The sequence below is a fragment of the Ictidomys tridecemlineatus genome, chromosome 2 (genome assembly GCF_052094955.1).
Source record: "Ictidomys tridecemlineatus isolate mIctTri1 chromosome 2, mIctTri1.hap1, whole genome shotgun sequence".
Classification (NCBI taxonomy): Eukaryota; Metazoa; Chordata; class Mammalia; order Rodentia; family Sciuridae; genus Ictidomys; species Ictidomys tridecemlineatus.
This window is the reverse complement of record NC_135478.1, coordinates 96041964-96114052: the sequence shown is the minus strand read 5'-3', so window position 1 is coordinate 96114052 and position 72089 is coordinate 96041964. Positions and strand designations below refer to the sequence as shown.

The 72089-nt window shown below is 45.1% G+C and overlaps 1 protein-coding gene across 1 annotated transcript; it reads right to left on the bottom strand.

Annotated features, from left to right (window-relative positions):
- Positions 1-13621: 13621 nt before the first annotated feature.
- LOC144368325 (transmembrane protein 132B-like) lies at positions 13622-49290 on the bottom strand. Its single transcript, XM_078027131.1, is given in 5 exon segments — positions 13622-15122; positions 16000-16191; positions 17985-18356; positions 48036-48178; positions 49281-49290. Coding segments are annotated over 5 exon segments (1866 nt in total). The 3' UTR covers positions 13622-13973.
- Between the last annotated feature and the right edge of the window lie 22799 nt (positions 49291-72089).

The following is a 72089-nucleotide window of genomic DNA, read 5'->3' as shown; positions in this document are numbered from 1 at the left end:
CTGTCAAGCCATGAAAACTACCAGGGCCACCCACCCTCCTGCAGTTCGTGAAGCTGCATGGGCCAGCTTCCTTCTGAAGAGCACCCACCTCTCACCACTTGAGGACGGCTCCTGTCTGTCATTCTCCTAATGCCATCTGGGTGGCTCCTTCCTTTTCTGTCCACTATGAATAAAGCTTCTGGGAACACGTTACTCACGTCTCCATCTTGGTTTTACTGCCCTGGCTGAAAACAAAAGAGTGTTGTCCTAGGCAACATGGTACCTGTTTAACTGAGCCAGGAAGTGACAGCACCTTTCCCAGATGGCAACAGTTCTGTGCAGCCTCCCACAGTGCCTCAGTTCTGGTCCCCCTGGCCCTCGCCAGCTTTGGGTATTATGCACAATAGAGGTGTGTGGTGGGACTTTGCCAGGGCTTTAATTTCCATTCCCCGATGACAAAGACAGTGGGACACTTTTTCTTTCTGTATTCATTTGGGAACTTTCTATTCAACTCTTCTGTCACTTTTCAAAGTGCTGCTTGCCTTTTTATTGAAATGCAGTAGTTCTTTCATTCTAGATAACAGTATTGAATTAAGAATAGTTTCTCCCCTTCTGTGGATTGCCCATGTGTTTTCTTAAGGATGTTTTAAATTATAGATTTTTAATTTGTGAAGTCTAATTTATTAATTTTTCTTTATGCTAATTGACTTTGTCTTAAGAAACTTTTTCTTGCCCCATGATTAAAAAATATGCATTCTCCTATGTTGTCTTCAAAAGGTTATAAATCTCATTTGACATTTAAGTCTGTGATTCATTATGACATGATGTATGGTGGGACTTAAGGGTGAAACTTTATTTTTCCACATGCATATCAACTTTTTCAGTATCATTTCATAAAAAAGCTTCCTTAACACCCATGGAATTCCCAGCACTCCTGTATTCCAAAATCAAACAATCATAAAAGAGTGGATCTATTTCAAGACACTGTCCTGTTCTAATGACTGGCAGATATTTACTTTCTTATATTTATTCTAGAGTTTTTTTTTTGTTTTGAATGATACAGTAAATGATATTCATTAAATTTCTCTTCCAATTTTTTATTTCTAGAATATGGAAATTGCTTCATTATGCATTAGTCTTGTATCTCATTGCTTATATTATATGGTCTGGTTCAGATATTAGCATTAAGTCTGGCTTCCTAACTGTAGCGGATTGTTTTCTCCTCCTCTGCATTTTCACAGATGTCTTTAAGGATAATACTTTTCCATTTTGTTTTGTTTTTTTAAGTGCTAGGAATAAATGCCAGGTCCTCCTGCATACTAGGCAAGTGTTTTACTAGTTAGCAACACTCCCAACCCTAAGAAGACTATTTCTTCCTTACATATTTGACAGAATTCATGAGTGAAACCATCAAGCCCTTAAGTTTCTTTGTGAGCAATATTTTATTTAATTGATTGGGTCCATGCAGACCTTAATTTTTCTTGTCTCAGTTTTGAAAAGTTTGACGCTAAGTTGCATCTTTCAAAGAATCTGTCCATTTTATCTGAATTGTACATTTTATTGCATAAAGCTACTCATAAAATTTTCTTATTAATGCTTATAGAGCTGTAGTAATTTCTTCTTGTAATGCAATTCATAATGTGCATTTTATTTCATTGGTCTTACTAGGTATTTGTTGATTTTATGACTTCTTTTGGGGAAATAAACTTTGGCCATGTGTGCCCACTCATTATCTATGCCTTATTTTCACCCAATTCAGTATTAATTTGCTCTTCTTCTACACACTCCTTAGGTGATGGCTTAGATCAAGATCAAACCCTGTTTCTAAAAAAGGCCCAATAATAAATATTTTAGATTTTGTGGACAACACAATCTCTAAGGCAATGACTCACCTCTGCAACTGTGTGCAAGAACAGACATGAACATTATATAATGTGTGACAATGGTTCTGTGTCAATAAAACTTTATTGCCAAAAACAGGCATCTGGCAGGTTTGTCTTGTGAGCTATAGTTTACTGTTTCCTATATAGATTATCAGCTTTAATAAGCTCTTCATTTATAATGAATAAAAATATCTCATGAATATTTAGCCATCTTACAAAGTTTGATATACTCTGATTTTTCACTTTGATTCAGTACAAAAAGTTTTCTAAAAATTCTTTTGATTCTCCTCTTTGACCCATGGGTTCCATAGAATTGTGCAGATTAATTTCTAATATTTGGAAATTTTCTAAATAGCTTTCTTATTCAGTTTTTGTTGTTGATGAATCAGGGATTGAACCCAGAGTCACTTAACAACTGAACCACATCCCCAGTCCTTTTTACTTTTTGAGGCTGGGTCTCATTAAGTTGCTTAGGGCCTCACTAAATTGCTGAGGCTGGCTTTGAACTGGTGATCCTCCTACCTCAGCCTCCCAAGCCACTGGATCAGTCATGTGCCACTGCAACTGTCTTATTCAGTTGATTTCTAATCTACTTTTATTGGGATCAGAGAACAGATGCCAGGGGAATTTAACCCTCTGATGTTATACTGAGACTGGTTTCATGCCCCAATGTATTTTCTGTCTTGGAGAATTTTGTTCTATGGGTTCTTCTGTGTTCAGTTATTGAATACAGTCTTATATATTTAAATTTAAATGATTGGCATAGTTCCACTTAAATATATTTTTATTTTTTCGTATTCTTATCAGTTCTGAGATAAGAGTGTTGAAATCTCCAAACAGATAAATAGATAGATTTCTCAAATTTCCCTTCAGTTCTGCTATTTTTGCTTCATTTAATTTGAAGTTCTATTTTTAGTGCATGTCCACTTAGGATTTTCATATCAATAAGCTGACCATGTTGCTGTGGTGGTGATAGTGAAGAAGGAGGAGGAGGACGACGACGAGGAGGAGGGGAGGAAGGAAAAGATGATGATGATGATGATGATGGTATCCATTTGAGGTAATGACCCTTCTTTTTTAAAGTCTATTTTATCTGATATATGCCTAGTCACACTGGAAAACTTATTTGTGCTGAAAATTATATCTTCTTTTAAACTTTTATTTTTTGTTTCTTCACATTTAAAGTATGTCTCTTCAAACCCACATATACACACCTATCTCATGCTAGACAAAAGTGCCATAAACATACATTGGAGAAAAGATAGACTCTTCAACAAATGGTGCTGGGAAAACTAGAAATCCATATGTAGCAAAATGAAATGAAACCCCTCTCTCTCACCCTGCACAAAACTCAACTCAAAGTGGATAAAGGACCTAGGCACTGGACCAGAGACCCTGCACCTACTAGAAGAGAATGCAGGCCCAACTCTCTCCATCATGTCAGCACGGGAACTGACTTCCTGAACAAGACTCCTAAAGCACAAGAAGTAAAATCAAAAATCAATAAATGGGATGGTATCAAACTAAAAAGCTTCTTCACAGCAAAGGAAATAATCAAGAATGTGAAAAGAGAGTCTAAAGAATGGGAAAAAAATCTTTGCCACCTAATTCTCAGCTAGACCATTAATCTCCAAATATACAAAGAACTCAAAAACTTAACACCAAAAACCAAATAACCAAATCAATAAATGGACAAAGGAACTGAACAGGCATTTTACAAAAGAAGAAATATGAAAGGTCAACAAATATATGAAAAAATGTTCAACATCACTAGCAAGTAGAGAAATTCAAATTAAAACTACACTGAGATTCTATCTTACTCCAGGCAGAATGGCAATTATCAAGAATATGGGCAACAATAAATGTTGGTGAGAAAGTGGGGAAAAGGAACTCTCATCCATAGCTGGTGGGGCTGCAAATTGGTGCAATAAGTTTGGAAAGCAGTATGAAGATTTCTCAAAAAACTTGGAATGGAACCACCATTGTGCTCAGTCATTTCACTCCTCAGTATATACCCAAAGGATTTAAAATCAGCATACTACAGTGATGCAGCCACACTGATGCTTTAGCAGTTCAATTCACAATAGCTGAGCTATGTAACCATCCTAGGTAACCTTCAACAGATGAATGGATAAATAAAATTGGTATGTACACACAATGGAATATTACTCAGCCATTAAGAAGAAATTATGACATTTGCTGGTAAATAAATGGAACTAGATATTATCGTGCTAAGTGAAATAAACCAATCCAAAAAAGCCAAAGGCCAAATGTTCTCTCTGCTATGTAAATGTAAATGCTAACACAACAAGGGCAGGGGAAGTAGAAATTCATTGGATTAGACAAAGGGGAATGAAGGGAAGAGAAGGGGAATGGGATTAGGAAAGACAGTAGAATGAATCAGACATGACTTTCCTATGTTCATACATGAATACACGACCAGTGAAACTCCACATCATGTACAACACACAAGAATGAGATCCTAATTAGGATAAGTTATATTCATAAATGTATAATGTCAAAATACACTTGATTGTCATGTATATCTAAAAAGAACAAATGTTTAAAATAAAGTATGTCTCTTATGAACTTCAGATGGCTCTCTTCCTATTAATCCTGACTTGCTGATAGAGTGGGCCTCTGTCATTTGATTTCTAGTTGTCACCTCTTCTTTTTTTTCCCCTTCTGTCAAACAACTCTTCATATTAATCAAGTATTATTTGGCGTTCCAATTTTTCTTTTCTATGACCTTATTCAATATACCTTGCTGCATTTTCAGTCTTATCCTAGATCACTATTTATCACCTAATAGCACAGATATAGATCACTTCATGTATAATGCAGAACTATTAGCAGTGTCCCTTCATTTAACTCTCCTTGTGCTGCTATTCATATCACTCATTCTACATGGAGATATATAAATGAAACAGGCCCAACCACAGGTTGAAATTGGCAGAAGACAGACTCAGTGAAAAAGATACATTGATAGAGATTATGTAATCCAAAAAACACAAGGAACATAGAGGAAAAAAGAATAGAGAAAAAAAAAGCCTCAGAGGCTTGTATGAAACCATTAAATACACCAATATACAAAGAGAGTATAGGCAGGAAAGGGAAAAGTTTTAAGAGAACAACAGTTGAAAACTTCCCAAATTTAATAGAAAACATTCATCTATACCCCTGATAAGCTCAAAACACTTCAAATAAAGTAAATGCAAAGAGATCCACACTCTGACATAATAATAAAAATGTTATCAAGAGAAGAATGACTCCTCATATACCAGGGAACTACAACAAGGTCACGCTCTATTGCATCAGAAACTGTGGAGGCCAAGAGGGAGTGGAATGGCTTGTAAACTAATGAGAAAAACTATCACCCCAAAATGCCACATCTAGAAAAACTATCAAGAAGGAAAACTAAATAAAGCCAGCCCAGGAAACTAACGCTGAAAACATTTGTTGCTGGAGATTTTCCTTATTAGAAATACTAAAGAAGGTCCTTCAGGATGAAAGCAGATGGTGACAGGTGACAGGTGGCATTGGAAAAGGTGATCAGGTGCTTGTAAACATAGTATAAATGCATATCTCTTCTCCATTTTTAACTGCTTTAAAAATCAATTGTATAAAGCCCCATGAGTGTTCTGCACCTGAGCCAGTTACATATTTAAATGCAGCAGACCTGACAAAGATGCCACATTGTCAGCAGCAGGGAACCCTGTGACCTCTGATGCCAAGCAGAGTGCTCACGGGCAGTTCAGGATTCCAGGGACACTCACCTGCACATTACCCTTGCTCCAAAGTGGCACCAAACTTCTTGAAGATGTTGCCTTCTTAAATTTTTCACCTCTACGAAGGAGAGCTGGGCCCAGAGCATGCGTATGCTGGCCAGCCCTTCTTGGTGCTGGAAGTTACTGTCCTTGGTATGACAACACCGGTGTTCGGTAAATTCCTAACAGTAGAGTACTGCTCATCACGCTGCTGTTGACAAGTGCTGTAGAACCTGCAAGCAACACAGTGAGCCGGGGAACATGGGCAGAGCTCATGCTCATGCCACAGCTGCCTGACATCAACCTTACCCTGCTGTGGAGGGTATTTCTAAAGGTGAATGAATTCTCACACGGTTGGTCCTCTCTACAGACTCCAGCTCAGGCAACAGACATTGGAACCAACTGTCAATACAGGGCAGGAGTGTGGCACAGCAGGGTGCCTTCCCTGGCTACATGTGTGGAGCCCTGGAGGCATGATGTACAGAAGTATTTTAGTTGCTCCCGAGTTAAATGCAATTGGCGCCTGCGTGAGTTTTCCTGTGTCTCCAGTTTTATACATAGAACTAACAGCCCCCGTCTGGCAGGGACACATTTGAATAAAGGGTCTCATTAAAATTCAACTTTGTAAGCTTTATGGAAATAGGGACTTTTCTTGGCCTTCTCCAGGAACTTAATTTGCCTGTCTTAGCTATAGACACTCAGGGCCACTTGGGAATGTCAGTGATTAGCAAGACTTGGACTCAACAAGTTCCCGAGACTTTCCCTGGAGCTCAAGGGCAGCCTGTTTCTCCTGGAATCTTTCTCTCAGACTTAAATAAGTCATTATTTTCTCTAACTCTTAGGGTCTCAGACAATAGATGTCCATCACAATGACAGCTATGACTATGTAGTTATGGCCACCTCTATGTACAACTTGAGGATTTCTCAGTATCTTCCTTGGAATGTCTTTTTGAAGAGATCCTTTCCTGGAACCTACCAATTAATTATCTTACTATAACAAGAAATCATCCAACATGTTTTATTTCTTCTTTTTAAAATGTTTGGAAGTGCCTTTACAGGTATGTGAGGTACACTGTGGAACATACACAACAGGTTGTACTGAAAGCCATGGGCATCAAAATGGATAAATACATTACACAACCAAGAGTCAGAGAAGCACAGGGTGATAAAAACATGCTCTGTTCATAATATCTGGCATGAAGAATCCAATTTCATAAAAGTGAAAAGTAAGGGATAACACCCTTTTTTTCCAAATGCCAGATAAAAATTATTTCTTCTATTTGCTGCCTGGAAACCACCCAGAATGTTCAGTTGACTGGGCCCAGTGTGTCTGGCCACTCACTATGGTCTACAGCCAAGGGTCCACCTGTACAAGAGGCATCTGAGGCTGGGCCTGACAAAGGGGACACAGGTTTAAATCTCTAGGTAACATCATGCTCTCTAGACATCCATCACAGAGAAGCAGCACTGTAAAAATGATTGGCCACAGAAGAGATGCAGCTGCCCTCTGTGAGCATGGCCCTGCAGGGTGGTGCTCAGCGGGTGGGTGTGCTGCTTCTTACTGGGTCTCACATCTTTTCCTCTGAGCTCAAGTATTTCTTTCCTTAGTTATCTACTCTCAGATCCTGCCTTTCAGTTTTGATGTTTGCTTAAACCAACAATGATGTATGGAAAAGGCCTAGAATATCTCGTAATGGAGCCCTAGACAACGGGTTTGTTCTCAGAATCCACTCGGAATTCTAAATTGTCGCCCTTGCTGTAAGTCCAAAGCAAGGCTCCAGAGAAGGACAACTAAAGAAGGAAGCCACTGGATCTGTGCTAAGAGGAGGGACATCTGCCAGTCCTGGCATCTTCTGGTGTCTGAACTGGTGGCTGTGGAACACTTCACTGCACAGGAGAACTGGGATGGTGGAAGGTCTACTGCACATTTCCAGATGTGTCCCATGGAGATTGGCAATATGGATGCTGAGTGCAGGAGTGATGTGCTTCCTGTCAGCCCACGATATTCATGGAATGGAAATGCTTATACCATTTAGGAATATACACGGGAAAAATGGAGACCCTAAGTGATTGTGATCAGGAGAAAAGACACATTCTCTAAGGAAGCATCTTGGAGTGAAGTGAATACAACATAAGCTATTTCATTCAGTGAGTCAGATTCCTACAGGAGAGGTAACAGTAAAGTAGTAGGTCTTTCAGCTCCAACCTTAGAATATAAAGTAGAAAACCCCATGTGCTCTTTTGGTAGAAGGAAGTGAAAAAGAAGTGCCAAGTCAAAAGTGAGTTCTGCCATCCTGAAGAAGTGCAATGGCCCTCCATATCCACAACTTCTACATCTACTGATTCAACCCAGATCAACCCATTCAGAAAAAAATACATCTGTACTAAACATGAGTACTTATTCGTGGTAATTATTCCCTAAACAGTACAGTATAACAACTATTTACATAGCATTGACATTGTGTTAGGAATCATAAGTAATCTAGAAATCATTTCAACTCTGCAGGACGGTTGTATAGGTTCTAGGCAAATCCTACTATACCATATTTACATAAAGAACTTGAGCATCCTCAGATTTTTGTAACTTCGCAGGGACCTGGAATCAAGTACTACAGATATGAAGAAGGGACCATAATATTTTCAAACAGGTAAAAAAAAAATCAGCATCACACAGACCCCAAATTCCAAAGCAGCATTCAACTCTAAAGTGTATCACTGCAGAGGGCGGTGGAGATGTATGAAAAAGCCATTGTCTTCTTAGTTTCTGCAGCATCTTAATGAGATTCAATCTTTAACATACAATGACAATGTTTCATCTGAACAACTGACCAAGAGGAGCAATTAAAGCCAAAGAAATTTTGAAGACGTTTCATAGAACATGAAGACTGCTCAGCATTGACAACATTATTGCTTCCTTAAACTGGGAAGATAATGTCCCTGAATGAACTTGAATTTCCACCTGGAAAGCGTTGGTGTCCTACTTGTTTGAACCATGGAACAGTCTGTAAACACTGTAACCCAGGTTAGATGTCTCTACTTTTATACTTTTAGAAATGACTAAAAGCAAACAACAAAAACACTCCATTACCTATCCAAATTGTATAAAGACATAATGAAACTAACAAGTATTAAGAACTTTAATATTTTAAAAAACTGAAATACAGTTTTTGCATTTTGTGCTCATATGCACAAAAAAATAAATATAAAGTGATCCCTGTATTACATATCTCATTTCAAACTTTCTTTTTTGTTCCTTCTCTTTTTGAGATATAAACTGTGAACAGACACACTGAGATCTAGGACAAGATATCTGGGTTCTGTGGCTTAGTCTTCCCATGTTTCAAGGAGAAAGAGGCTTTGAAAGCTGTTAGTGGGTAACAATTACCCAAGTGCTGAAAAGTAATACTGATGGGGGTGGGTTTGTACACCTAGCAAAGTGTTTTGGCTCATTTGCTGCCAAATGAGCCAAACATTTTATAAATAAGCAAGAAAGCCTGCTACCTCACAGCCTAGATTTCACAAGCCAGCTACCTCACAGCCTACATTTCACAAGCCTACATTTACAGGGGTCTGAAGGGTCTGATGAGAAACCAGGTGTGGCATAAAACATTTACGACATGCCAAGTTATTGCCTGAGACACTCAAATGCACCCTGAGAACAATGGGTAGTATTTGCCAAAGTGCCAAAGATAACACTGGCAGTTTCAAGAAATGCACTTGCAGCCTTAGGTACTTGGCCAACACACCCGCCAGTCCCTCAAATGAACCAGCTACCTTATCTTCGAAGCAGAGGCCACTGCTGTCCTGTGTCTCATTTGCATCTCTAGAGCTTCTGTCTACAACCTCAGCACCCAGGCTCAAGCCCGTGCAAAGCTACTGCCCAAATGCATCCACAAAACCAAGTCACTGACCAGGGAAAGCCAGAGGGTGGCCAGTTATCACACTAAGAAACACCCACTGCACCTTGCACTTTAGCCCTGATTTCAAGGTGGTCTGACCCTCAACAGAGACATGAAAAATGAGTCCTCTTTGTAAGACATCTGGAAAGTTTCCCCAGCCTGTCAGGAAAACAAATGGGAAAATTTTTAAATCTCAAAGTCATCTTTGACTTTTAGGGAATATTTCGTTTTGGTGTCCATTTATTACGTCATCAAGGTTGTTACAATCTCTGGCTGAAAAGAAAAATATATGTATCTATAAATATAGCCAATCATATAGAAGTTGAAATTAGAAAAGGAACATGAAGGTACAATAATGAAACAAGTAAAGAATGTTTAAATGTTTATTTTCATGTTAAAAACAATGAATTACCCTGTGGTTAGAATATATCATTATGCTGGAAAAGTGAAGTCACTTTATTTCTGAAATATTTCCAGGAAAAAGGAAAGATCCAAAAGTAATGAAGAGTAAAATCAAAATATTCTAGCAAGTTTCATCCTCATTGCCAACATGAGCCACGTCCTTTCCAGGCCAGAATTCCTAACTCAATGCATTTCACGATGTCAGGTCCTAATGTTTTTCCCATCATCAGTTGAGATATTTTTGAGTGGGAGGTCTGAACATTTAAATGCTACAGTTTTGCATGCTTTTATTTTAAAATGTGTTTATTCTGATACACCTCTCAGAGTTTTAGTGTAATGTGTACATTACATACAAAAATATCTGATATCCACATTTCAGCATAGCTTTTCCACCATCCAACCTGTCCCTTTACATACAGGTGATGTACGTCACAGAACACATATGTAATTTTAATTGAGAGGAAGGTTACTAAGTTTATAAACCATCTGAGGTGTCATTTACAGAGACCAGAATGGAGAATTAAGATAATTTTTAAGATGATTAGAGTAGAAAGCCCAATGATGCCAGTGGTATGAAGGATTCAGATAAAGCCACCCTCAGTGGACTGAATGGATCTTTGCTGACAAAACTTTTACTATGGTCTCAATTTGCCAATATTAGAAAGATTCCTTTCTAAAAAGCTGATCAATTTACACAAAGGTAGACTTCTTAAAACTTAAAAATCAGCAAGTACATATCTCCAGATATGGCGATGGGAAAGAAACACTAATCCATGTTTTCACTGCATTCATGTGCATAAATCGAAACTTTCTGTGTAGATATGGAGGATTATTGTAGGCTGGGAATTTACCCTGGCCAGTGTGTGTAACAGCTAGGAAGGTGATGTTTCTTCTCTTGGTACACAGAGTATTCTGGGGTTTGCGGGATCTTTTTCTTCCTCTTCTTGCTCTCTCAAATGCAGCACACCTATGTTTAAAAGCAGGCTTTTTGGTCTGGCAGCTGCTTCTTGGTCCCTGTACTCTGGACTTGAAAGAGGAACCCCGGGACCTGGAGACAGTGGCTGCACATCTTCAACTACTCCAAACCACGCAGTCGTCAGCTCACATCTCAAGCTCCCTGCCTGCGACCAATGTCCACAGCCTGCAGGTTCCTCCCTCAGGAGGAGTCTGAGCATGCCACTCTATGGGGAAAAAGGGGACTTGGCAGCCCTTGACAAGCTGAGGCTAGGTTATTCATCAAGCCCCAGGATCTGAATATCTCAACCATGAAAACCCAGAGAATGAAGACAGGTGAAAGCATGGTGACTGGAAACTGAAGTTCAAGGCTTAATAGTTTATGTTGTTCCTGTTTGGGTTTAGGTATCTTGAGGTGTAGTGCTTAATAGCTGTGGCTGACTAGCTGGAAAACAAGGTGATCTAACCCATGGTTTATACTATGCAGTAAATAGGAGCATAAAATACTTCAATGAAAGGTGTCCATGCCACAGTTGAAAACAACTGTCACTCTTGAGTCCCACTAAATGGTCTACATTTGACTCTTCAGCTTCAAGCACACACACGTGTACATATGTGTGTGTGTTTGTGAGTGGATATTATATAGTAAAAGGGACCCTTTCCCATGACCTTCCATTTGACTTCCTCCATGTTGAACTAACTGAACTCTAATGTGAAGGAGCACAGGTGACTATATGGGTGCTGATTCATGCTGGGTGAGTCTGTGTTGTCCACCAGAAGCTTCTTCAGAATCATGTACAGCTTCCAGCTCCATTTAGGCTGATCTGGCACAACCAATACTCCCTGTTTGCTCTCTGTCCCTGCCCCATGTTCCCACCTCAGGAAAGGTTCCGATTTGTATGTTCTGTAGTGATCCTCCCCACAACAATGGCAATTCCTCCCAAACTATGCCCCCACCAAAGTCTTGATGTGCCAGTGGTTGGGAGGCAGCCTTCTGAGTAAACTCCTCCCCTTCAGTTCACACTCCTCACTTTCAGAAAGGACCTCCATTATTTCTTTGTTATTGAAGCTCCAAAAGAAGATGGAACTGAAAACGTCTCCTAGAAGAAGCCAGACTTCCTGGATAGCTTGGCTGTGCGTCCATCAGGCATGAACTCTCTTCTGTCCTCACAGTTGTTCTGTGCTACCTTCCCACTAAGCCCTCTGAAAGGCCACTGGCTAACCAGGGAGCTCTTTCTAAAGGGCGCCAGCTGTCCTGCAAACTCCTTTTGCAGTTAAAGCCTAGGTATTCTGCTTCATTCTCCAGTTAAGTTGAAGCTCTCTGCAGTCCCTGGCTTCAGCTCTTAAGCGCCATTTTAAATACTTATAAAACCAATCCAATACCAGCCTCTGAGGTCACCACTATCCCACCTGCAATTTCAGCCTTGTCTCTGGCATGCAAGAGATATAGGAGAAATTTCTGGCTGCTGCTTCATGGCTAGAAGAGGCTGAGTTGTCAAGTTCCCATCCATGAGAATCTAAAATAAGAGAGCAATTGAATGAAAACAACTCTCTTTTGAATAGCTCAGTTGTCAGCCACTGGGAGTAAGGATGACTTGCTGCACATGCCTTGTACTTTGGGCCTTTCAAATTCCATTTCTTAGGGATGCAAATGGCTCAGTTAACTCATAATGAGACAGATTAGTCCAGTGTCTGCTTTTCCACCTATAGCATCTTAATAAATAAAAATGTCGCATTTTGCTAATCTGAAATTCTTGCTTTGAGATGATGATTCATGATGATTCTAAATATTTTTATTTAAAAATTATACAAGAATCACTTTTTTCCTCTTAGCACTTTGATTTTTCAATAGGTATAGTTTGTTCATGATAGCTACTTCTTGGGCTCTGGAACAGTCATTTATTTTTGTGAATTCTGGGGGGAACCCATTGCTTTTCCCACAAATGCACACCTGTGAAGTTAGTTATTGTATGGATAATTTATATGTATTGCTAACTTGAAACATCATTTAATTTTCTTTTTTTCTGGTAAAATGGAAAGTTTAATTGGAAGCTATTTCCTGGGCAATTTCCCTTCAGCCCAGATGTAGATGGATTCTACCTTTAGATTCAGTTTGGATGGTACATTGTGTTGACTACAAAGAACCTGCATAATCACTGCTCCCTGGGGGCTTTCTGCCCTCAGCAATGTACTCCAGGAGCTCCCCAGGATTCTTAGCAAACAGAGGACAAAAATAAATGTGTGTGTTCACAACTTTCCTCCAAGTTGTTTTAAACTTCACATAGAAAAATGTAAAGAGATGACCCTCCCTCACTGGATATCAACATTTTAAGCAAAACCCCTGTCCCAGTCATACACAAGAAAGTTCAACAGCAAAAGGTAGAAAAAAGAAAGTGAGAATAAGCTTCTTAGATGCTGTCACCAAAGAAAGAAGTGCTCAAAACTTGAAAAACCTGACATCCTGTATGGAGACCCAGGAAATGACATGACGCGGCAAATCTCAGGGAATAAAACTCATTTGTAAATCACACAAATCTCAAAGGCTGAAATTTCTTCTCTTCATGTTTCAAAAAAAATTCCAGAGATCAAAGGAACAGGTGCAGGTGGAAATGTATATAAAAGTACTGAGCAGCACTCCTAAAAAATAAGGAAAGCTACATTCAGTAACCTCTCATATGTGTCCAAACCCAGGCCACGGGATGTACCTGCCCACTGTGCTTTAAAAAGTCTAGGAACAGGAAAATCACCATCCAAATCTCTCCTCACTACACACAGCCATTCGCCATGAGATGACTAACAATATCTGTGGGGTCGGGTTTACTCTACCTGCACTGAGCTGGTACCAGGCTGTAGGCAAAACTGTTGTCTTAGAATTCCTCCAGTCCCTACATGTAGCTGTTTTAGAGGCATTTCCCAGCTTAAAACCCAGCTGACGTAACTCTCCAGGCCTCTGAAACTTGCTTAGAAAGTGCTCCCTCCAGACCTCCACGAACTCAGCTTTGTGAAGTCACCCTATTGCTGATCAGACTCACTGCTCCACTGTTCAGAAAACAGAAGGCATAAAGGTGAATACAACATAAGAAAGGAGTTTACATCTGGTCCTGCAGTCTTTCCATATAGTCTCTGAAGTCCTGTGAGTCCCCCAGCCCCATGTCCTGGCAGACCCACTTGATGTTGTCATCACTGTCAAACAGGATGGAGTTGGTGTATGGGCCCCCATCCTCAAGGAGGATGGTGGTGTAGGAAGTAAACTTGACCCTCTTCCTCTTCGGGCCAGAAGAGTTTACAGGTTCATTTTTCATCTCTTTCTCATAGACACAGTCAGAAGGTCTGAGCAGCTGACTGTGGAAGGGCTTCTGGGAACCTCCATTCAGCAGGAAGTTCCTCTCCTCGAACTGCAGCCCCCTGTCTATCATGGTTGTGCACTCCTCTAAGGGGAGCGTGATGTCCACTGGGTTCTCCAAAAGCTCCACCTCGTTCCCAAGCCAGACCCAGTCATGGGAGTGGGGGATGTTGCCCTGCTTGCTCACCGCAAGCCTTTTGTGTCTGTACTTCCAGGCAAATGCCACGCAGTTGATCAGGAAGACCAGGATGGCCAGGCAGAAGACGCAGAGCAGGGCATACATGCCGATCTCCAAGTCCATCAAGCCCCTGGAGGCCACTGTAAGGTCACTAGGGTTACTGGATTCTGGAAACTTCCCCTGGGTGGGGAAGCTGGTGAAGGTGTCTGCACCACCACTCTTGAGTAGCTTCTTATCCTTCCCCTCCCCAAGCAGCGGCAGGGTTGTGCTCCTGTTGGTTCTGTCCTCTGGGACAGCAGGGCCCCCACGCTGGAGCCACTCCTGAACTGCTCACTCCTGGCTCCCTTCCCGCTCTATGGAGTTGTTCAGGTGATCTTTGTATTCCTGGTTCACACCCTCAATGTCATTGCTACCTCCTCAGTGCTCCTCCTGGATGCCTGGTGCAATCCTGACCTTGACACTTCCTTTACCCACAGCAAGAACACTCTTCCTCTTGGTCTTCTGGCAAGGCTCGCTGATCATCATCTCCAACTTTATCAGGGGCCCTTTTCCTTCGCCCTCTGCAACCACAACTGGCCACTGGGATTGCAAGTTTGGCTGGACAGACACCACCATTTCATCCAATGAGACACTTATGGAAAAATCCTTGGGATCATAAATGTCTAAAGGTGTCATGGAGCCATCACTGAACAAAATCCAAGAACTGACTATGGCTTCCTGAGGGAAACGAAGTCAAAGCATGATCAGCTCCCTTCAAATTTACAACCTAAGCAAGATTTCCTATATAAACACTTTTAAGTATATGTAGAAAAAAAAATCTTCCATTTTATAATCTTTACCAGTTTTTCTCATGCCTTGAACTGGCATCAATAATCTGCAGGAGCTCCACTGGTATGAGAAATAAATAATAAACTTTCATGAATGCACTAAAGTGTAAATTAATTTACTGCATGCCATATCAAAAAATTTGACTTTGACCTTTCTAAAAACACTTTGAAAGATCAGGCAATTTATCTGAATCAATTTTAGGTGCAACTAATCAGGCTACTGCTAAAGATAATATCACTTTGAACCTTCTTTATTAGGAAGCCAATGCTGATGAAGCAAAACGCACTCTGGTAAATTTCTTGGTAAACAATGGATTATGAAGTTGGACTGCTTGAATGGCCCAGTGCCTCAGTTATCTTTATAAATGATTTGCAACAGCCAGGCACAATGATGCACACCTGTAATACTAGCCAACCAGGAGGTTGAGGCAGGAGGATCATGAGTTCAGGGCCAGTCTCAGCAACTTAGCAAAATGCAGTATCAAAAATTACCCATTTGGTTTGGCCAAGGTAAAAAAACATGGCCCTCAGCTCACAGTCCAACAGCAGACTGTGCCTATCACAGGTTATCCTGCTGGAGAACAAATGGCAGAGGAAATGAGCCTCCATCTCTACACACTTTCCTAGACCCAATGTGCTGGGGGAGATGCAGGGAGCAGCTCCAAGAACAGCAAGGGGCTGCGAGACCCTGCTGACCCTCTGTGTAGGACAAAATGACCTGGAGAGGAGCTGACCACGGACCAGGGCACAGGCCTCCAGGCTCTCACCTGCTGTGGGGCCTGGAAGACATCCTGGGCAGCCACTGTAGAGACGGTGACCCTTTGGTCTACCCTGTGAGGCTGCAGGGAGAGGGACAAGCCAGCCACCAGCTGCACGCCCAGCTCCACAATGGTGACATGGTCACCCAGGACAATCACTGTCTTCTCAGCCAGAATGGAGTCAGAGAGAGGTGAGAGGACCTGGGGAGTAAGTGAGAAAGCGTGGTCTCTGCCCACGTGACAATTTCAAGTCCTGGAGCTGGCAGGGCCTCGGGAGACTCTGCAGTGCTCTACAGAGCACACACAGGAAGACTGCTTACGTAGGTATCCTGCCATTGTCCGATTAAACTTAGCACTTGAAGGAGTTTTATAAAGGTCACCTTAATCCACTTCCTTTCTTGGGATTCATGCCATGATAACAACAGTGTATTTTCTGAGATAAGCTTGTTTTAAGTTAGAGGCAATAACTCAAATTGCCTGCCTTGGTACTCAGCACTCAAAGAGTAGTGCTTTCCCAACAACCGACATTCAGGCTTTGAAAGCAGTGGCCTGTGGTCAACTCTTTTGAAGGAAATGGTGATCAGCCCTCTTCTCCTGCTCACATCCCTTCCAATGGGCAGGTTAGATGCCTATCATGGGACAATATGATCACTGTGTGGACCACTGTGGGATAACTGGATGAACAGTTAAAGTGGGGCAGGGAATAGTCATGTCCTAAGGAGCCGTTCCTACCACTTTACTATCTAATGTGCAACCATGGGAGACTGAAACCGGGACAGGAATATGTCAAAGGCACAATTTCTAGAACAGTCCCCCTAAATGTTGACCTTAACCTTCAAACACAATGAGAAAGCACTCTATAATCACACTGTTATATGGCATAGCTGGCTCTAAAACAAGGGTCTCCCGAATTATACAGGAATCCTTAACAGAATGCAGAGTGCATTCCCCAGCTGGTAGCAGGAGAATTCTGACTCTAAGTGTGAGAAGGACTGAATCCAGCCATTACTCATGAGAGAAGGACCATGTGAGAAGGAATGGAGGGGTCCTCTTAGAGGAAAGGGCAACACCTGGCTGATAGTAAGGAAACTGTGACCTCAGTGCTGTAACTATAAGAGAGCTAAGTTCTTCCAAGAAACTGAATCAGATTAAAAGCCAATGAGTTCCCAAAACTCCAAGATTAAGGGCCAAGCCCAGCCAGCACCTGGATCTCAGCCTTAGGAACCCTGAGCATAGAACCAGCCCACCCACCAGGACTGTGTACTCACAGAATATAACTTAATAAATTACTGTTGTCTTGAAATGTTAAATTGGTGGTAATATATTACACAGAAATAGACACGAATATAGAATGCTACATATTTAATTCAACTTTGTCGAAAATTAACTTTGGCAACACCTAAAATAAGACATAATTAACTATGAGCAGTAACATTTTAAATTTGCAAAAATAAAACAAGCTGTGGTTTTTTCCTTTTTAACCTTGCCAAAATCAGTTAGAAATTATTTTACTATTAGTATGATGAAAATAGAGAGCTTTGAACTATGGATTCTTTGTGATTTATAGCCAAATACATGCTTTAAAAAATCTCTGTCTACTGTTAAAGGTATAATATAGCTAAATGGTTAAATGTTAAGGTTGAGGAGAAATTTGCTTTCAGAGATTCTACCACCTCCTAGTACAGATTAAAAAAAAAAAAAAACAGTGTCATATCGGGAAAAGGGTGACTTACACTATGTATTTTATTTAGCTTTCTCTGGTAAAAACAGATCAGGCATTTTTCTCCACCCTCTCAGAAAATACAAAATGTGTTTAGGTTATTAAAATTGGTGAATACTCTATTGCTTCTCATGATTCTGTTACAGGCAGACTCGGTATCTGCACATTTGCACAATCACCCTCATACATGTGCACACCCCTCCATGGCAGCATTTGTCTGCATCATCAGCAGGTAGTGGTGTTGGAGAGGTGGCAAAACATGAACCCCCTGTACCTGAACAGTGGTGATTCCCGGCTCCCGACCAACCAGGGTCCTGCCATCCTGTAACTGGGCGACTCTGGGCTCCTCCACCTTCATGAACTCTGTCACAAGGTCAGTGATGTCAAACTGCCAGTCTGGGCCCAACATGTAGGTCAGCTGACCCAGGTCAGATGACTTGGTCACAAACTGGGTGAGGACGTTCACCAGGGCATGCTGGTACTGCAGGGAGCAGCCTCGCCCCTTCTTCTCCTCATCCTCGTCTTCGCTTTCCCGGGTGGGCCTGAACAAAAACAGACCACAACAGAGTAAGCATCCTTGTTGGGAATGAGTGTCATGTGCCCCTGGTTTATCATCCAGGTGACGGTGCAGAGTAAAATAAAGTGGCTTTTCTCAGCCCAAATCTGTTAATCCATTGATTCACTCAACTTTCAGCAGTTAATTCATTCAATACCTTTTCAGCAGTCACCGTGAGCCACACAGGCTGCTTCACACTTAGAAGGTGGACAGCAAGTGCACCCTGGCTTCCCTGGTCCACTGCCACAGGAGACTCCAGACCAGACAGGCAGAAATGGAGCCTCTGCTCTTTGCCTTCTGGAAACTGGGCATCAAAATACAATTCCCCATGTGGGAATGAAGCAAGACGGTGGCTTCTGAAGCAGAAATGCGAGGTCCTGAGACAGAGGAGCTGTCTGGATTCCTGCTTGCACTCCCTGTTGGGCCTTGAGCCAGGTGCTCTGCTCTCCCATGGGCTCAGGTACCTCATGCTGGAAATGAAAATAAGAATGGATGCCTGTTTCTCCCCTTTGGGAGTATAAAGATCAAGGACCAAGGACATCAAGGTGTGAAGACACTGGGAAAGCCCCTTAGGAACTGCAAAGATAAATCAGGAGCCAGTGGGCTGGGCCTGCTCTCATATCCCACTCCTCACTGGCCTGAGCCAGTGGACTCCACAAAAGCAGCTTCCTCCTGCTTAGGCCCTTGGGGTGCCAGAGCGCTCTCCCCTGGCACATCCTGCCCTCACCCACAAGTACTGCTCTGGGAGCAAAGCTGCTCGTGTTACTGGTAAAAACTTGTGAGTGGATCTCTCCTTTCGCCCATCCTGGCTTCTGCTTTCCTTCCCCAAGGCTCTGGCCCTTCCTCCAATCCTGGCACATGCTCTCCATCTGTCCACAGCCCACCCTGAGAAATCCTCTGGTTCTGCAATTCCAGAACCTTCCCCTAAAGAAGAACCTCTCCTGTGGCCTCATAGGAGAGGACTTTGATTCATGGCTGTTGCCTAGTCTGCGACCACCAGTGAGGAGGAATACATCAGGGGATGAAATGATAGCAATTCCTATGTACTATTGTTACACCTACTATGGGCCTAGTCTCCCCATGATGACAGCTTACTTTAAAAAAGCCATACGTTTAACTCATTCATTCCTCACAAAACCTGAAGACTGAAGTTGGACTGCTATCCTGATCATGTGGATAAGAAAGGGGCCACGTAACTGATCATGTGCAGAGGCAGGGCCAAGCCCAATCTGGTTGTCCCTGTGTGCGTCCTCACTGGCTCTACAACTAACCTCATCTTTACTGTGGCTGTGACAAAAGGCTCACAGTGGTTAACACGTGTGTTACAGTTTAGATCTGAGGCATTCCCAAAAGTTCATGTATGGAACGATGAAAGAATGTTCAGAGGTGAAAAAATCAGATTATGAGACCTGTGACCTATTAATCCACTGATATGTATTAATTGGTGGTAACTGTAGGCAGTGGGGTATAGTTGTAGGAGGCTGGTCACTGGGAGTAGGCTTCAGGGGCTTATATTTTGTCCCTGCTGAGTGTGGTGCTCTCTCTGCTTCCTGGTTAGCACGTCCTGAGCTGCTTTCTTCCTCCCTGCCCTTCTGACATGATGGTCTGCCTCACCTCTGGCACAGAGCTATGGAGTCAGCTGACCATGGACTGAACCTCTGATACCATGAGCTGAAATACACTTGTCGTTCTCTATGTTGTTCTTGTCAGGTCTTCTGATCTCAGTGACGCAAACTGACTAAAACATGTGACAGCTGCTAACTAGCAGGTTTGCATCCAATTCCATTTGATTTCTGAAATATGTGTTATTCACAATAGGTCAATCTGCCTCCTTGAACCATCACTGTGACTAGCCATTCCAGTTTCCTGAAGTGAGAAGTAAAGATCTTTATGGGTAAGAGAGATGCCTTCAGAAGGAAAGAGACACAGCATTAAAAACATTGTGACATACTGAAAAGTCATTCCCATTCTATTTTTGAGTCCATCAGAATATATCACCAGCACTGTTTCTGTTCAGTGCTACAAAGTCTTTAAACGCTGTCCTGATCATTAACAAAGACACAGAGAGAGACAGCATCTACTCAGAAATTTAGAACATTGTTTTCTTTGTATTAATTTTTGATATAATTTTTTTTATAATAAATGATACCAGCTGTCTTTTTTGTGCTAGTGATGAGAAGTTCCTCTTAATTAAGTGGATAAAACTGAAAGAAGTGCATTATAAAGTATATTTTACACTTCATTAAAAGGTGGCTGTATGATAAAAGTTGTCAGTAAATACATGAACTTTTAGAAGTTCTGAATTATTGAAACAAAACAGTTCTGTTAGGTTAAAATAAACTGTATTCTATTAACTCTTTTAACTTTTAAATAATATTTTAAAATAATCACAAATTCACTGAAAGAAAAAGAAGTATGGAGAGATCCCATACACTCATAACCCAGTACTGCAAAATGACTATCTTTGTAATGAGAAGACAATACCAAAACCAAGCAATTGGCCTTGGCACACACAAAGCTCATTCAGATATAACCAACTTTAGAGTCACTTGTGCCTTTATGCATGCATGGGTGTGCAATTTAACCTCCATGCATAACTTATTTTGGTCTGGTAACAAAGTTTGACCACTTGGCAGGCAGGCACCTTAATTCCATTTAGGTTCCTTGGCCTCCCTGCTTTCACAAACAATTGTTTTAAAGACTTCCTCTATGTACTTTAAATACCACATTGATGAGGTCCTAAGTTTTTGTTTCAACCAAATATGATTGTCAAATATAATTTAAGAAATTCATGAATTCAGGAAGACTTCTATCCTATTTAAATTTCACTGATTCTGACATTCTTTTTTCCTTTTCAAAGTTCCAAATCTTTTTTCAGTTATCATTTTCTTTTTCTTTGGAGAAGCTCCGCCAGCCATTCTTTGAGGGTAGGTCTCCTGGAAATAAAGTCTGTCTCTCTTAATGTAAGAGTGTCTTTATTTCCCCTTCATTCTTGAAGAATACTTTTTTCAGATATAGATTCAGGACTGACAGTTCTTTTCTTTCACCATTGGAAAAATGTGCCATGTCTTTCTGGCCTCCTTGGTCTCAGGTGAGAAATTCATCCTCATTCAAATTAGTGTAATATCTGGATGTTTTTAAGATTCTTCCTTTGTCTTCTAAGTTTCACAAGCTTAATTATGATTTGCCTTGGCATGGATTTCTTTAAATTTGTCACTTTTGTGATTTCCCAACTTTTCAAATCCATAAGCTGTGTCTTTTGTCAAATTTGGGAAGTTTTCAGCCACTATTTCTTCAAATACTGTTTCAGCCCTATACCCTTTTCTGTCCTCAGATTCTAATTACCTTTTTTGGCACCTTTGTTGAGAATCATTTGCCTGTAAGTACATAGGGTTATTTCTGAAACTATTCTGTTCCACTGGTCTGCATGTCTATTTTTAAAGGGATAAATTCAAATGACCAACAAATTCATGGGAAAAAAATCCCTCAACATAATTAGCCATCAGGTCCATAAGACTCAAAAAATACTATCTCACCAAAGTTAGAGTGGTCATCACCAAAAAGAAAACAAAAAAACAAATGATGGCAAGGATGTGAGTAAGAGGAAATTCTCATACATTATTGATGGGAACGCAAACTAATACAGTCATATGGAGAACAGATGGAGGCACTAAAAGTAGATCTACTACATAATCCACTTCTGGGTATATCTCCAAAGGAAAAGCTATCAGCATATAAAAAAGATACCTGCCACCCACATTCATGGATGCACTGTTCACAGCAGCTGATATGGAATCAACCCAGATGCCATCAGTGGATGAAAGGATAAAGAAGCTGTGCTATATACAAACAGTTGTATATAATGGAATATTATTCAGCCACAAAAGAATTATATTTCATCATTTACAGCAAAGAGGGTGGAATTAGAGGGTATTACTTTAAAAGAAATAAGTCAAGCTCCATGTTTTTATACATGTATGTTTTTAAAAGTTAATCTAAATGTTTAACAGTGATTACTAGAGGCTGAGAAGTGTTGAGGGGTGGGTAGTGGGACATGGGATAATATATACCAAAAGAGTTAGATAGCAGTAATAAGTTCTGGCACTCTACAAACAGTTGGAGGACAAGTCTTTGCAATGACCTATTATGTTTTATGTCTAACCAGAGAGAAAAGCTCAAAGGCCCCAATTATAAGGTAGTGAGAAGAAAATGGAAATATTGTCCTGATTTGATCAGTACCCACTATATACATGTTTGAAATATCACAATGTGGCCCATAAACATGTACAATTATTGTGTTCATTTAAAGTTTGAAATGTTTGAGATGAAAATGTTAACTACCCTGATTTGAACGTTATGTTCTCTATGTAAGCATAAATTATCACACAGTACCCAAGAATTTATAGAATTAAAATAATACTGTTTTTAAAAGATGATTCAGGCGATAACCAAAAATACAAGCAACAATAAATGTTGGCAAGAATGTGGGGGAAAAGGCACACTCATACATTCCTGATGGGACTGCAAATTGGTGCAACCACTACAGAAAGCAGTATGGAGATTCCTCAGAAAACTTAGAATGGAACCACCACTTGACCCAGCTATCCCACTCTTTGGTTTATACCCAAAGGACTTAAAATCAGCATACTACAGTGATGCAGTCGCATCAATGTTTATGACAGCACAATTCATAATAGCTAAACTATGGAATCAACCTAGGTACCCTTCAACAGATTAACAGATAAAGAAAATAGGGCATGAAAACATAACAGAAAATAACTCAGCTTAAAGGATAATAAAAGTATTGCCTTTGCTGGTAAATGGATGGAACTGGAGAATATCATGCTAAGAATAATAAGCCAATCCCAAAAAACCAAAGGTTGAATGTTTTCTCTGATATTCGGATGCTAATTCACAATAAGGGGATGCGGGGGGGCTAGGGAAGAATGGAGGTACTTGGATTAGTACAGAGGGGAGTGAAGAGGGTGGAGGGTGTAGGGGCAAGAAGGATAGTAGAATGAATCAAACATTATAACCCTATGTGCATATATGATTACATGACTATATAACTCTACATCATGTTCAACCAGAAGAATGAGAAGATATAAACCATTTATGTATGATGTGTTCTACTATCATGTATAACTAATTAGAACAAATTTTAAAGATTTCTTTTTCTTTAAAAGATGATAGTAGACAGTGGAGCTAACAAGTCTCTTGGCCCCATAATTACAGTTTGAGCTGAAAAGGGCAAATTTCTTTGATTCTTCAAATTTTAGGAAAAAAGAATACTTTCCCATTTTCTCTGCTTTACTTTTTTAAAGGGGAGAAAATGAAGAGCAAAAAAATCAGCTATTTTGGGGGGCATGAATGAAGAACTTAAATCTGCATTATTGTGCCCAGGAAAGGGAACAATCAGAATATGATTTCTGTTTAGAGCAGAAAAATGGAATGGAGGGTCATGCTCTTACTTTAAAATCCCATGATGCTGACTCAAAGTTAAACCTGGCTGCCATCCATTTAGATACTTAGGAATGGTAACAGAAGTCCTATTACAAAGCAAACCCTCTTCCCATGGGAGCACTACACTGGGGCAAGTGGAGGTTCAAGAAGAACAGTTCCTCTGGAGCAGAAGAATGTAGTCTGCCCATGCCTTGCAGACCAATCCATTGGTTCCCTGCCAATCAGAAGGCTGCAGTGCACATATTAGGAGATTCCCTTCTGCCCTCACCTTCTCCCTGATGCAAGTAGTTGTCACCGATTGCTGGGACTTTCCCAATCCTACCTTTTAGAGTACAGACCTCAACTCTCCTACATTTATAAAAAAATTCTGGTTCTTCTTTGTTAACTGCTTCCCACCCACAACTAATTCTACTTTGGATCACTCTGAACCACATCTCACTGCCAGAAACACTTCATCTTTGGAAACCATGGGAGTTTTTTTCTGTCATTAGAATTGAAATCATAATGCAGTGATTCTGCACCCTTTCAGAGCATGTGCAGGTTTAACCCTGCCTTGTATTTCAGGAATTGATGCACAACTGAAATGGTCAAAATAATTAATTATTTAAAAATGTAAAAGAATTTAGCAGTTCTGTATGTTATTATCATTTTTCTTTCCAAGGATATAAATACCCTTTAAAAATCTATGTTCTCCATCCTGTGTGATTCAACTAAAACAGCTCATTTAATATGGCTTATCATATTGGGTGCTAACATCTGAATACATGAAAACATACAGGGGCCATATCAGATATACAAAAAACAGAGTTCCCCACTCCACGGATTCACCAATTTACAGCTGGCCCTGTTACTTATGGGTTCTGTATCTGTAAATTCACGCTTTCTAAAAATTATTTGTAACCCCAAAAGCAACATTCAGAGGATTTTTGTGGTGACTGGTGGAAACATAGACTGCACTGAAAACTCTTGAGTCACCTGTCCCACGCACACACCCCAAGCTGAGTACTCCCTGTCCTGTCACTTTACTACAACTTCCAGCAGGATCACCGCCTGCGGGGCAGCTCGCCTTTGCCGAGGGCCTCGCTGCCGCCCTTCCTGCCGCTCCACACAACAAGCCCCACCATTACTCCCTGAGGGGTCCAGATGCTCACTTCACCTGTCCAGAATCCAGGCACGAAAAGGCTGCCATATGCTCAGATTCGTGAGGGGGTCGGGGAGGACCACGCCCAGCACTGCCCAGGGATGAGGGCGCACAAAGGCAGCTGATCCCCTGAGGCGTAGGGCCGCTTCCCCACTCACAGGCGGCGATCTCGCCCACGTCCTTCCACCGCTTTTCCCCATGTGGACCGTGTCCTCAGAACTGGGGGTCACACAGGCAGGACCCCACCGGTCACTCACCACACAGCAGCCCTCGGCCGGTACCTCCTGGGTTCTAACACCACTATGGCTTCCTTTCTCTTCAGGAGAACACGGCGCTCCGCCCACCTCGGCCTCGCTGCCCCTCCACTGATTGGCTAGGAAGAGGCACGTGGTACAACCCTGGCCAATGTCATGTGAGAAGCACACTAGGGATTCTGGGAAAGGGCTCCTTCACAGAGACACTCAGGAAGTGACCCATCCTTCCACCGGATGTTGTCTCATGGAAATGCAGGATTGCCCCAGGCTCCAAGAACCTCCTGGGAGCTGGCCAGGGCCTGGTGCTGTGAGCTGGGAAGGATGGAAGGAACCCAGGTGCTGCCTGGGCCCTGACCCGGAGAGGCTGCTGGACCGGCTCTGCCGGAAGGGCAGACTTGGAGACATTCACCGTTGTGAAGACCATGTTCATGGTCACCACTAAGATCATGCCAAACACCCCAGCTCAAGGGCCACTGCTCAGAGAGCCTCCCTTTAGGCTTGTCCACTACAAACTTCCTGTACCCTTCTGGTGTCCCTCTCCATCTATGTTACTCCACATTCCTCTAATTTGCTGTGTGTGCCTCTGAGTACACACTACATGATTTCCTTAAGCTTGGTATTGTTGCATGATTTACATTATGTAGATTGCTCTGTTATGCTACATCATTTCTTTCTCAGTAGCTATTCTTGGAATGCTCCTGGTAGATTCTTATCCCTGGGCTCCACCTGAAGGTAATCTGCCTGTGGACCTGTCTCCTCTTCACTCCTCTGGCACAGTGCAGGGTGCTTAGAAAGCATTCAATAAGTAGATGCTGAATGTGTGACCAGGTCACAACCGGTTCTTCTGGGACCTGTTCCTCCCAGGCATCACCAAAAGCAGTGAGTGTCTTGGTGAAAGGGAAACAGAGGCACTTAAATGAGGTCTCATGCTGATGGCATAAAGAAAAATGAAAGTAATTTCAAAGGTCATTAGAGAAAACACAGTAGGAAGACACAAAGTAGGTAAGAAACACAAAGCTGTTACGTGTATGACCTTGGAGTCCCAGGGGTCAATTTGGCCTTTTTACTAGGAACTGAGATCCCTATATATGAAATTACACAGAGTACATGTGTATTGGGGCAGACGAATTTTAGGAGATAAATGATGATATATTTATGATGAGATAAAAATCAGAGTCAGATTTCCATCATTTTTCTTAATGGTACCTTCAAGGCTATCTGAGCCCCAAGAAGAACATTGAAAACCAAATGCTATCAATCCTAATATAAGAAGAACTGAGGACAGGATTGGAAACAGACAACTTGTGTCACATTAATCTATAAGCATGTGTAAAATGGCTTGTAAATGTCATCTTAGGAAAGTTGCCTTTAGAGGTTAATATTTTTACTGTCAAATTACACTTTTGCAACTACATTAGTCATGAATAAAAGAGACCAAAGGGGACTCTCCAGATGTAAAGATATCTCCTTGGGGGTCTTGTAAGACATAATTTCCTTCATTTTCTGTTTAAAAAAGCAGCAGGAATTTCATCTGCATTACCAGTCCTTGTGTTTGCCAAATTGTAGACCCATTGGTTAGAGATGGGAGACTGTGCATTAAACCTCTTCCTTAGGACACCTCCCCCAACCCAAGAACTGTGCCACTAAGTTAGAAGGAAAGAATACTACAGAATCAGGTAGTATGTTGCTCACAAAATTCACAGAATATATTGAAATTTTATACCAAAACAGACAAAAAGAAAAACCTAGTCAATTGAAATCTGAACCAAACACTTTGTATATACTACTGTTTACCAAAGTATACTCTAAGGTACAATAGATCCCAAACTATTTAATTTACCTTGAATTTTTGCCAAAAAATAAAAAGGAATAATAGTAGCTATCATGTATTTTTTATTACATAACAATTATTTTCAAAGATTTACTTAGAATAATACCAATTAGACTCTCCAAATATTCTGTATATGAGGTGTTTTGTCCCTATGTTACAGATGGGGAAAACTGAGGCCCAGTTTAGGTTGCTTCTCCAGTGATCACAACGGGCCGATGCAGAGTGTGGGTTCACACTGGGGTCTGTGTCAGAGGCCTCCTAGGTACAGTGTGTTGCTGCCTTGCTGCACCCCACACAAGGAAAATGTGGCCTTGCCTCCAGAGGACCATAGGCTGATGGGAAAAGGCAAGACCTAAATGCACACATGGGGTCCTTTAACCAACCTTGCTGAGATATAATTTATAATTAATATGGTGCATATGTTTAAAGGGTACAGTCCTATGAATTTGATGCTGTATATACTTATGAACCCACCCTCCACTCAGATATTCCTGTCACCCTGAATGCCTCTTTTCCATCCATCACTCCATGAGTTCCTGGCTCTGTGTAACTGCTGATGAGCTTTCTGCACTGTAGAATCACATGTGCACTCTGTGCTTACGAGATGCCCAGGTCTTGCTGGCTGCATTCGGTCCATCCAAACAACAAGAAGGGGCTGCTGCTCACCTTAATTTGAGGTGCCCATGACATCTCCTGTCCAAAGAGACTCTCTGTCCCTCATCCCCCACCACTTGACCACCACTATAGAGGAAAAAAAAGGAAGAAACAAAAAAGCTACCCAAATTGCATTCAGCAAAGATTAATTCTACATTTTTAAACAAGAACTACCAAAATGGTGCCCCTTATCAAGACTATGCCAACAACCAAGCCCCAAGGGTAGGATTTGGTGCAAAGCTTAGCATGTACTTGTCTATGGGATGTCTTCATTTAAGCACTTTATCCCTTCACAGGGAATATTTAAAATGCACTGCCAAAATAGGTTTATATGAGAGCCCCCTACTTCACATGCATCCCACTGTGCCTGGAAAGACAGTGTCCACCTGCAGAGCCCAGCAGCACATGGTGCTGTTAGCATCCTGCACAGTTGTGACCAGGGTCCTGGGCTTCTGGAGAGCATCTCCGCAGCATGAATGCCACGTGCCACATGCACAGGTGCAGGGGCCACGAGCTTAAGTCTTCTGGGTGGGTATATAGATCAGCCACATAAAAGACAAATATTTTGCAGGATTCTGAATCATAGTCTCAGAAAGAGAGGAATATTGAAGTATATAATTATTTGTGTTTTTCAAACTTGTTTTGAAACTACTTTTGTGGGGGAGGGATTGAAGATTTAACCCAGGAGTGCTCAACCACTGAGCCACCGCCCTAGCTCATTTTTTTTATTTTTTGAGATGGGTCTTGCCAAGTTGCCAAGGCTACCCTTGAACTTGTGGTCCTCCTGCTTCTGCCTCCCAAGCCACTGGGATTACAGGTGTGTGCCACGACAACTAACTGAAAGGTTTTTTTGTGTTTTTTTTTTTTTAAGAAAAGAAACTTTTGCAAAAAGAATAGTGTGAACTGTTAACTTGTAAAAATCAGAAGCTAAGAATTTTTATCTCTGAGATTTTAGGAAAAGGGGAAAAGTAGCCTCATACCCCCTACTCCAGGTCATAGAAAGGCCCATGCTAGACACCTGGAAGGGCCAAGAGAAGTCTGGACACCCATGTTCACACTCACATTGAAGATTTCCGGGGAGGTCCAGGAAAACAGACCCCAACCAAGGTCAGAGAGAAAAGCCTGGTGCTCGGGCAGGCCGGATGGCCCAGTCAGTCATCAGAATCCACCCCTTAATTGACTCTGAGCCCTTTCTGGCATGGGAAGTGCTGGTTGAATCCTGGCTATAATCCTAGTTCTGGCTTCTCTGAGAAGGAGCCCCTAGGGTGAAACTACAAGGATTCTTACTGTAAATGACTTGCACGCCTCCTAGAAATCCCTGGAGACACAGCTCCAACACCACCTGCTCCCAGAAGTCACTATGGCCTGTCAGCCCTCACTCTCCTGTTCCCATTTCACTTTGCACACATGTTTAAAGGAACATTTCTAAATTGTGACCATTGAGGCTAAGGGTCAGGCCCAAACCATCTATGTAGCTGTAGCACCTGGCAGCACAGTGTGTGTTTGTAAAGTAACAAGATTAACAGAGACTTAAGTTCCTGTGAGATTTGAGCCAATGGCTTCTCAGGCCAAGTCTCCCAAAGTTCTGTTGTCTGTGTGGTGTGGTCACCCACTCTGCCACATCTCCACATCATAAACAACTTGATTTCCCACTGGGAAAGACAGCCAGTGAGGCTTTGAAGTGAGAGCAGGAGGAAGTCTGCTGGTGACCCATACCCTCAACCCTCCCATCCCTCCAAGGATCCCAGAAGGAAGTCATTTGCTGTAGGTTCATAACTTTCACAGACACAGCTTGCTCCTGTCTCCCCAGCTCACTCAGTTTGGGAACGACCAGTAATAGTTCAGTTCTGCCCACCCAGTTTGGCCCCCAGCAGGCAGGTGTCTGTGAGGGATGGGCTCATTGCACTAAATGCATCATTTCCTGAGGTACTTTAGAAACAATCTGATAGCTATTTGTAATACATCCTACCAAGTCTCATGTTCCGTACCAGAAGTGGCACATGTGCCAGGCTTGAAGAAACGCTGAAGCAACATATATAGATGGATTTGCAAGGCTACAATTTGAATTTCAGACAGCTTAGCAGAGATTTCAAGTACTAGACAGCAGAAGAGCACACTGAGCCCACTGTCCTACCAGAGGCTCTGAGCATGATCAGGTCTGTGCACTCTGAGGAGCAGCAGGAGCCCCACACAGGAGGGAAGAGAGGCCCTAATTACAGGTCCTAAGTAAACAAACAAGCAAACAACAAAGCCTGAATTAGGGCTCCATCAAGTGTATCACCCCAAACAGCAGGTTTTCAGTAACAACAAGAAAAACCACAAGACATGAAAAGAAGCATGTCTTAGCTGAGACTGCCACAAGGAAATAAGACCCACTGGGAAACTTCAGCCTCATTGTTTTCCTAACCATTCTGGAGGGTGAGAAGCTTGAGACCACAGTGCTGGCACACATGGGGACTGGTGGAAAGAGTGTTCCCAGCCTGCCCAGCTCTGCCTCCCACTGTATGCACACCTTGCTCCCAAGGCTGGGCCTTGGGGCATGCAGAGAGGAGAGGAGGGTCTGTCCTCTTCCTCTGCTGGAGGGAATGAGCCCCATCATGAAGGTCCACTTCATGTAAACCTAATTATGCCCCAGAGCGCACCTCCAAATACCATCACATTGGAGGTTAGGGCATCACCATGTGGATTTGATGGAAGGATTCAAACATACAGTCCACAGTAAACAGAAAACTGTTACCCACCCACAGGGGGAAAGGCAGGTGCTAAGATTTAAACATATGGAAAGTATACATCATACAATATATAAACATATATATATAAATATATATATTGCATATTATAAATAATACATATAAAATATCATATATTTTTTAAATAATAAAAGGATAGTAATATGACAATGTCATAACAAGTAGAAAATATCAGAAAGCAAAATTATTTTTTGGAAAAAAAATTCCAGAGATTAAAAAAAGCACAAAAATTGAAACAAAAAATCTTTTAGAGAAGATCAAAATAAGGATGAGGTGGACAGAAAGAAGCGGCAAAGCTGAGAGATTGATAGAGATTATACCCCAAAGAACAAAGGAAAAGACGATGAGGAAAGTGAACACAGCGTAAGAGAAACACTGAGCTCACCCACAGACTTGGACCGGGATGCTAGACGAGGGGAAGGTGAGGAGCAGGAAGTGTTGAGGAAATAATGATTAAAACCATCCAAACCTGATAACAACACCACACATCCAAGAACTCCAACAAGTAGGGTAAACATTGAGACAGTCACATTCAGACACATCTCAGTAAAAATTTTGAAAGACAAAGAGAAAATAATACAAACATCAAAAGAAAAGTTATTCATTATGCACAAAAGAAACTCAAATTAACACCTGACTTATCAGACATAATGGAACTGGAGGCTGAGTAACACCATCCAAAAGGTTCAAAAGGGACTGTCAGTCAAGAATCCTATAGGCAGCAAGATTATTTCAAAATGAATGCAAAATAAATACATTCCTGAAAGTTCTTCAAGCTGAGAGCAAGTTAGCTATATGGTACTTTGAATCCACATTAAAAATACTATTGAAAGTAATTGCCTAATTATAAAAGACAGTAAAAATTCGTATTTGTTTTCCTACTTGAAACTGATTTTAAAAGCAGTTATCTCAAGCAGTATGTATATAATTGTACTGTTGGGCCCAAACCATGTAGAAATGTAATACGGTGAACAATAACAGGGAAAAGGAGGTAGGCAGGAGCAAAGCTGCGCGGAGTGGGAGTCCGACACCAAAGGCTGGAGCCACAGAAACAAACCAAAGGAGCAAGTCAAGATGGTAAATAAGGAGGTTAATTTTAAAATTATCTAATTATGGACCTGCTGTCCTGCTCTAAGCTTCTATATGAGTCATAAATTACATGGTAGTAACAATGCACTGGTATGCTTATGACATATTTAATATGCAAAATAATAATATCACAAAGAGGGATAAGAGTTACACCGAAGTAATTCTTCTGCATCTCAAAGGAATTATTACTACAAAATTCTCAAGTTGATCTGGTAAGATGTGTACGGAAATCCTGTAGCAACTACTAAGAAATTAACCCTAAAGTAGTTTAAAAAATCATTAAAAGAATTAAAATATCACACTAGAAAGTGTTCAGCTAGTGCAAAAGAAATTGGTAAAAGTGGAAGAGAGAAAAACAACAGGAAAATAATATGCAAAAAGTGTACATAAGAGGTGATCAAATATATCAATAGAATGTTCCTGTGAGTTGGTTTGAAAGCCCAACAGAGAGAGATCATCAGACAGGACAGAAACAGGAGGTCCCACTATGTGATGCCTGGAGCAGAGGCACCTATGTCCAGAGATGAACTAGGTGGAGGGGAAAAGGGCAAAGGAAGGAGCTCTGTAGACACCACTCTACGAAGCCTACAGCAGCTATCAACGGGAGACAAGTTGATTCTGACAAGAAAGGAAATTGTTATTAGTAAAACTGTCAAGATATTAGGAAGAAATAGCAATTATAAACATTAGATCTGAATTAGTGAAACTGATCCTAGAAAAACATAGAGAAAATACACACAGAAAAGAATTGATACATTAAAAATAACAAAATAGACATTAGGTGGGCTGGGGTGGTGGCTCAGTGGTAGAATGCTTGCCTAGCATGTGTGAGGCCCTGGGTTCAATTCTCACCACCACATATAAATAAATAAAAATAAAGGTCCATTGACAATTAAAAATAAAAAAATAGACATTTAGTTAGACTGACAAAGGAAAAGGGAAAGAATACCTAAATAACTAAAACCAAGAGTGAAAGAGAGAACATTGTTACGACATTTAAAGAAAGATAAAGGGCTACAGATGGATGCTATGAATAGTTGTATGTTAACAAATCAGAAAACCTAGAGAAAATGGACAAGTTCCTCCAGCTGACCCGGGGAGGAATCTAAAACCTGAACAGTCCTGCGACAAGCACAGGTGGTACAGGTGATCACAGGAAGAAAAGCTCATGACCAGGTGGCATCACAGAGAATTCACCAAATGTTTAAAGAACCGACTCCAACCTTTGGCTAACTCTTTCAAATAATACAAGAGAAAATCTTTCCCAATTCATTTCATGGGGCTACTTTTAGCCGGATATAAAACCAAAGAAAAGTAAAAGTATTCAAGAAAATAGTCAACAGGATCCAGGAATATATAGCAACCTATATGAAGACTGTGCACCATGGCCAGGTCAGATTTGTCAGAAATGCAGGACTGGAGTGACATCAGAAAACTGAATGAGGGAGTGCCCCATACCAATAAGGAACAGAAGCGCACCAGCATCTCAGTCAAAAAAAAAAAAAAAAAAAGGCACTTGACAACACCTAAAAGCAACTGTGTCAGGGATGAAAAGCTAGGGACAGAAGGGGCTTCCTGGCCCAGATGAGGAGCACCTGCAAAAACCCACAGCTAACATCAAACTTTGTGGTGACCTTGGCCACAGTAACATACTGTGGTTCCCTGGGGGCACCCTCCTGCCTCGTGATTGGTTCAGTGCTAGCCAATGGCATGCGAAGGCGTTTGCTGAGGGCTTCTGGGAAATGAGCTCCCCCTGCCCTCCAGTGACCTCCAAGAGTTCCTGCTGCTCTGTCTATGGTCCTGGGACCTGGGGCAGGACCAGCTGCAGCGGGCTTTTGACCAAGTGGTGGGAAGCCACCTGGGCAGGGGAGAGAGCCATGGAGAAGCCTCTTCCTGAGGGCGGAGGTGGAGGGGTGTGAGGCCAGCAAGTCCTCTGCCTTTGTCCCCAGTTTGCACACCTTTAAGGGAATCAGCACTGACCTCAAAGCTTGTCTTGCCTGGAAAGTGCTTGGGCAGGGGAGGGCTCAGTGACAACTAGGTATTCTGACCACGTGAGTGAGGACACACAAGTTACAAGGCACAGGCTCCACTGAGAAAAGAAGGGAGGGGGTGGGTCATACTAAGGCGGGAAAGTGGCAGAGCCTCAGCTGCAACCAGGAACCGTCCCGGCCCCTCTCTCTGCCTCTCAGCTTCTTAGCTTCCCCTTCTCACTCTGTGGCAGGACTGGCCGTGTCCTTCCAGGCACTGGCAGACACTTTATGGAGACCTCACCTGTTAGAGCGAAGCCCAGGCTGACTACTTCAAGTCCTGGGAGGGAGAGTGCACTGGGTCCTGCTCAGGGGGCGAGCGGCCCTTAGGCTGGCTCCTCAGGGACAGGTCACGCAGGGTAGACATGGCGAGCAGCCGGCCCACAAGTGCAAGGAGAAGTGAGGAAAGCAATTACCAGAAAGAAAGGGGGAAAGATAATATCACCCTGGGCAGATGCCCACAGGTGTCTCCTGTGTTGGTCTAATTAAGTGAACGTGGTTGGCACACTGGCCGCTTCCTCATCACAGGTGATCAACACCATGTTCACGGGAGCCAAGGACCATGCAAGCAGCATTTCCCACTGTATCATCTGTAGACCAAACTGTGCTCTCCCTCATGTGGCTGACCACCTCTCCCCACCCCTCAAACAGATCTGCACACGTGCCTTTGTCCTTTTGATCCAAGGAGGTCAGAAGGTATGACAGGCTCAGGAGCATCTGTCACAGAGCCTCTCTCCTGTGACATGGTTATGAGCTCATGAGACCACAGTTATGATTAGGAAGCAAAGCTTGCCCTCCAAGGGCCAGGCATGACATTCCACAGTGCTCTTCCCTATTCACAGCACCCACTTCAGGGAGAGGACCTTGCCTCCTCTAGGGGAGGGTGCTCCTGGGAGATGTCCCCTCACATCACTGGTTCCTGGCAAGACGAAAACCCTGCCCCATAAGCACCTGATCAGATGTTTGATACTTTGTCCTTTCACAGAATGATGTGGGACATGGGACAGCAAATACCCAAACACACACAATAAATAAGTCAGCACATAAACATCACAATGTCAACCAGAGCTAAAGGTATGGGTGACAATAAAGAGATGGCAGAGAGGGACTGGGCAGGACTGGGCAGGGGTGAAGGGAAGTGTGGACCACGAGGATGGCAAGGTCCTCTTCACCCTGAATCCACTCAGGCTCGTTGCCCCGTCTCTCGCTGGTCTGAACCATTCCAGGGTTCTTATTGGAGAAATGAAGGGGATTCTTCAAGGACCCTTCTTCCCTTTCACTCATCCCTCTCTCTGTTGCCAAAATCACCTCATTTTCAGTTAATTTCTAAAATTCTCACTTAATAAAATAACGTCCTCCAGCGAAGACAGGATAGAGCCCCCAGCTCCTTGCCGTGGCTGGAGTAGCCACCCCGACCCAGCCCCCACCTGCCTCCCAGGCTCACGGCCATGTGGTCTCTGACTCCTCTGCATCTCTGCCTTTGCTGCCTTCTCCTGCCAAAAGGACCTGGCTGTTCTCAGTCTACCTGGTAAAGCCCTCCGTCACCATCGAGAACAAAGGTAAGCTTCCCCCTGCTCTCAAGGAGGCTCAAGCCCCTGTCTGAGCTTGCTTGTCCCCCACACGTGAGTGCTGAGGGAAGCCATTGATAACAGAATATTGCCTGTATTTTCAGATTTTCCACACCCAACAGATAGGTCTGGAAACACATTTGAATTTCTAATTTCTAAAACAAAAATGTTTGCAAAGGGGCTCTTGTTTTGTTGATGTACCCAGCAACCCTAGCCCCTTCCTTTGTCCTAAGATCCTGCCTACAAGATGAGCAAGTGACCCAGGCACGCCCATCCGGCTCCCTGAGGATGCCCGCACCACTTGGCCCCCAATCCCATCCCAGACCGGTTCCCACCACTGGCCCCAGCACAAAGCTGAGGATTTGGACCATTCTCAACTGGCCAGGACACTGCCTCAAAAGTTTTGAACAAGGAGGGTGAAAGATTCTTCTCCTCCCTCCTTACAAGGCTATACAGATGTGACCTGAGGCTACAACAGTTGTGGACAAGCTGCTCTGAGAGGAGAAAGTCCGTGCATGGTAACAGGGATAGAAAGCAGAGTGAGCAGCTCCGTTCTCTGGCTGCTGCCATCACCAAGATCCAGGCCTCCCACTGACTGCTGGGACACCAACACACTCCTCTACTGGGGGAACTAAATTGGTCCTAGCCACTCGGAGCCACAGTCCTGATCAACACAACTTTGCCTCCACCTCCCGAGATGCAGAGCTCATCTCCTTCTCAGGGGACAGTGGACCAAGCCGCCCCATGGCATGCCTACCAAGGCAGAACATGCATCTCAAAGGAAGCTTTTCATGGACGCTTCTCCTGCACTGTTTTGTTTCTATTCTTATAAATGTGACTCTTGGCAAGCTCCACGCCCATTTGCCCTGACTCAATGAGAAGATTCCGTACAGAATCCCGCTCAGGCAGGCTGTGGGTGGCACCTTTTGGCAGCCTCGGAAGGGCCTCCTCCTGCTAGGACACCACAGTTGTGCTCTGCTGTCGATGGGCCTGGGCCCTGAATTGTCATGGGTTGGGGACGGTCATTGATTTATTAATGAGACATGTTCTGGATTTCAATGACCAGGTGTCATCTTCGAGTCCAGCCTCAGGGAATTCCACCTCAATAGCAGTGGCCCTCCCGTTGCCGCCCAGCTGTGCAGCCCCACAGTCTCTCCACCTTCAGCAGACCAGTGGTCTGGGCTCCATGCAGGACTGCAGTCTGCTCACTTGGTGCTGCCAATATCTCTCTCTAGGGCTCTGACTCACTCAGTACCCTTCACTACCCTTCACCACAATGTCCTCCAGCCTCACCTGTGCCCTCCCACGCCCTGCACCCCAGACATCCCCCTCCCAATTCAGCATCCTCCGGATTCACTAAATCTTCCCTAAATTCTACAGATCATGTCTATGATGGCAGCACAAAGGTGAAATGCGGATTCTGGAGTGATGCAAACCTGGGCTCCAGCTTCCCGTGCCTTCCTTCAATCTTCAGGGCCTGGACACTTGACCTCTGTGAGCACTGGTCTCCTCATCTCTGCAGTGGAGGTAGAAACAGAGAGTTTCGTGGTCCATTATCAGAATGCAGGATTTAGCCTTCAACGCAAAATTACTGAGGATTTAAGAAAACTAGCCAAAGAGGAAACAGAGCAAATGATTAGACTGGCAGTTGACGCCTGAGTGAGGAGACAAGACACATCGACTCTCAGGAGGTGGGGGGAGGCCCGGCTGACCAACAGGGATAAACCCCACATGAGACAGATCAATCCTGGAAAGGCCTTCCTGCCCAGGAAAGCAAAGAGAGGTGTGGAAACTCCAGGTACATCCCTTAAAATAACCAATAGGGGACAGGAAAACCTAGGTGACATTCAGGAAGACTGTGCACCCCACAGTTCTCAGACACTGAGGAGCCAGGGAGGGCTCTTGCACCTCGAGGAGACAAAATGCTGGTTGGAACATTCGGGGGTGTGCCTGTGCCCCCAGACACCCAGGCTTGTAGGACTGTCAGTAAAGCCTCATGGTTTGTGATACTTTGTGTCTCTTGGTCTGTTCTTTGGGTTTGGACAGGAGAGCATGTTTCTCATAGGGGCACAATTATCTGCTATCCAAAGGGGTTACTGTGACCTCTACTTGAAATAGCAAGTTTTCTATGTGTATATTTTGTCTCTGGCCACATGACCTCAGAACTCTGCTGAAAAGAAGATCATCACCAGATACAGCCCCTTGACCTTGGACCTCCAGAACCATGAGGCAAAATTAAACCTCTTCTCTTTATAAAGTTACCTGGCCTCAGGTCTTTCATTATTGTAACTAGAAGACAAACCAAGAGCAGGGGAGAGACAATATAATCAGAGAAGGATGAGAAGGTTGTGTGTGTGAGAAGTGGTCTCTTACTACTGAGAGCCCATTCCTCTCAACAATGGGATGTAAGCAAGAAGCCTGGGTCTGTGAACAGGAGATCACATAATCCACTCCACCTGCTCCTGGAGGAAGCACATACCCTTGATTCCTACTGAGACAGAAGTCATATTTCACCAGCTGAATGGGCAGTGATCACTTCCAAGAGTCCATAACAGTCTAGTGATAAACATCAATAAAGCACTAATTAATTGCTCGAGCTAAACTTCATGAGTATTTGGGGAAAGCATGTGAGAGTCTCAGAATCTCTCATCTATGTTCCTCGCATCTCCTTGGTGCCAGGACCTTGGCTGCAAAAGGAGTTCCAGTCTTTCATTCTTTTTAGGTTTGTTAGTTCCTCACATGAGTGAATTTCTCTGTAGACCTTTGAGATATTTAAGAAAAAAAGAGGACACATCTTTATCTGCAGAAGGTAATAATCATACAATCTCATTGGTATGTTTAAAATGGCCAATGTGCAGTCTAAGAGTGGGGAGAGAAGAGCCCACCCCAGAGATCAGCAGCAATACCTGGCCAGGGCATGCTCAGGGTGAAGTCAAGGAGCACCAAAGAAAGCAGCTTGAGAGCCCTGCTCAGAGGCAAGATGGCGGCGCCCTGTGCTTGCTTCAGGTGGGGTGACTGACTGTGGGGTTCAGGTACTGTGAGCACAGTATCGCATGAACTCATGCACAAGAAATGTATGGGTGCCCAGTACCTACGAGGCTTTACAGAGTCAGGCTCCAAAGCTCACTTAAAATGTTTAACATCTCTAGCAAGTAGAGAAACACAAATTAAAGCCACACTGATATTTCATCTCACTCCAGTCAGAATGGAGATTATCAAGAACACAAGCAATAAATTTTGGCAAGGATGTGGGGGAAAAGGTACTCTCATACACAGCTGGTGGGACTGCAAACTGGTGAAACCACTCTGGAAAGCAGTATGGAGATTCCTTAGAGAACTTGGAAAGGAACCACTATTTGACCCACTCCTCAGTCTATACCCAAAGGACCTAAAATCAGCATACTACAGTGATGCAGTCACAGCAATGATTAGAGCAGCTCAATTCACAATAGCTAAGCTATGGAACCAACCTAGGTGTCCATCAATGGATGAATGGATAAACAAAGTGTGGTACATATACACAATGGAGTATTACTTAGCCATAAAGAAGAATGAAATGATGGCATTTGCCAGTAAATAGATGGAGCTGGAGAATATCATGCTAAGTGAAATAAGCCAATCCCCCCCAAAAAAAACAGGTTGAAAGTTTTTTCTGATATGTGGAAGGTAAACCACAATAAAGGGCAGGGAAAATAGAAGTCTATAGATTAGACAAAGGGGAGTGGAGGTAAGGGAAGGGTGCCGGAAAAGGAAAGGCAGTGGGATGGATGTGACATGATTCTCCTGTGTTCGTGTATGAAATCACTACCGTGGACTCCATTGTCACACAAATCCACAAGAAGGGGGTTCCTAACTAGAATAAAATACATTCCGTGCTTGTATAATTATGCAGAATGGATTCTGCTGTTGTGTTTGACTAAAAAGAACCATTTTTTTTAAAAGAGCAGCCTTCCCACGATCCCCTGAGAGTGAAGGCTGAGTAGGTCTAGACCCGCATCCCTGACTGCACAGCCCCCCTCTTCCACAGCAGTGCTGTCCTCTTCGGGCCCCAGGGAGTGGCCAGAGGCTGTACTCAGCATCTGTTTGTGGAGCAGCTGCCTGGTGCCAGGCTCAGTGACAGGTGACCAGGATGCACTGAGGAGCCAGACAGATAGTGTCCTGCCCCATTGGAGGGCTGAGGGGAGGAGGGCACAGCCAGTCCACCAGTAGCAGGGCCACTGGACACCGACCACAGGAGAGAGCTGAGCAGGAAGCCCTGCATCTCAGGAGAGGGCCACACCAAGCTCCTGCTGCGCCTTCCCTCTGGCACATCCATGGTGCCATCCACACACTCCCCCAGCCGAGCTTGCTCCCCAGGTGACAGGGAGGAGCTGGAGCTGGGCGTGACCACTGGACAAGTCTGCTGCCCTGGAAAGTCGGAGCTTGTCAGCTCACCAAAGAACCAGCTCCCAGAGCATTTCCTTCTCAGCGTTGTTAAATAACCAAAGACAGTACTGGTGCAACTTCCCCACACTCCTATGGAATTAGAGAACAAACAAGCAAGAATTTAACTTAGATATAAAAATTAAAACACAACCCAAAAAGAACTGGCCCACAGTGTTGTTATCTCCCATTTTATAAAGAAAAAAAAATTGAAATACTTCAAAGCTCTTTTGCTCTAAGAAATAGCCTTATACCCCCACATAGAACAAAGGACAAAACCCATGCAGTCATCTCAACAGACACAGAAACAAACAAACAGGATTGGAAGGAAAATTCCTCACACTGGATGAAAGTCGTGTGCAGAGCAACAGAAACTGCTAGAGTTAAACTTACTGGAGCCAGGAGAGCGTCCTCTCCCCAGGATCAGGGCTGAGGGAGGACACCCACTCATGCCACTTTGTCAAGGCTTTGTGAGGGATTCTTTACAGGCAAGCCTAGCAGGGTGATTAAGCAAGACAATAAGCCACCCAGACAAAAAAGGCAGAAATAAAGCTCTCTTTACAGAGAACAAGGACTCCAGGATAATTCAACACAGAATGTCTTCAATGACAGAGAACAAATGGTGCTGAGACTACCAGAAAATCCATGCTAAATAGAAGAATTCAGACACTTACCTCACATTCACAAAAATTAACTCAAAAAGTGGATCACAGACCTAAATGTACCAGCTGAACTATTTAGAAAATTTAGAAAAATATGTGAGAAAAATCTTGTGAACATGGATGAGGCAATTATTTCTTAGGTTTGACAGCAAAATCTTAATTCATAAAAGAAAAAATTATACATTGGATCTCACCAAGTGAAAATTTTATGCTCTTCAAAAGATGAAAGATCATGAAAGACAGGTCAGAGTCTGGGATGAAGTCTCTCAAATCATACCTGATAACATCAATCACAAGCATTTTAAAAAATTTGTAATGGGCAAAAAATTTGAGTAGCACTCTACCAAATATCTGTAGGTGTCAAATAGCATGTGGGAAGACATACCATAGCACTAATCATTCCAGAAATGCAAACTAAAACCAATTTGGCCCACCTTTTTGAACCCATCAGAATAGCAAAAATTAACAGGATGATGACACCAAGTGCTGGCACAACTGTGGAGGTAACAGGACTCTCAGACACCCATGGCAGCAAAGCAAATGCCACACCCACATCAGGAAACAATTTGGCAGCTTCCTAAAAAGTTTAACATGTGCTTCTGTGTATTGTGCAACTCTTCTATTCCTAGAGATGACAGCTTGAAGTGACAGAAATGACAAACAAAAGCTTGCATGAATGCTCCCAGCAGCATTAGCCCAACCAGGAGCAACCCAAATGTCCATCCACGGGGACAAACTGTGATATATTCACACAGTGGAATACAGCTCAGCAGTTAAAGAAGAATTATGGAGACACATACCAGCAAGGATACATCTCAAGTTAACATACCAGCAAGGATACATCTCAAGTTAATTACACCGAGGGAAAGAAGAGAGATAAGAGGGGCAATGAAGACGGAGATAACAAACATACTTTACTGTTTCATTTATATGAAACTCCAGAAAATAAAAATTAACTGTCAGGGAGTGATTACATGGGACAAATGGAGAGGGGCGAGAGAGAAGGGATTATAAAAAAGCAAGAAGAACAATCAAAGGCTAAAGATATCACTGGCCCAATTTGGTGGTGATTTTGCACCCACAAAACCATCAAAATGTATCAAACTCTCCATTTAAAAATGGGCAACTCATTGAGTGTCAGCTGTGTGGTCAAGAAGCTGTTAGAAAGGAAAATGGCAGAGGGAGGCAGCAGCCTCAACACATGGCCTCTGTGCCTGGACCCATGCCTACCTGTGTCTGGGTCTCACCGCTCTGTGATCCAGTTAATTTACGAACTTTGTTTAGCTCCTCTGAGTTTCTCCTGGAAGCTCAGTGAAGCTGACACACCCTCCCTACCTCCAAAGCTGCATTATGGGGGTTTAGATTGTGAATCAAGAACCAAAGCACAATGGAGGGCTCCCTTCCCTCCTACTGAACACAGAATAAATATGTCCCCAGGAGACACCAGACACTAGGGATTGTACCTGACCAGGCCTGAAATCTGTAGCACAGTCACAGCCCCACATCTCCAGCAAACCCCAACCCTGTATCAAGCAGGACTGGCCAGGGAAGAGCAGATGAGGGTCCCCAGGAGGAGGAGGGGGCACAGGCATGCATCTTGGCAAGTGAAGGCAGAGGTGTGCAGGTTCATGCGTGATTGTCCAAGATCTCCTTGAATTATGCAGAAACAATTCCAGGATATTAGTTCTTAATTAGAGATGCCAAAGACAGAGAAGAACAAATGATCTAATTAATATTGAAATCATAATGAAGCTGACAGGAACAAAAGGTCGAGAAGGCAGCAGTGCCCATCCCTGGCCAACAGGAAATATATGACACATCTCCAATTAGAATGGAACAATGAAAGTCCAAATTACCAGTATAAAGAAGGACAAAATTAGGCAATAACATCTAAACCACCTGACAACTTCTTCTGAGCTGCATGGCTCCTGGCAGCACATGAAGGAGGGAAATTCATGCCAGAAATAGAGTAACCGCAGATCTGGGAGGAATTTTTGTGAAGCATTGCTAAAGGAGGAAGGATGGCCTGCAACCTCTTTTGGAATTTTTCTCTGTGTTCTTCCAAGTAGAATTAGCATTAGCCAGGGGCCATTGGATCAGGCTTTCTTTTATCTGCAACAACAACAGAAACAATCCACACCAACCCAGGTGTACAGCTTAGCTCTGCCTGAGCCCAAGACCTGCCGCCCTGACCAGCACCCCTCACATCTGAACCCGAAAAATGAGGGGCCTGTCAGTGATGTCATCTCTGTAAGGGCCCCCATGAGAACACACCATTGTCCAGCCCGTCCTGTCTGAAAGTCCAGCCTCTTGGAGAAACTCCTCACAGCCCTCATAGGGATACAGTGATCCCAAGAGTGAGGCTGCTCTCCAAGGTGCTGACCGGGTCCTCCAGGCTGTCTGGTGACCAGCAGCCCACAGGCTGCTCAGCAGCAGACTTTGTTTCTTCTGACACCCGTTGCCTGACCTGACCCCTCCCAGGTCACCTGTGGAGATGAGACTCTTCCTGGGCAGGTAAGGCTCTCACGTGTTAGTGCTCTATTATTGGCCCTTTAACATCTCCTTATTATGAGTCCAGCTGATATCTAAAGGCCAGACACTTACTCATAGCAGCCACAGGCTGGAGGCACAATTTCGAGATCCACATGAACTTATATTTATTTCTCTGGGAACATGCACAAATTCATCTTCTGCTGAGAAACTCAAGTGGCTTCCGTGGCTCTGGCAGCCACAATCCACTGACCCAAGACAACCACAAGTGCAGAAAAACACAACCTTGTTTGGAACAAGGGGTTGACAGAGGTAAATTTTAAGGATCTCAAGAAGAAATCATCCTGAATTAAAGTAACCCCAAATTCAATGACAAGCACCAGTATGAGAAAGTAAGGTCATTCAGAGACACAGGTAAGAGGTGACAAGGGAAGCAGAGATTAAAGTGAGGAGGCCATAATCCCAGGAATGCCCAGAGCCCCCAGAAGCTGTGCAAGGCAAGGATGGACCCTCTCTAGAGTCGCTGGGGGAGTGGGGCTGTCAATGCCCTCATTTTAGACTTCCAGACTCCAAGAGAACAATTTCCATGTGTTAAGTCACCGCATTTGTATAACCTGTGTCACCAGCCCTAGGAACGCAACATGTGTAGCAAAGGAATGTCACAGATGCCTTTAAGGACCTAGACTGGGGTGGTTGTTGGGCAGGTCTTCGTGAGGGGCAAAGGAGGGCTGCAGTTAGAGAAGAGGACGTGGTGATGGGATCAGGGGCCACAGGGAGAGGTGAAGGTGTCACACTGCTGACTTTGAGATGGAGGAGGACACGAACTGGGAAGGCAGCCTGCCTCTGAAGCTGGAGGAGGAGGTGGCTCTACCAGCCTCTCACAGGCTTCCCACCTCCAGAACCATGGGCAGCCACCAAGTTCATGGTGACCTGCTACAGCAACCACAGGGACTAACACACAAACCTTCCAGGTGATGTGGGCGGAAACAGGTCCTTTGTAGATCCAGAGTAAGCCATCATCAAGTGACTCCCTGACTGTCCCTGCCACCTCACCCACACAGTGTGGTATATGACATTAGAGTGACACTCAGGATGCGTGGGTCTGAGGGTCCTGGAAGGGATCTACCCCCATATCCACTAGAGCGCAAGGAGTGGCACTGCCCTTCTACTTGCTGTTTCCTCGTGTGCAAACTCCAGGCCCTGATAGTTCCTAGCTTAAAGGTCCGTGTGACAATGAAGTGAGTCAACAGTACTAATGTCCCTATTGTGGTAGTATCTGGCACTTAATAAATGCTCAACCAGTGGTGCCCCTTTAATACTCATGTGCTGTTGAAAACTGCTAAGGGAACACGTCACATGCACTCCACCTTGGTAGCTCCTGGGGCTCTATATGCACTGTCCTCCACAAGCAGATGATCAAGACGTGTTATAGAATGGAATATCCTCAAGAGGGCAGAAGAAGGTGGACCGCAGGCCAGGCCCACATGTCCACTATCACCAAGTCCTATGGCTTTAGAGCTCTCTCCGCCTCTATTTGAAGGTTTCCAGTAACAGGAAATTCAGGGGAAATGTCCCACAAAGACAAAAAAGCCACTCATGCATAGTATCTCCTCCCATCTCCAGGAATCCCTAGCATTCATTTGTTTGAATATTCAACCAACATTTACTTGTTCCAGACACTGTGCTCAGGGCTGGGAACAGCATAGACACAGCCATAGATACTGTGGCCCTACAACCAAGTAGAGGTTAAGATTTGTAGACGTGATCATGGACATGCGTACGCGCGTGGATCTAAATTTGTACATCTATCAATGCAACATTGACATATGATGGCTCAAACACTTCCTTTAGATGTACATTCTCATTCAATTATTCCCCAAATTCATGCTGGGACTTCATCACACAGATCTAACAAACAGCAATCCAATTAGACATGCTCAGAATAGCTGGGCTGCCACTGGATGAAACCTCCACCAGGAGACACAGAGAGTAAAAGGCAGCTGCCCAAGGCCGGCTTACCTGGACACCCCCCACCCCAGCATTTCCTTTAAACTAACCCTTGTCCTATGCCTGTGGCTTAAAGCAAGGAAAACATTTTTTTTAATCAACTGTCTTTTGAACTTCCAAAAGCCCAGGTCTCCTCTAAGGGGCTTTCCAGGACTATTTTGATTGTGGTTCATTCTACTTACACAACGACATTAGAACAAATCTCTATAGAAGGTAACTTTCCACCATATCATTATCATCCCCATTTGTAGATAAGGATCTGAGTTCACAGGAGTTAAGAGATTTGCCCAAGTTCTGGTAAGGAAGGTGGAGTTAAGATCTGAACCTCATCGTCTGTCTAAATGCTTAACCAAAGAACTCACCACCTCTGCACTCCTTCCTTTACTTTGAACTGAAAATGGTCCTTTGTAACTGCCACTTTAGGAACACAAAAAGCACAAATCTCCCTCTTCCACATGATGGCTCTTGAAAGACATAAAAGCGCTGTCACTACCTCACCCTGGGGCCTCTTCTTCTCATCACCAGGCTAAACACTCGCCCTTGCTGTAGGCTTTCCTCCTGTGATTTGATTTCAAGAACCCTTGGCCACCCAGACATTCTTTGGCAGAACATAATCCAATTTTCAGGTGTCCTCTTGGGCCTGAAGGATGACAGAATGAAGTAGATCATTTGTTGTCCCTTTCTCTTTTTTGAGACCACAGTATGAGAAAAAACTCACTTTCATCTAAAATCTAAGATCGGAAAGCCAGCCTCCTAAGTATGACTTGAGGTGGCAAATGTCCTTCCACCTCCTTGGGGGAGACAAGAGGAAGTAGTGGGGACTGTGGTGAGCTGGGGGGTGCAAGCCTTACACAAAGGGTCTCCTCTACTCAACTCCAGGTGCAGCCCCCATGGGCCCAAGGCCTAGGACCACATTATCTCATGATTTTTCATCAGAAACTGGAAATCCAAATTTCTGTGTGAATTTGTCTACTTTTACATGACCACAATGATTAAAGAATAAAAGCCAGCCAGCCACGTGTACATATACAATGCACATACACACAGGTGTGCACGCACACACACACTCTCAAGCCGGATCCCCTACTTTTTTTTTTTTAATTTTTAACTTCAGAGTAATTGTTGACTTAAAACTTGACATTTATCCCCTCCAATCTTGCCCAATTAGGGTCAGGTTCCAGATTTTTAAAATATTTATACCTTTAGATTCTGTCCTTCGAAAGTCATTCCATCTCAGGTTGAAGAAGCTAATTTGTGCACTGCCATAATTTGCATCTCCCTGGATTCCCACTTCCTTGCCATCTCAATCCCAGACTCAGGCCACTGAACCCTCAGTGCATGCAGATCTTTAGGGACCCAGTAAACTCATCCTTAGGGCCCCATTGTGTTCCCTGTGCTGTGAAGGAGTGGCTGAGCAGCAGCCCCACAGATGGAGGGGCTCTCCTGAGGGTACTAACAACTGTGCCAATGTCCAGGGCTGTCCCTGGTTTGAGGCTGAGGCCAGCACAGGGCTCTGTGGACACTTCCATCCATCTTAGAGTCACGGCAAAATTGACTACGAACATTAAGAGTGAAGCCACAGCCTGTGCATCACAGCTGTCTAATTAAGTCTGGCCCACTGACACGGGCAGCAGGGACGGCCAGAGGACCTGTCCTACTGCAGGGCTGAGCTTGGTGATCTGTGGGCTCCATTTCACACCTAGAAGAGTAAACAATCATTTGCTATAGAACTTGCTTTTTCATGAGGCTGCAATAGGCAAAATCTGTCCTCTTCCAAAACTGTATCTATCAGGAGGGAAAGAGGATATTTTTGGTGGGATCCATGAACTTGAACTTGAACTGGCCTCCCTTGAGTGGAGCTCTCCAGGCAGGAGAACAAGGATCCTGTGTGGGGCTCCACAGGAGGCTCTCAGGAGGCTCTCAGGAGGGCTTAAGGAACCCACTGAGGGGAGTCACTTGTCTGGGTCCATGATGGCATAAGCACACAGAGCCATCTCCATTTGTCAGCGTCTGCTCCTGCTTTCTGGAAGGCAGGGGAGGGTGAGGAGTGTGTGTGTCCAAAGGCACACTGTCCATGTTTTCATCCATGCACATGATCTCCTGCGAGCACTTGGTCCCCTGAGCTGAGAAGGTAAGGCCTGGGCTTGTTCTATCTCCAGGCACCTAATCAGGGCCAAGTGTCCAGGTCTTAAGCTGGTCCAGCCTTCTTCTCATGGAGAATTAACATTCCAAGCCCAGGAAACCACCGACACCAAGCTTGAGTTTCCTACAGACTCCTTGTTTTTCACTAGATCTCACAAATACACCATTTCTTCTTTACTAAACTGTCTCTAGACCAAGACACAGCCTCCCGCAGGTCGCACTGAGGAGAAATAAACCCCTCCACGACCCTTTCTCCCTGGGGAACCCTGGAAGGCCTTCCTGTTGGTCATGAACAGTTTTGCTGAATGTTTGAACCAGAGCTGGGAGGAGGTGAAGAAGGGCAGAGCTGGGCATTGACGTCTTCTCCTAAAACATGGGGACAGAGTGGGCCCGAGGCCTCTCTCCGCACTCAGAGGAGGAAGGATCGTCCTCAAGACTGAAGTCCCTTCTCCCCAGGTCTCTGCTACAAAAAGAAGCAGCAACCAACATACTCAGAAAAAAATGGGCAGAAACACCCAATTTAGCAGTTTAAGGAGAATTCTGTGAAGACCGTGGAAAACTGAAAACATGGGCTGCTTCCCAGCAGAATTTGGAGTCAGAAGTGTAGCTAATTAGAATGAAGCACACAGTAAAAGTGTCCCTTGGACAGACTCCCCAACTGAGCTATGTGCCTCAGGTTATATTCAAATTAAGGCAGGTAGCACAGGATGAGCTATTAAAAAATGTAATAGTCACTTATTTTAATGTTACTAACAAAAATTTAGTACATCAGGCTCATGAGTTTTATTATCCTGTAATGAGACCAAATCTGCTTTTATGTTTGAAACAGGGAGGCATTTATTAACACCACAAGCCAACCAGCGGGGCCAACCAGCCACTCCAAAACAGCGAGGCAGTTAAAGAAAATACATTTAGTTAATAGAAAGATTGGGCACAGAGAGTTGGTACCAATTGAGATGGTATGGGGACTGTTGATGCTAAGAGAACAGCACCCTACAAAGAAAGAGAGGGAGGAGGGGGAGGGAGATAGAACTGAGTGTGGGCACAGATTTGCCCTTGAGATTCAGGCTTGGCAGAGGTGAGCAGCTCGGCCACCCACAGATGCTGTCTGACCCAGGTGTCTCTGATTCAGCCGTTTGCTGCTTAGTGAGGTCACTCTGGCCCACAACCCTAGGAGCACAGGGTGTTCACCAGATATCCAGACTAGTACACAGTGAGCCATGAAAGCCATGTGCACTTGGGAGACAGGCAGAATAAGCCATCACGTACCTTCACGATGTCCTCATTGGCCGACCTGCACTCCACAGCCTCTGACACATCCACCACGGAACCGTCCTCTTGAACCCCCACAACTTTGACAGGAACCAAGACAGGCTTTCCAGTGAGAATGGCAGTGTTCAAAACCTCCGTGTCTTGAAGGAGAGAAGAGGTGCCGGTGAGTGAGCTTGGATCCCAGGGAGTGGGGTGAGGCTGGCCAGCACCGCCTCTGCCCTAAGAGCCTGCAGGGATACAGCCATGTGAAGTGGGGTCTAGCCAGACTGATGGCCACACCGGCAGCCGAACCCTCTCCTGGCACCCAGCCTCTCGGGGAGCACCGAGCTGCTCCCTCCTCCACCTCCTTCCACACCCCGCACCTCCTGCATCTGTTGGACTCACACCGGCACAGGATTTCTCCCCAGCATTCTCCGGGGCTCGGTCTGAGGGTCCTTGGGGTACTGATTGCCTGTTCTGGGCTTAGTAACACAGGAGCACACGCTTCATTTTTGTTTCAAATGAAGAAAGACAACAGCACAAAGAGCAAAGGAGAACTCGTCACATCATAAACCTCTGCACACCTTGGCTGGGCACCTTGGCCCCTCCTTCACCTCTTGGGACCCCAGAGATTCCCCTGCAAACCCTGATGACCCCTGGGGGCTCATGGGTTCTGTCTTCCTAATTCATCTCCATCTGTCAACTTCCTGCTGTTGCCTCTCCCAGCTCCCCTGCCCTCCCAGCGCCTCTGGCCTGGACAGCTACCCTGGCCCTGGGGTTCTCCCTGGGTCTCTCTTCACAGGGCTCAAGATCTCCAACCCAGACTATCTCTCTGCCAGATCAAAACTCCTGGAAAGTGCCCTACTGTTCTTAAGGTAGGGTTCCACTCACTGAGGAGGGCCACCTGGGCCTTGCCCACCTCCCTGTCCTTCTCTTGTCCCCTTCTCTTTGTCCCCTGCACAGTCCAGCCTTCTCACAGTCTGGGCAGCTTCTGCCCCACGTTACCTCCCATGCAGAGGTTCCCTGGTCTGCAAACAGGGACAAATAAACCCCTACTCCACAGGGAGCTTATGGACATGAACAGGCCATCTGTGCCCACCTCGGGGCGGAAGGTGCCGTGAGTACAGCCCTCCATGCAGCTGCTACAGTGGAGCTCAGAATGTTCACTCAACAAATGAGCTAAAAAGCCACCTCAAGGCGCACGTAGGGACCACAGTGGAGAAGCTACTTCCACACAAGGCTGGAGAGGAAGGCCAAGCATACAGCCAGCCATAGCCGCACAACTCAGCTCAGCAGTGGAAGTCCACAGCATCGGCTCAGCTCCCCAGGAGGGTCCAACAGGCCGTCGCCCATCACTCCTCTCCTCAGTCCCTGCCTCAGCCCATGCACTAGGCAGGTCCCACACTCTGTGTCTTCAGTTGGCCCCCCACTCTCCATTCCAAACCAGGAGGGGGGCAAGAGAGGGGGCGGGCCTTTAATGACAAACACAGCGGCCACTGAGCTACTAGGAAATGGGTGGTGTTCTAAATGACTGGCATGCAAATAATCATCCTCTGTGTTTCCCCAACAACCCTCCCAAGGTAGTATGAGTTTTAGTACCATTTTATACATGATTTGCTTTGCAGTGATATTAAACCTGCAAATAATAGCTGATTTTCAAGAGAAAATATCAAATTTATAAGGAACACATGGGAAAGGTGGCAGCCCAATGAAACAGGGTGGTAAGTCAACCTTCTTGTTTTGACATATGTTCTTTCCTTGATGTGGGTTTTTTGTTTGTTTGTTTTTTTTTTTTTTTTTGGTGCAAGGGATTCCACCCAGAGGTGCTTAACCACTGAGTCACATCCCCAGCCCTTTCTTTTTATTTTTTATTTTGAGACAGTTTCACTAGGCTGCCTCCAGTCTCATTAAATTGCTGAGGCTGGCTTTGAACTTGTGATCCTCCTGCCTCAGCCTCCTGAGCCACAGGGATTGCAGGTGTGCGCCACCACACCCAGCTTGGGATGGGGTCTTGAAAAGATAATTTCAAAATAATGTAAATAAGTTAAGCCTCTCTAAAATCCTAAAGCAGGTTCTTATGTACCCTTGGCACACTGAGAGAGCAATTACCACGTCCAATATTACATTAAAACAATGATCTGGTTGCGGAAACTGCTAAATATCCACCATCAACCACAGAACAAGTCTTTTCTGCTCCATCTGCGGAAGCCTAGAGAGCATCTCCACACTCCTCTGTGGAAGGCCCTTCTGTCCCTTGAGGGCGACACCAAGGGCAAAGTCACAATGAGGCCATCGGAAAACTCTCTTCTCCATAAAAGTCACAAGGAAACTGGCAAACACTGTCAAAATAACCTGGGCTCTGGAGATGCTCCAAACACTTTTACACCTGGGAGAGCATTTATATAAGAAATAGAGGGCCAGGTCCTGGTCAAACACAGAGACCTTGGTGGCATTTTAACTTGAGGCTACTCCCCCATTCTCCAGCTCTGCGATGGCTTTGAAGCATGACGCCACCTTCCCAGTAAAAGCCAGCAGTGTGGGTACCACAGGGAGAAGAACCCCACCGGAGACCTTTCCCACCCACATTCCCAAACCACCCATGGTACACACCTTGTCTGTGGGATCCCTGGAGCACCCCACTGGCAAGGCTGTATGTGGCCTGGCTCTGGGCTCATCTTCTCCCTGGAGATGTTTGTCAAAAGCAATTACAGGTGACTATTCACCTGCACAGCTCTCTGAGGCCTGGAGAGCACCTCATCAAATAGCTTAAAGGGGAGAGATGGGCAAAGAGATGACCACAGGGCTTTGGAAGACTGCGGCATGTTCCTGGGAATGCATAAGTATGGCTCGTCCAGGAGCTGTGCACGTGCCCAGAGTGAAGGCAAGTGCCAGGTGCCTAAGGAGATCCAATCACAGGCTGCCCCGCAAGCTGGCCTGTCCAATGGAACGCCACTGAGTCATGAGAAGGATGAACTGACAGACCACAATAGGGACGGGCCTTAAAACATTATGTTTAGAGAAATAAGCCCGGACACGCATCTGACGATTCCATGTGTGTGAAATGTCCGGAACAGGTGGGACGTGGATCAGTGGCTGTGAAGGGAGCAGAGGATGAAGGGTGTGGGGGGCGCTGGGCGGTACAGTCTGTGTGGTGGGAGTGACATGAATGTTCAAGAATTAGCACTGATGGTTGCAGAACCTTGTACACACACTGGAACCCACTGCATGTTCTGAACACTGAGGCAATACTGTTCTGGGAACAGGCTCGTGCTTTGCACAGGTTTAGGAGGAGTGCAGGGCTATGTACCAAGTGGACGTGGCCACTGTGACAGTCGTGCCAGAGGAAAAGGACCTGGCAGTATTGGTAACATGGTCAGTAGAGCAAGCCCAGGAGGCCTCAATGCCTTGTGAGCAGCGCAGGCTCTCAGGATGAGGTGGTTCCACATGTCGTAGCCACAGAGGAATCCTCAGGCCTAGGCCCCAGCGGCCCTGAGTGCTCCAGATGGTCCTTCTTCCCCCTTCTTGTCACTCAGATGGCCAGGGTCTCTCAACGGCAGCTCTGTTAGCTCTGGTCTCAAGGGCCCAGTGAACCCTGAAGAGGACTCAGAGGTAGGGAGGGGGCGAGGATGCACTGGCCCCAGTCACCTCCTTTCAGAAGGGAAGGTGGCAGCCACGGCTCCCATGCTGGGAACCCAAAGCCCCATTGGATCATGAGAAGGGCCCACAGAGTTCACAAAGGGACAGAGAGAGCCAGAGCCAACACTCCAGCCCTGGCACCACGGACCAGTAACAGCTCCACTGCATCCCCAGCTCCACTAACGACAATAATAACACTAACAGTAGCTGCTACACTGAAAGCTCGGCTATGTTACCGGCATCCGGAGAAAGGCTTCTTGTGGTACTTGATACAATTCCTATAGTAAATTAATGAGGTTAGTTCTATATTTACTTTATTAAGAAGAAAAGAGGCAATAAGGAGTCTCTGACTGAGGCCGCGCTGCTCAACAATTCCACCCAGGCCACTGCTCAAGGGTACTCATTGGAGCACTGTGTCCCATGGAGAAGGTGGAAACCTTCTGAACGTCCACATGCAGGGCACAGCTCAGTGGGCATGGTACATACCCACAGTGTGAAATAGTACGCAGCAGAGAATGTGATGAACTGCCTCCATGTGTTAGTTAAGACTAGCCCAAGTGCTTCAGCTTCATCCTCTGTAAAACAGATTTTTCTCCAGGGGTTTATAAGGAAGACACTAATAACTGACTTGTTCACCAGCTGTAGAGAATGGTTGTCCTTCTCTGCCCACTTTGTAGGTGTGGCCAGGTGAGGGGACCTAGCCACAGAAGGTAAATGGGTGGATGCATTCACTTTGAACCAGAGGATCCAAGAATGCAAGTCCCTATGCCCTCTGTTCTCTGCCGTGCGGGTGATAGTCACACTGTCACCCTGGGTCCCATAGTAAGAACAATGCAGAGCAAAGCCCCAGGCTGATCTGTGTTGGACGTGGGGTGTGGGCAAAATCAACCTCCATCGTGTTGAACCATTAGAATCTAGTGGTTGCAAGTAACTTTGGGGCAGGTTATTTGGACTCTCAGAGCAAATACAAAAATAACTATAAACACGTCTTGAATTCTGGCTGGGTCGTTCTCCACCGTAGTGCAGGTCAGCAGCTCCGAAGCTCCTTTAGTATCTAGGATTGAGCAAATGACGTGCTGGATACAGAGCGCCAGGGTTCTCGCTGCTGGAAGAAGGTGTTTCAAGGTGGAGAGGAGAGCGAGTCAGGGTGAGCTCTGCAAACAGGACCTGGCACAGGTGGCCAGCAGGAGCTTGGGGTGGGATGCCCGTGTGTGCACGTGTGGAGTGTGGCCATGGGTGTATGCATGCGTGCGGCTTTTCCTCAGTTCTGTCCAGGGTAGGGGGCACAGACCCAAAGGACAATAACCCCTTTAGCAGCCAGGACACCTAGAGCCCAGACTGCAGTTCTGAACACCATGCCCCAGGAAAGAGAAACGGCCAATTAACAGATTGAGACGAGGACTATCAAGGTCATGAGCCAAAACACCCAGAAGCTAACAGTGTGCTCAGAAAATTTCAAATGGACACAGGAGACAGGTGAAGATGCTGCTGCAAAACCAGGATGGTTCAGCATCACTGCAAGTGTTCCCAGAGGTGACAATGAACTTAGGATGAGTTCACACCAACACCTCTGGGAAGCAGAAGCTGCGTCCTTAGGGTCGAACTCCAACCAGTAAATGAGGAAGAAACGACAGAAGGAGACCACCACCTCTGAGGCCACCATTTTTTACCACAGCTGTTCAGGCAGAATCATGCATGGATTTGAGTAGTAAGTACAAGGAATAGGATATCTGCACAGCGCAAAGGACCTCTGTGCTCACTTCAAAGAGGAGAAACGTCAGCTGTGTGGTGCGGACGCTGCACACACCAGCCGCTCCAGGCCATCAGTGACATCACTAGTGACATGTGAACAGACCCCCGTGTCTTGCAAAGGAGGAGAGGTGAGGCTGGTAAGGAACAAGGGCCAGGCCAGCCTGGACTGCACAGTGACTGCTCGGTACCCTCCAGTGCATCCTGGTCTAAGGACAGAGACCAGGGAACCCTTCCAGATCAAGGGGTGCAGACACAACACACGATTCCAGAGTTGGTTGGTTGGTTGGTTGGTACAATGGACTCTAGTGGGCCAAGAATAAGAATAAAGCCCAGGGATGGAAAAATTCTTTGTGTTGACATTCATTTCCAGATTTTAAGATTTCACTCTTCCTTTTTAAGGATTCTGGGGAAATTCACACCAAAGTATTTACAAAGTACCTCATATGTGTAATGTACTCTAGAACACTTCATTAAAATAATATTAGGTGTTTATGTTGAGAGAGAGAATATTGATATTGGGGGGATTTTAACAAAGGTATTTGGGAAATCCATTTTCGAGCCCATAGATACAATCAAAAGAACCAAAAGAAAATACAACAAAAATGAACTGATGGGGCTGGGCTGTGGCTCAGGTGGTAGAGAGCTGGCCTTGCATGCACAGGGCCCCAGGTTCGATCCCCAGCACCACCAAAAAAAACCAAAAAACTAATTAAAGATGAACTGATGAACAAATGCATAACAATACAGAATATAAGTCACCTAACAAACATGACTAATGACAATTAATTTCTCTTAAACCCTTACATAAGTGATAGGCATGGGCCGAATGATTTATATGCACTTGCTATTCATAATAATGTGTGTTTAAAGCACCAAAAACTGCCTGGGACTTTGTAAGTGCCTGATACATTTTAACAGTTGTTATTAACATCTTACTTCATCTTCAAACATCACTATTACAACATGGCTATTGCAACACCACTATTGAAGGGTTACTATTTGTATCCTCATTTTACCAGAACCACACTGCTGCTAAGTAATGAGCTAGGATGGGAGCACATGTGATCTGCCATAGAAGCCACCACCTGGTCAGCCACCCTGCGAGCCTGCTCAGCTCCTCGCCTGTGCAATGGACCTTGCCATCCACTCCTTTGCTTAACTCAAAAGAAAGCTTGAAGGATCAAAGGTAGATTTATAGAGATTTTAAATTTTAAAACCTCTACAAAGATGGTTCACATGCATGTGAACCTTAATTTTTAGTTGCAGTCAAGTGTCCCCAGAGACCCCTACCATGGCTTTCATGTGCTTCCCCCAGTTCCTCCCTCAGCCTGTGGTTCTGGACCACAGCCCTGAGATCTTGCCACCTGCACACCCAGGTCCCTGGCCCAAGAACACTGGCCTTTAGGCAGGAATCTAATCTGACCACACTCAGGTGGCAGACACCCAGACTCATTCTGAGAGCTGCAAGGCGATGTGAACTTCACCTAGAGAAGAGCAAAGACACTGGCTTCAATTTAAATAAAGGATTTCAGTCCCAATGTTGTGCATTATGTAACTCTGAAACAGCCCTTCTCCCCTCCCCAACGAAATCAAATTAGATTTGGATAATTTATTATACACAATGCAGTAAGAGATTACAAAATTCAGCTCTTTATGAGTTCTTGAATAACACAAAGAAAGGTATTCCTAACAGGCTGGAGCACAGAGGGTCAGGAGGGGCTCTTATGTGCTGTCCTAGGCCCCAGCTGGCAGCTGTAGGGGGAGGGCCAAGCCCTTGAAAGGGGCTCCCAGCTGCTCACCAGAGTCCAAGGTGGGCACTTCCACCCCAGTAGCTACGGGTGTAGGGCGTGAGTCTCCCTAGCTAGTGTGAGAAGAGGTCACCAGCAGGGTGGCTGCTAGTCCAGCATAAATAGCCCAGTCCCTGCAGCCCCTGCAGTGGCAGGGGGTGGGCAGGGGGCAGGCCCTGGACCCTTAAAGCCACAGCTCTGAACTACGGCAGCAGGGACCACACTTCTTTCTTCCCACTGTCTCCCACACTGCCCCCCACACTGACTGAGGTAGAACGAGACACCAAATACTGAACCCTGGTAAAACTGCCCAACGTGACAGGGGGACCATCCATTGGAAACCTCCCTCCTCCTCACTTCCATCACTTTGTGAATGGTGATGAGGTGCCAAGTCACCATTTTATACAAAATGGACTTGTCCCCCACCAGTCACCATCGATTTGTCCAGATAAAGCATGTGGAATGGGGATGAAGAGATCTCATCCTCTCTGACTCCTTTCCAGAAAGAAAGACATTAACTAAAGGGCAGTTGCTGGGCATTTCCTCCCAGCAGAGTGGCCAAGGCAGGAGGTGGAGAGGTGGGTGAGACACTGGCAGGGAGTAGGCTTCCTGCAGAGCTCCAGCAGGTGGTCCTTCACAGCCTTCGGATTCCAGGACATGTCATGTCCTTGTCAAGAATTCACCTGCAGAGCAGCTTCCACGGGTCCTAACTGGTTTCTGCTCTCACCAGAGTCATCCTTTCCCAAGAGCTCAACCATGCCAGTGTCCTTTGCTCCCTGAGTCCCGGTGGGGGAGACAGAGGAGCTGCACCCCAAGGCTCCAAGTTTCCAAAATGACCCCAAAGTCACGTTGTCCTCAGTTTCTCAAATGCTTCACTTGACCAGCTGGAGATGGACACGGGATCCTGCACCCTTCCTTGGAGGCCCACACCCGTGGCAGGAGAGCAGGCCGGGTCAACACGGACGGCCCTCGATTTACAGCCAGGAGATCTGTCTGCACCACAGACTTCCTAGTGGCCCCGGGCCAGCAATCCTCTCTTCTGTAAAGTGGGCAGTAACATCCAACCTGGGCCAGAGCAGAAGAGCAGATGCTCTCACTGGCACCGTTAGCCAAGCTGGAAAGAGCAGGGAGGGTGAGAGGGAACCGTGAGTCCCAGAGACCAAGACTGCTACAGAGATGGGGCACAGGAGCCAGAGAAGCTCAGGACCATGGAGGCTGGCTCTGCCCTGCTCCCAGCCTGCTTCCTCCTCCACTCCACCTCCATGGGTCCTGTGCAGCCCACACCAGCTCCAACACTGACAGCAGTCACCTGTGCCTTCTCTCTTCCCCTCGATGGGCAGGCCATTAACAACAGCGTAACCTGTCGACTATTTCTCTCTTGTCTGAAAAAACTCTCATCCAGTTTGAGCTGAATTCAAATTTAAAACAACTCCCAGTTGCCACCAGGCTAACAAGCAAATGGCATCTGCTCCATTGAAACCTAAAACGTGGGCTGAGGGCACCAGTGAGGAGACACTTAGTGCTGCTGAGACCTGGGCTTGCAGGGATAGCCTTACTTGAATATGAATGAACTCCCTGATAGTGCTGTGAACTGGCCGAGGCTTGGTGACTGCAGGGAGCAGGGAGAGCCCTGGAAGGAGGCTCCACTCATTGTCCATCCTTCAGTCAGGCCACTGGATGGGTGGGTGGGTGGGTGGATGGATCCATGGTTTGGAAAGGAAGAGAGGGGAGGTGAGAGAGGTGGAAGAGTAGAGCAAGAAGGAACGAGGAAGGAGGGAGGGAAGATGGAGGGAGAGGGAGATGATGGGCAAGCAAGTACGGTCCTAAAGAGAGAGAGGAAAAGACAGAGAGAGAGAGATGGAGTGAGACAAAATGGGAAAGGACAAAGGGACCTGGACAAACTGGAGGGGACAAATCCAGAGAGCTAGCAGAGCCACCAGGGGAGGCAGACCAACCGGGCTTGCAGGCAGAAAGACAGAAAGAGGCACCGAGGAGGAGCCAACCAGGAGACTGGGACCTCGAAAGCCAGAGGCCTTCTGCTCTAGAGAAGCCAAAAGGCGGGTGTGTGAATGATCTATCTGTCAACAGAGAAGCCTGCAGATCCTAGCGGGCAAACCTGACAGAAGACTGTCCCACTTTTTCCACTCACAGCATTTTAGAATTTCTATCTTGGGAGAAGCTGAGAGAAGGTAGCAAGAAGCAGAACTCAATGAAAATTACATGCTCATCTCCATGTTTTTTTTCTACATTGAACCTGCCAAGACCAAATGTGCAGTGTCAGTATTGAAGCCATCCTTCCAATCCATTTGATAAATCATGCAGCACCTTTTCCTTACTAGACCTAAGTATTAATATCTAAAATAAGCAGTTTGCCACATTATCATAATTCAAACTAAGTCATCTACCGTGTGCCCCAGCATTGAGAAAAGGGTTTCAGGACTCAAGTTCATGAAACACAGGCGGCAGACCTACTTTTGTCTCCACAGCTGAATTATATCAAATCCAACTGTATCCTTTCTTCATCCGAGTCTTGAAGCACATGAGTGGGCTTATATTATCAGTGTCCCTGGGAGGCATAGCAAGTGGCCACAATGTTGGTGACTTAAAATGACAGGAACTATCTTGAAAGGCTGGGGTACCAGCTGGGCCACAATCACCCAGAAAGAAGGCTCAGTCTCTCCGTGTTGGTGGTTCCCGGAGCACCTTGGCCTGGGGGGGCACATGGCCAATCCCCACCTCATCTCCACGTGGCCTTTGGCCTGGGCTTCTCCTCTGGCTATCCCAGCTGTCCCTTTGCTCTTAACGACAGTGGCTGCTGGAGAAGTCCAGGATGGGATCTTCTCAGATTCCCTGACTGAGAGCCTCCGTTTCCAAGTATGTTCCCATTCGCAAGTACCAGGGGACATACCTTTGGACATACCTTTTTGGGGGATCCATTGTGGAGGCTTGGTTTTCTGGAGTATTTAAAGCAAGGCACAAAATGACAAACCTTGACCTTCACCTTGTTAGGAAGACAAAAATAGTGACAATCATGTGGCTCTTCTTGAATTGAAAGTCCAATCTTTCTCTTTCTTGAAAAAAAAAAGTTGCTCCATACTTTGGGGAAATTAGTGTGGCATTTGCATATTTTCCTATCAAATTCAAAATTTGGTTTGCAAAACAAGCAACTGCCTATTGACTGGACCTCCTCATGTGAGGATGAAATCACAAGCTTCAGTCAACTGTACAACATGAAAGCTTGCATTGGTCTCACTTTTTGTTTTCAAAGAATCAACCCAGGAAACAGTGGTTGGCTGTCTCCGGGAAACAGGAGTGTTAACATAGCTGTCCCCAGGAAGTTACTCTGTCCAACCTCATCAATGGCACACATGTCTCTAAAACATGCCCCTGTTGGACCCTAGGATCTGAGACAGCTGTTTGATGACACCCTGCTCAGACCACCCATGGGCCAGGTAGCACTATGGATGCTGGGTGGCTGGTGGCTCTGCCTACCTCCCCCTGAAGATGAGGGTGAAAGGGTTTGTGGCTCTGTGAGAGCAGGAATCCAAGTGTGGCTCAATGATTTCTTTCTGGGTTGCTACTCCCCAAATAAGCTCCTTTTGAAGGCAAGGGGACAGATGAGCTATTTTGGATATTTGATTTGAGTTAATCCTGTTACTAGACAAAGAAAAAAATCTATGCCCTGAATACTGCAAATTAAGGAGCTGTGTTTGCTGTTGGGAACTCAGGTGAAGTGGAACAGCAGCAAAGAGACATTTCTGAACCCCATAATTTAGTGCGTTGTTCATGGGTGCCCAGTGTTTATCCAATTTGTACATTGATTTGTCATCACAGACTTTGGAAATCATTTCTAAATGATAAAAAAAAAAAAAAACGAGAGAGAAGACAGAGTGGCCTATTATTTCAAGAAGATGGGCACTGGCTATATCTAAGGACAAGAAAAGTCTGGCCCCTCATCTGCTTGGGGCACTGGGGAACTTGACCCCTGACCCCTCTCAGACCATGTTCTCCTGATTGGGCCTGAGCCCACCCCTCCGGCAGAAGTGCTTCCAGGGCACCAGATAACAACCAACTATTATCCAGCATTCCTCTGGCCTCAGTGATTGGTTCAAGTTCTAGCACATGACCCCACCTGGTCCAATAAGATGGGGCTTTCTGCAACTCCTACTGAAAACCTGGTCCCTACCTCAAAGCCCTGAGGGGTGCCAGCATGACCCTCTCAGCTGGTCTAACTTAGGGTGAAACCTAGAAACCTGGCGGGGCTGCCATCTAAAGTTAGGACGGTGGCCCAACGGCTCCCCCGAGAAGGAACTGTGTTGGGAGCTGGCGACCGCACCCTGAAAATGGTGCTGGTTTCCTGCTTCTGCTTCTTTAGCGGTTAGAGTTGTTAGAGGTAAACAACTCCTTGTAAGGCTGTGGGGCTGGGCTCTGGCCTGCTTCCGCTGCGCTGTACCTATTAGACTTTTTCACGTGGTGCTAGTTCATTGGCGGGGCTGGGTACTTAAGCTAGGGCAGACCGACCGCTCGCTCTCTCTTTCCTGTTTTCTCATCATGCTTCAAGGGTCCTGAATAAACTGCTGAAAGAAGAATCCTGTGTCGTGTTTCCCTTGCTGGCGAGGGGTCGCGACAATTGGTGGCCCGTACGGGGAGGAATATTCTTTGAACCCGGGATTCAGAACTTTCAGCAGCCAGGGTGGTGCACCAGTAAGTTTCCCAGGTAAGTGGGAATCTGCAAGCAAATAGCAGGGTGCTCCTCTGTAGATAAAGATAGAGCGGGGAACTAATAGAACGGGACGCTCCTCTGTAGATAAAGAGAGAGTGGGGCTTTTGTACTTTCACTTTCTTTATAGCTTTGAAAACATTATGGGCGCTACCTCTTCAAGCCCAATTTTGTTGGCCCTGGATGGGTTGCTACGTTCAAAAGGACTTAAGGTAAAGCAGAGCACTTTGCAGATGTTTTTAAGAGAAGCTGATATAGCGGCTCCTTGGTTTGCTTTTTCGGGGAGTCTTACGATTCCTAGCTGGGACAAATTAGGGAGAGATCTGGATTTCGCTTATGAGCAAGGTACTTTAGAGGGTGGCGTTATACCACTTTGGAAGTTGGTTAGAGGATTTATAGAAGACAGTAAATGCCAGGAAGCTGTGGGTGAGGGTCAGGCCGTTCTTGAACAACTACATGAGGAAAAATCTGAGGGGTCACATAGCGAAGTGGTAGAGAGTATTAAGAGTAAGAGTAGTGAAAAGGCAAAGGAGCCTGAAAATAAAAATAGGAGAAGGCTCTATCCAGACTTGATCGAACTAAAAACACCGGAGGACACAAGCGGCTCAGAGAGTTCTGAGGACCTTAATATATTGTTACAGTAACTACGTAAGATAAAAATGAAAAATAAAAAAAGGGAGACACAAAGCATGAAAGCCTACCGTGAGAAGGGGGATAAATCTAATTTTGATAAATCTAATTTTGAAGAGGAGGTTGAGAATTTAGAAGAAGATGCAGTGCCTGTTGCACCGCCCCCATATGTGGGGGGGAGTCCAAAGCTCCTGGAGAACTTTTCATACACAAGTTTGGAGAACAGTTAATACAGACATGGGACTAGTGTATCCGGTTTTTCAGGACGCTAATAGGGGAAGACACTATGAGCCTTTAGATTTTAAAATAATTAAAACCTTGGCAGAATCCGTTCGCTCTTATTGTGTAGATGCTGCTTTTACTCTTACTCAAGTAGAGGGGCTTACCAGATTTTGCATGACCCCCTCAGATTGGGCTAGTCTGGTGCGCGCTTGTGTCTCCCCAGGCAAATATTTGGACTGGAGAGCATTTATGCTAGAGGGCGCGGTAAAGCAGGCTGCCCAAAATCATGCGGCGGGATGCCCCGCCTGGGATAAAGATATGCTTTTGGGGCAGGGCAGGTTTGCCAATCAACAAACGGGATATCCTCCTGAAGTATATGAACAGATTAATAACATTTGTATCCGTGCATGGAAGTCACTCCCAAATAGAGGAGAAGTGTCCGGCAATCTGACTAAAATTATACAGGGCCCTACAGAACCTTTCTCAGACTTTGTTGCTAGGATGGTGGATCCTGTGGGAAAAATCTTCCTTTGTTGTGGATATATCCACGTATATCCCCTGGAAAATCCCTTGAGTATTATCCTGATGCAGTTGCTTCTTTAACTATGTTAGGGATACAACAAAGTATACAATTTTTTAGTTTTCCTCCTACGTCTGTGATTGTCCCTTATACATGCCAACAAATTCAAGTTTTGTGTGCTAACCTGGATAATTGGGCTATATTACGATGCTCTTTTCTAGGAGAAATAGATAATCACTATCTTTCACACCCTCTTATTACATTTGTTAAAGAACATCCTATCATTTTCCCTAAAATCACTTCTTCTACGCCTATCCCAGGAGCTGCAAATATCTTTACAGATGAATCTAAAACTGGTATTGGAGCCTATGTGGTAAATGATCAACCTCCTATCCAACATCAGTTTGCTCCTGGCAATCCACAATGGGTGGAGCTGCAAATTGTCATAAAAGTATTTGAACAATGTCCGTTTCCTTTTAATTTAATCTCAGATTCTGTTTATGTAGTTCAAGCTTTAAAGGTTTTGGAAGCAGTGGGTCCCATACACACATCAGGAGTAATGTCTTCCCTTTTTCTCCATCTTCAAACATTGATTTGGAATCGCTCTGCCTGTTTTTACCCCTTGCATATTCGAGCCCACACAGGTTTACCGGGTGCTCTTTCTGCTGGCAATGCCCAAGCTGATCTTGCTACTTGTCCTTCTTGGATGTTCCCTATTTCCTCCTTAGATCAAGCTAGAAACTTTCATAGTAAATTTCATATTAATGCACGAGCACTTCAGAAGCGCTTTACTATCTCCCGTGCTGATGCTCAGCAGATTGTATTGGATTGTCCTAATTGTATCATTTTACAACATCCCCCTTCTGTGGGTGTAAATCCTTGTGGTTTGTGGCCTTTAACTATATGGCAAATGGATGTCACTCATGTTCCCGACTTTGGCAAATTTAAATATGTCCATGTGTCTGTAGATACTTGTTCTGGCATTATCCATGCTTCTGCTTTGTCTGGTGAAAAGGCTGGAAATGTTATCACGCATTGCTTGGAAACCTGGGCAGCCTGGGGATTACCACAGACCATTAAGACGGACAATGGTCCAGCATATACTGGACGACAATTTTCTTCCTTTTGCAACCAGATGGGTATCCAGCTTGTCCATGGTTTACCCTACAATCCACAAGGTCAGGGTATTGTAGAGCGCGCTCATAAGACTCTAAAAGAGATGTTAGTAAAACAAAAAGGGGGAATTGGCTTAGGCCACACCCCGAAAGAGCGCCTCTCCCTGGCTCTATTCACTATTAATTTTTTGAATCTGGACATCCAAGGACGTTCTGCTGCAACTAGGCACTGTTCGCCCCCTGCCCCGAACTTTGGGCACGTTAAGTGGAAAGATGTACTTTCTGGACAATGGTATGGGCCTGATCCCGTGCTGGCATGGGCACGAGGTTCTGTTTGTGTTTTCCCACAGGACCGAACGGAACCGTTGTGGGTGCCAGAGCGCCTCGTGCGGAAAGTTCCTCAAGCTCCGTCAGGAAGGAAGAATGAAGATGAACAAGATGAGGTGCTTGATGCTTCTCCTGATGGTGATCGGACATGAGGTCGTCTGGACTGCCGAACGACTCCTCTGAGCGGTGGTAAAGACGTGGCCATATCCACTGCCCGTTACTTCTCAGGCTGGTGTACTTCCATCTTTCTTCACTACTAATGGCTCTGCTACCATGAATTGGCCGACCTTGCCTATGGGTACTGTAGCAGCTATTGATAACTTTTCTACTGTTTCATTATTTGACACATTGTGTTTCTCTGTACATGTTAATTACTCTGATTCCGTACTTTGTATTATGTTAACCAATCAATCTTTGGGCTGGTTTGATACTGATGGTTCCCGGGACTCAAATGGTAATGCTACTGTAATCAATGGTGTTTTTCCTGCTAAGGTATTGAGAGCCAATACTTCTATTCCTCAACAACCGGCATTGTTGCCCCATTGTAAAGCCATAAAAACTAGTTCACCAGCTTGGACTGGATGTCAGGGCTCATTGACCCCTCAGTTTATTAATTCTAACAAAACCTTTATCTTTTCTTTAACAACCACCTACAAGAATGCTACTTTTCTAGGGTTCAATTTCACTTATAATAATCCTACTCAAGCTGCTTTCTCGAATCCTTTTGACTCCTGGGTATTATGCACTCGTTTGGATGCCTGCTCACAACTTAATGCCCTCGGATTTATTGATGGAGGTAGTGATAAAAATGTAACTACACTTACAATACTTCTGCTGGCAGTTTTGAAGAGCAAGTGAAAGTCAATTGCAGTGACCTATTTAGGTTTGCACCAACACCTGTGTGTGTGTGGCCCCCATTCATGTTATTGATGTTCAATTATTCATCTCCTTTACTCAATTGTTCTAACCAGACGTGTAGACTTGTACAATGCAGGAATGCCTCTTTGGAGGACTCTGTTGTGGTAGTACGTGTGCCCTCCTGCTTGCCTTTACCTGTGTCTATTGATGATGATACTTTGCCTGTATTATTGCAAAGAAACAAAAGAGACCTTGGTATAACTGCAGCCATTGTGGCGACGGTTGCAGCTTCTGCTGTTGCGGCGGCCACTGCCGCCGCGGCTCTCGCTACTGATATGCTTACTGCTGATGCTGTGAACAAGTTTGCGGGTACTGCTGCAACAGCCATGGAGACTCAGACTATGATGAATCAACATCTACATCATGGCATTGTGCTTCTAAACCAGTGGGTAGATCTACTACAAGACCAAGTGGACATTTTGAGTCAAGTGCTCACTCATGGGTGTTTACTGCCCATGGATGAACTATGCATTACTCCCTTACCTTTCAATAACTTGACTAGGGCCGCTAATTTGTCTAGACAACTGGGAGCTATGCTTACAGGGGTCTGGTCAGCAGAGTTTGATAACCTGACTATGCTGTTGAGACAAGAAATTGTTAGAGTGAATAATACGCATGTCCACATCGCCCCCATGAAAGATGTAATCTCATGGTTATCTAAATTTTTTAGTTTTTTAAAACAATGGGCAGGCATGGGTGCACTGGCTGTGGTCCTGGTACTTGCCATTGTATTGTGCCTATGGTGTCTGGTTCGTATGTGCAGGCGGCAGCGGGTGCAGAATCTTATGCTCATACAAACCTTTGCTGCTTTGGAGGCAGGACAGTCCCCTCAAGCATGGCTCACCATGCTCAAGTGATCGACACAGCACAGGGTGCGAGGCAAGGCACTGCACTTGGGAGCTCTAGGTTTGAGTCCCAAGAAAAGCATGTCTTATTGCCTGTGGGTTTGATGTCGACGCCCCGCCTCCATGAAAAAGGCATGGGTAGGAATGGTGACTCGCCTGGGAAGGCGCCCCTCAGGAGTATGCCATTATTTACGGCCACTTTTGCACAATAGAGATAGGACCTCTACTTTTACCTGTTGCTTGTAATTAGAAAAGGGGGAACTGTTGGGAGCTGGTGACCGCACCCTGAAAATGGTGCTGGTTTCCTGCTTCTGCTTCTTTAGCCATTAGAGTTGTTAGAGGTAAACAACTCCTTGTAAGGCTGTGGGGCTGGGCTCTGGCCTGCTTCTGCTGCGCTGTACCTATTAGACTTTTCCACGTGGTGCTAGTTCATTGGCGGGGCTGGGTACTTAAGCTAGGGCAGACCGACCGCTCGCTCTCTCTTTCCTGTTTTCTCATCATGCTTCAAGGGTCCTGAATAAACTGCTGAAAGAAGAATCCTGTGTCGTGTTTCCCTTGCTGGTGAGGGGTCGCGACAGAACTAACCATCTGCTCCTGTCTCTTCTCAAATGTCCAGGTAGACTTGGAAGCCCTCTGCATAAGGGCTGGGCCACACTCAATCACTGCCTAATTCAGGTGGAATTCCCCATCAGTGTGTATATTTGCACCCCCCATTCCAATGTTGAAGTTCTAACCCTCAGCTGTGGAGACTTTGGAGATGAGGCCTTTGAGGAAGAAAATAGGTTGATTAAAGTCACAAAGGTGGGGCCAATATTAGTGTCCTTATAAGAAGAGACCACAGAGAAGCCACAAGAGCACACAGCCAGACGGCAGCTGTCCTGGAGCCTGGAGAAGGGCTCGTGACCAAACCTCCCTCACCAGCACCTTGACCTTGGTCTGCAGCCTTGGTAATAGAGAGGAATAAGTTCCTGCTGTGCAGACACCTTCTCGGTGATACTTTGCTGAGGTAGCTCCAGACGACCAACACAGGATGTCAGTCTCAATCAGAGACCAGCCAGCCCTCCTGTGGGTAAGGACACCTGCAGGCCATCACACCCATTTGCATGGCCAGCTTGTCCAGCACCTGCACGCCTCCCCCTCCTGAGGGCAGCTGTGACTCATGACCCCCGCACACCCTTCCTCACATCAGCTGCAACAGCATAGTCACGGCACCCCGGGGGCCAGCAGGAAGGTGCGGCCATCCCCCCCACACAGAGGAAGAGGCTGAGACTCAGAGAGGACAGAGTGGTGATGAAGCCGCCCAATCAAGAGTCCCTCTTCTCTCTTCTGGGTGCTTATTTCTCCTGGGACATTTTTCTTATTATTTAAATTAGAGCTTGGAAAGATTGTGTGCACAATCACAGCACCCACACCATGCCGTGTGGCGGGGAGACTCCGGGCGGCCCTCTTCACGTTTTCATTAGTGCATGACAGCCACGCACAGTGGTGGGTCCTGACGTCCTTGCTGAAAATAAAGATGACATACGTCTTTGCATATGTATGCATGGGGAGATGAACGTCTGTGGGAGGCTGCACGTGTGTTTATGGCAACACAGTACTTCGTGCTGAGAATGTGGCATACGTAATGCATTTGAGTCAACTCCTGATAAAGAAAAGACCATTATTCCTTTACCTTTCTTATGGTCAGGAACAGAGACATCATGAGACTCTAGATATAGTGTGTCTATCTGTGCAGCAGCCGTTTTGTGATCATGGTCTACACTTAGGAGGCAAAGGCCAAGAGAACCTTCCCTGAGGCCTAACGGCTGCTGGAACAAAGCCAGCCAACCTCAGATGCAGCTCAAGCTCCTATAGTCACATACCAACAGGACAAAAGATCAAGAATGTCAAAAAGGAGTCACTCTGTGAGGCTAGGGCCAGGTGGAGGTACAGGAAAACCCCGAGACAACGGTGACACTGGTGGGAATAAAACCCACGGGGCAGCTTAGATCAGGTTGCTGGGTCAGCAGCCTCTTGGTTCCTGGCTGAAACAGGTTCTTGGGTGAGCTGGAGATGCGTTAGACCTCACCTCCAAAATACAGGGGACACTTGTCAGCAGATGTCCAAGATGGCAGGTGGGCAGTGGCTGTTTTCAGGTATCCTGACTTTCCCAGTTTGCGGATGACTTGTCTCTTCTCCAGGGGCCTCATCAATTTATGGCCCCCTGCCTCACACCCACATTGTCACCTGCATTTCTTATTTTAAGGACACATCAGAGGAGAATCTGCCCCCTTCTGCCTCCCCATGGTACAGGGGAAGACTGAGTTACCACCCTCCCCGCCACCAAAGCCACGTCAGCCCCTGCTTTGATTTTGCCTTCTGCTCCCTAACATTGAAGGATGCCTTTCAGTGGAGTCAGAGCGCTCTGTTTCAGCATGATTCTCAAGAATCTTACTAGTGCAGGTAGCCTGGGGCACATTTTAACATCCACGTGCCTTCAATCAAAATGTCACATCGTTTATTTTTCTACCAGCTTTTGGGGAATATAGTTTGTGCACAATGAAATGTACCTGTTTTAAGATTACATCCACTTAATGCTTTTTGACAAGTACACAGACACACATAACCACTATGACAACTCAGTAGAGAACACGGTTGGCCCTTTGTGCCTGAGTGTTCCCAGCCCTGGGGCCAATCAATCCCGGGTCAAAAAAAAATCCCACAAACACTGTCTATACTGAACATGACAGACCTTCCTCTTATCATTAGTCCATAAATAGCACAGCCTAACAGGTGTTCAAATAGCATTTAGGTTGCAATGGGCTTGTAAGTGCCCTAGGGATGATTGAAAGCAGGAGGGTCACAGAGGGTGGGGGCACACTCGGTGCCACTTCACATGAGGAACTGAGCATCTGGGGGTCTTGGTATCTGCAGGGGCCAGGAACCAGGGCCCCGTGGACACTGTGGGAAAGCTGGACTTGCATCCCGCAAAGCTCCTCCTGCCTCTGCCTAGCCAAACAGCCCTCACCCCTGCTCCCAGGAAAAACAGTTTCCTTTCTGTCCATGAATTAGATGTGTGGGTCCTAGAATGTCCTCTCAAGTTTTCTCAGAGTTGGGGCATGTATTGGGTCTGGGTCTCCTCATTGCTGGGGAGTGGCCCACTGCAGGGACCTGCTTTACCTCATTCATGCACCATCAGCTGACCACTGCTGGACTCTCTCAAACTCCTGACACTGATGATCACGGAGCATTTGTGTGGAGCCACCAGGTCACATAGGCAGGCTGTGTTTAGCATCATAAGCAATTGCAACACTGTGTCCCACGCCTGTGATGCCGTGACCAGGAAGGACACCAGGTCTGGTCATGCGCAGGCGCCCCAGAGCTGGCTGTGGTCCACCTGCTGCCCCTAGTGGCAGGCAGTGGGACTGCAGCTGTCTTAAGGTGCATCGCTCTGATGATGAGCACCAGGCTGACGTCCAACCTCATGTCTGTTGGTCTCCAGCTCATCTTGAATTTTGTGAAGCTTTTATTTGACTCTTTACCCCACTTCGACTGATGGTTTATCTCCCTTTTAATTAACCTGATAGCATCTTGGAACAGACAGCTCCCTTGTTAGACACATCTGGTTAGCATTTCTTCTGGTCCACATCTTATGTGTTTTTTCCTTAAGTGTATGCAGATTCAGAGGAGTAAACGTTGTTAGTGCTGATCAATGTTCCAATGCTACTTAAAGTCAGATTTTTATTTAAGGTTTGTGTTTGGTTTTGGTTTTTCTGTTTTGCGATTTTTAAGAATTGTTTGTTTCTGTACAACAAATAAAAACCTTTGGCCACTCCAAGGTAAGAAAGATTTTCTATTGTTTTCTCACACATTATTTAGGATATTAGGTTTTATACCTGGGCCTCTGAGCCATTTTGAGTTAGTTTAATGTCTATGGTAAGAAATAAGAGTCAGGGCTCATTTTGTTCATACAAACGTCAATCTGGAATGATTTGTTAGAGAGAACATCCTTTCTCCATTAATTAATCTTGGTATTTTCAGAGTCAAACAAGTGACCATGGAGGAGAAGGGCTCTATTTCTCATTACTGGTTTGATCCAGTGAGCTCTGCCTATCATACACCAATACCATGTAATCTTGATCACTGAAGCAAACTAGACATCCTCCATATTTGTTCTCATTTTTTATAACTGTTTCATACCTTCCAGGTTGGTAGGCCTTGTACAAATTGCCAAATTATCTTGTCAGTTTCTACAAAAATCCCTACTGAGATTTTTATCTGGTGTAATGATCCAGTAGGTCAATTCAAGAGGAAAAAAGTGTCTATAAACATGGTATATTTCTTTTTTATGATGTCTCTAAAATCTCAATTATATTTTGAAATTTTATTATATATTTTAGAAGTATGAGTGCTGATAATTTTGACATGCTGCAGTTTTGATTTCCTTCAGAAAAAAGTATTTTGACTTTTTAATTTCTTCTTAATTCATGGGTAAATTAGAAATATGCTGGTTGATCACCAAATGTTGGGGGGATTTTACAGCTATCTTTCTGGGTTTCAATTCTGTGTATGTCAAAAAACACACTCTGAATTGTTTTTAACCTACTTAAAGTTATTAAGGCCTATTTTGTGGCCCAGTGTGCTGTCTTTGGTGAGATCCCAGGCACTCCTGACAGGAGAAACTAGCCTGCTATCACTTTGTACACTGGTGTGTAGATATGGATTCATCTCAGTTTCCTGGAGTGAGTTGGTTCTGTGGGTCCTTACTGAGTGGTTGGCTGTTTATTCTATCAGTGGAGGAGGAAGGAGTGCTTATACCTCCAGCTACAACTATAGATGTCTTTACTGCTATTTCAATTATTTTTCTTTGTGTGTTTTGAAGATTGTTATTGAGTGCATACAGATTAAGGATCATTATGCTTTCTTGATGAACTCAACCACTTTGTCTTGATGAACTTTCCTTTATAATCTCTGGCAATATCCCAAGGTCTGACACTAACTTATCACTTCATTACTTATGATTCATGTTAGAAGTAGTTCTTCTTCCATTCTTTAGTTTTGACCCATCTATGTCTTACTATGCTTAACATATTTTATGGTATCTTGTTAATAACATAGTTGGGTGTTCCCTTGTTTTCCTTCCTGAAGATCCTTGATTTTTAATTTTATTCAACCACTTAATTGTATTTAACTATTAACAGAGCTTAAGTGTATTGAACTTTGCAGGTTGGATACAATTACATTTAATGTAATTATTGATACATCTGGATGAAAACTGCCATTTTCCACTTATCTTTCCATTTCCCACCTGTGTCCCATTCTGTCACTCTTTTACATGATCTGTTTAGTATCCATGCCTCTTCCCTGTGGCTTCTTGGCCACCCTCCTCTGTTCCACACTGATCCTCTGGGGCCTATTTTAACCTCTACACAGACCCTCTCAAACTCATCTTCAGGTAGCCCAGCGCCACACTGCCTATGATGAGTAGGCGTGTCCCCACCGCCTTCCCACTACCCCTGTGGTCACGGGACTCTATTTCCTCCACGCAAGCTGCAGGCCCCTTCCCAAGGCCTGGGTTTTTTGCCATGTATTTCACTTCCACTTGTTATAAACTCCAGGAAACTCTCCTGGGTCTTTGCTTTCAGTGATTTGAAGACTCTATTCACTGGACACAGATTCTTGGTTGGCAGGGATTTTTTTGTGGTCATTGTCTGTGGTTTCAGTACTTTGAATAAGTCACCTATGGTGTTCTGACCTGCATTGTTTCTGGAGTGAAGAGAACTGACATTATTGTCTTTGTCACCACAACCAATCGTGACAAATTCCAGACGTCTCGCAAAATGGCACTATAAAGCGTATTTTATGGATAAGAGCTCATTCACAGCCAGGAGACAGGCATATAAAAATATCCAGATGGTGACAGGAAAACGATAATGGGATCAGTGGACTATTGTCTCTGAGGGTGGAGACGCCCGACTTCAGCAGGATGCCTTGGGAAGCACTGGGAGGGAGATGCAGAATGACGGTTCCCTCGGACCCACTCTGTGCTCTCAGGGATCAGCCCATCGCTCCTTCCACCCCCTCACCTGCTTCTGCACAGACACCAGGTGTGCAGAACATGCGTGGGCGAGTGTTTGAGAGCATCAGACAGTGACATCATAAGGAACCAAGGTCAGCTCCTTCTACATACCTTTTGGTGGCAGTGACCAGCCAACCCTATTTGTGGCAGGTCTGAGGTCTAGCTCCTCGCTCAATCAAGCTTCAAAAACTGGTGAGGATGAAGGATGGACACTTGTCACCTGCCCTCCAGGCCATGCCCTGTCCCCCAGCGGCCTCTGCTGGAGGATCCCAGACCACCCCAAATCCCTGCAGAGCGCCTTTCCAGGGCACCTGGAGTCCAGGAAGCTGTGCCCAGACCTGCCCGTCACAGCCCAGGAGGCTTCATGGTGCCCTTCATGGTGCTCGTTTTCTCTCTTGCTGGTGTCCTGACTCCGTGAGTGACGAGCAACTAGCATATTTGAAATGGTCACAAGGTTTATTTTTAGCAGAATGTTAATTTTCATAGGACAAAATGAAAATGTGACATAGGACAAAAGGAAATGTGCTTAATCCCACACAGTCAGCTAACAACTAATCAAAACATAAGATCCCCCCACCCCAGCCAAGTGGCCTCCATCAGACCCGCATTTCTCGTGGGTCCTTCAGACCAAGGCAACGGGGGGGGGGGTGTATGTGGAGATTCCTGGAGGGCTGAGGGAGGCTGTGCCTGTTCCTGTAGAGCAGAGGCAGCAGAGGCTCTCCTGGGGAGGTGGCCCTGCTCTCCCCTGCTCTCGTCCTGCAGGCACAACTGCCTCCTAGTCACAAGGCCCTGGAGTAACAGCTTCTCAGGGAGCCGCGGGATCACAGGCAGGACCTGAGGGAGCTGGATCCCAGAACCACGGAGAGCAGGCAGCTGCTCCCTGAGAACCCTGCGCTTCCTCAACAGCAGAGCTGGGCTGACAGCCACCCGCGGCTGTCCCCACACTCTGCCTGTTAGCACACAAGCATGATCCATCTCCATGGTGACAGACAACACATCACAACAGCCACAGAGTCAGCTCTGCAAAATGACGCGTCCCAAAACTGTAGCTGAGGTCAAGTGATTGACGCTCAGAAACCTGCCTGGGGCCAAGCATTCCCTAGTCCAGAGGTCACTTTCCAGGGGCCTCTGATGGCAGTAAACGCAGCTGAGTATCCAGACTTCTAATCCACAGTGCATCCCAGAAACTGCAGGCCGTGGTCTCTCAGTGGTCAGAAAATAACCTGAGCCATCTCCTGAGCATCGTTTTAACATAGTGGATTTCTGGTGTCATCACGGGTGACTTCCCTGTCGAGGGCTTCACTTCACAGTAGCAAAGACAAAAGCTGATGCACCATCTAGACTTCCAGCACATTCCGCAGCCTGGTCACCACCACGCATCTGGCTCCAGGTGCTCCTCAGGATGTCACAGGCACCAAGACACCTCCTGTCGATGTCTCAGGACAGGTGCTTCCCAAAGGACAGCCAGGCCAAGGAAGAGAATCCCTGCTGAGCAGGCCACGCCCAAGGAGGGCCACCCTGGTGTGTTCCTGGTGGGATGTG